At 33.5% G+C, this 72089-nt stretch overlaps 1 protein-coding gene, 1 long non-coding RNA gene and 1 pseudogene across 2 annotated transcripts; 2 read left to right on the forward strand and 1 right to left on the reverse strand.

Annotated features, from left to right (window-relative positions):
• The first annotated feature begins 237 nt into the window (after nucleotides 1–237).
• LOC106798211 (disease resistance protein RUN1-like) lies at nucleotides 238–18773 on the forward strand (annotated as a pseudogene).
• On the reverse strand, nucleotides 13156–15954 carry LOC121174526 (uncharacterized). The gene is made up of 3 exons (XR_005890655.1): nucleotides 15827–15954; nucleotides 13323–13393; nucleotides 13156–13236 (listed from the first exon to the last, which is right to left on the reverse strand). It is a non-coding gene; the product is annotated as an uncharacterized lncRNA (long non-coding RNA).
• Nucleotides 18774–60161: 41388 nt separating the features above from the next.
• LOC102664638 (uncharacterized) lies at nucleotides 60162–61031 on the forward strand. Its single transcript, XM_041013925.1, has 2 exons — nucleotides 60162–60434; nucleotides 60507–61031. The coding sequence occupies exons 1-2, from the start codon at nucleotides 60162–60164 to the stop codon at nucleotides 61029–61031; spliced, it is 798 nt and encodes a 265-aa protein (XP_040869859.1).
• Nucleotides 61032–72089: the final 11058 nt, after the last annotated feature.

Raw genomic sequence — 72089 nt, forward strand, 5'->3', positions numbered from 1 at the left:
CATCAATCACATTACACAAGAATCACACGAATCATCAATCACTTTTCAATCATCAATCACATTACACAAAAATCACACGCTTTGATCAAGACATAATAACACATCAATTTCATAATAAACAATTAGCAAGCGCATGAGACAGTTATGCTAAGACTCAAGCCTATATGCAATGTGGTACCATGTCAGTGAAAAACCACTATGGGGCGCTTAGGAGTACATAATAAGACACACCAAACAATGGGTTTGTCAGGTCAATCTCACTAAGTAAGATCATAGGGAGACCAGTCAGGGTCACAATGTTTTGCGAGAATACTCTAACCATATGGGATCAGAATAGGCTTAAAGGAGCACTCAAACCCGGTGACCCCCAAGACCTACACTCCGAAGAGTCCGTCAGGGCCTCTCCCTCCTGATTCAAGTCCAACCCCTAAAATCATTTTAGCACACAGACACTGCTCGTGAATTATACAATACCCATGACCTCACACTCGTGTGTTAAACACGTACAACATATTGCGCTACAATTTAACATTGGTTCCTAAATAGGAAACCTGCACTTTCTCTTTAACACTGCGCATTTACACTTTTCTCAAGATAACACTGGTTGGGTTATTGTACAATTCACAGCTTACAACACAAATAATGTCACATCAAGAGTTAATCACACACTTATTCACAACCAAAACTCATTCACAATTTCACATCTCATAATGTCACAATCCACCATCACATGTTTTCATGTATTTCACAATTCAACACATGTTCTACTTTACACTTTTACTCAATCTCAATAAGAATATTATAATCTCAAGGCAACATATTATTCCATAATTCATCACATATTTCATTTATAAACATTGCTCATGAATTATACAATATCACGACCTCACACTCATGTTTCAAACATGTTTAACACAATTGCGCTACAATTTAACACTGGTTCCTAACTAGGAACCTACACTTTCTCTTTAACACTGCGCATAAACACTGGCCAGATTATTGTATAATTCATAGCTCACAATATAATTAATGTAACATCAAGTGTTAAACACATCCACTTATTCACAATCGAATATCATGTCCACACTTTAACATCTCATAACATCACATCAACCATCTCATAACATTCCTAATGATATTCATAAGGTACAACACACACATGTTCATCAAATTTAACCATAATATTCTCAAACTCCAACACTTAATAATTTTTGGAATTATACTATAACACTCTACAATATTATTTACATAAATTATTAATATAAATAACTACCTCTCTATATATAAGCTAGCATACATCATATTGAATCACAAATATCAAAGTAAGCTTTCAATGCACAAATTCTAAATAATTATATGAACACTTTGGTCAATTTCAATTATGACATTAATTTTTTAAATTATATATAAAAACCTAAAAAAAGCAAGAAAAAGAGAAAATACAAAATCAATATCTCTCTCTAAATTTTTCCTTACTTTATTTCATCAATTCATATTAATTAGAAAAATACTCGATTTATAGGGTTCACGCTCAACACAATAGCATATTAATTTCACAACAATTGGTCTGTCAAACATATATAATTCATTGTAATAATTATAAGGATAAAATGAAAATTGCAAAAACATCCCAAAAACTCATTCCAATTGATATCTCTAAGGATCTTTACATATGTTCTCACTAATTCCCAATTGTGAATAACTCATCCCTTACCTCTGAGCGGACTCACGCGTCTTCAGCCAGCGATAGCAGCATCTCTAGCGGTTCCCTGAGATTCCTTTAGTTATTCCTCCGACTACTCTGATAGAATTCCCAAATGTCAGAGAGACGGAGAAGGGATTGAAACTTCCACTTGTACTGTCTTCATGCGATTCGTTTTTTCTCTCCACGAATATTATCTCGCAAATCCAAACGGTGAAAGTGTGCGCAATTGAATTTCGAACAATATATCCAAATTTCATGAAAATCCAACGGTTAACGAAACCGGGATCATAGTTTTACTGAGACAGTTTTGGGTTTCTGCGGGAAATTAAAAGGCTACAATGCGAAGGGTTTTCCTATAAGCTCAGACATGATTTTGAAATTCCCAACGGTTAGAATTCTCGGAGTTGGGTTGTGAACCTGGTGTTTAAATTTCACGACAATCCAACGGTGAATGATTCTGAGATCGTCGTTTTTCTGAGACAGGTTTAGTGAGCTACGGGAAAAAGAAAGGATTTTGAGAGAAGGGGAAAAACGAAAATGAGAGGCAGAGGAGGCTGAGAAGTCAGTCTGAAAAACCTAGCATGTTGTTATTTATAGCTAGGGGCATTTACGACCTATTATCTACTTTATTTATTTATTTTTATTATTTTTACTAAAAAACTTTTTATTTATGAAAAAAATGGGATGTTACAACAAGGGTTGAAAAATCCTATATTTCTAGGGTACCCTACTTACATTATGTAGCCCTAAATACAAGACCCAAAAATAATGAAATCCTAATCTAATATGTACAAAGATAAGTGGATTCATACTTAGCCCATGGACCCAATAGTAAAGGACATGTTCATTTACAAGAACAACTGCTTTTCGATGTCCTAAACACAAAGGTCAAGATACATAGCATTGGGATGGGAACAACTATGATAGAGAATAGACTTTCAGGAAAAAGGGTGCTCATTGTACTTGATGATGTGAAGGAGATTCGCCAATTAGAAGATTTATGTGGAAATTGTGAATGGTTCGGTCAAGGATCTGTAATAATCATTACAACAAGAGATGCAGGTGTACTGAACCTATTTAAAGTTGATTATGTTTATGAAATGGAGGAAATGGACGAAAATGAGTCTCTTGAGCTTTTTTGTTTTCACGCTTTTGGAGAACCAAATCCAAAAGAAGACTTCAATGAACTTGCAAGAAATGTAGTTGCTTATTGTGGAGGACTACTACTAGCTCTTGAAGTTCTTGGATCTTACTTACATGGTAGGAGGATTGACGAATGGGAAAGTGTATTGTCAAAACTAAAGCAAATTCCCAATTATCAAGTTCAAGAAAAATTAAGAATAAGCTTTGATGGTTTACGTGATCCCATGGAAAAGGATATATTTCTTGATGTATGTTGTTTCTTTATTGGTAAAGATAGAGCCTATGTTACAGAGATACTAAACGGCTGTGGACTACATGCTGATATTGGGATACCTGTTCTTATAGAGCGTAGCCTCGTAAAAATTGAAAAGAACAACAAACTTGGAATGCATCCTTTACTTCAACAAATGGGAAGAGAGATAATTCGTGGAAGTTCAATAAAGGAACTTGGGAAGCGAAGTCGATTGTGGTTTCATGAGGATGTACTTGATGTATTGATTGTTGGTTTTGTAGAGGAAATTATAAAAAACAGAGGAGAGAAGAGAGACAATACGTATGTGGAGGAAATAGAATTATTTTATTCTAATTCAAATTGTTCTCAGTAGCGATACAATAAATAGCAAAAGATAAACTAATTAGATAACAAGATATTAGCAAAACAGAATATTAAAACTAACTTGCTCCTTAAAGATAGGAATCACTTATTGACTAGGTTAATCCATTAAGATTGACTTACTCCTAAAATATAGGAAACCAACTTATTTACTAAATCCTATTTTAAAAACTAAAAAATAAAATATTATGCAGTTACAAAAGTATATCTTCAACACTCCTCCTTGCTTTTGGAACTGCAAACTCCAATTCTTTGCCTTAAGAGTTCAAGTTTTTTGATTGGTAGTAACTTTGTAAACATGTTAGCCAGTTCATCTTTAAACTTGCAGTAAATTAAGTTCACTTCTCCACTTTGTTGCATCTTTATCAAATAATAGACCTTGATATTGAAATGTTTAGTCTTCCCATGACACACGGGATTGTTTGCAATAGCAATAGCTACTTGATTGTCAACAAAAATTCCAGTTTTGTTCTTTTGAGAAAATAGAATGTTTGGTCTTGTTGTAGTGAGATACATTAGACATCCAATCAAGCTCCCATAATATCCTTCATCAATGTTATCAACACTTTCTTCTTTTCTGAACTTCTCCTTTTGATTCATTAGTGTGCTAACAGATTTGCATTCCTTCATTTGAAACTTCTTCAAATTTTCTTTTGCATATTTCCTTTTTTTCATGTTTAGCATTCTTTCAAGATGGCAATGATCAAGTCTCTTGTGCTTGAATTCCGTGGGTGTGACTTGAGTGAAATAGGTTGTATGCTCCTCCTCTGCTGGATCAAATGAAAAGCTTTTACCTTTCATTTTAACCCTTAGAACTTCCCGGCCAGCAATGTCATAGATAAAGCAATGTTGATGTTCAAAGGACACTTTATATCCCTTGTTAATTAACTGACCTACACTTAGCAAGTTTTGGTCAATATTAGGTACATAAAGAACATCTGATATTAATTTGATACTTGAACACGTTGAAATTGCAACAGTTCCTTTTCCTTTTACTACAATATAGCCACCATTCCCAATTTTGACCTTTGAGACATTAGTTGGCTTCAAATCCTTGAATAGAGTCTTATCATATGTCATGAGATTCGTACAACCACTATCAATCAACCAACTTTCACTTGATTCACTACTCAAGAAGCATGTGGCCACAAACAGTTGGTCCTCCTCTTCTTGATTAGCAATCTGAGCTCCCTCATCATGGTGATTTTTGTTGGGGCAGATCACTGCTTCATGCCCTATCTGGTTGCACTTGTTACATTTTGCATCTGGTCTCCTCCAACATCTGAAAGGTGCATGACCTTTTTTGCCACAATGATGACAAGGTGGATAATTTTTCTTTTTATCCTTACCTTTGTTTTGGTTGTTTGAATTATTTTCGTTCCTTGCTGGTTGATTCTTCTTGAAAAAATCCTTTTTGCTTTCATCAACTTCATGATGTTTGGCAGACAAAGCACCTTCGACAACACGATCTTGCTTCATCAACCTTCGTTGCTCTTGAGCTTGCAGGGCATGTAGCACTTCTGTCAATGTGATTTTCGACAGATCCTTTGTGTTCTCCAATGAAGCTATAGATGCTTCCTACCTCTCCGGCACCGTTACCAAAATTTTCTCTACAATTCTCGAATCAGCAAAATCACTTCCCAACAACTTTATCTTGTTGGCAATACCCAACAATTTGTTTGAGTATTCTTTGATTGTATCTGACTCTTCCATCATTTGAAGCTCAAATTCCCTCCTTAAATTCAGCACTTGCATGCTTCGTATTCTATCATCTCCAGTGTATTCCTCTTTCAGATAATCCAAAATTACTTTGGGTGATTTAAGAGTCATGATTCTGATGAATATAATTTGTGAAACACCAGTGAACAAACATGACCTCGCCTTTGCCTTCTTCATCTTTCTTTCCTTGTGATTTTTAATTTGGGTCGTGGTGGGATTTTCAGGCAACGAATATATTTCATAATCCTCTTCCACAGCATCCCACAAATCCAAAGATTCCATGTAGGATTGCATTTTCACTTCCCAAAGATCATAATTCTCTCCATCAAAGATTGGAAGAGTTATGTGGGAAAAACTTGCTTCACCTTCCATGGTACATGTCTCGTAAGAATAAGGCTCTCGATACCAATTGTTGATTTTGTGGAGGAAATTATAAAAAACAGAGGAGAGAAGAGAGACAATACGTATGTGGAGGAAATAAAACTATTCTATTCTAATTCAAATTGTTCTCACCAGCGATACAATAAATAACAAAAGATAAACTAATTAGATAACAAGATATTAGCAAAACAGAATATTAAAACTAACTTGCTCCTTAAAGATAGGCACTACTAAAAAAAAGGTCTTCTACATCGATTCTAATAGCCTTTCTACATCGGTTATGACGCGTGGTGGTAACACAGTGTCGTTGAATACCGACATCGGTTAGAGGACCGTCTTTGAAAGGCGACCTTTCTACCTCGGTTGTGTAGCTCAACCGATGTAGAATGTGAGTTTTCTACATCAGTTCTAAGGTTGAAACCGATGTTGAATGGTAGGGTTTCTACATCGGTTGACTGATGACCGATGTAAAATGGGTAATAATGGCAAGGTTTCTACATCGGTTATAAGTCAATTGATGTGGAATGTGAGCTTTCTACATCGGTTCTAAGGTTGTAACCGATGTTGAATGGTAGGGTTTCTACATCGGTTATAAGTCAACCGATGTAGAATGGGTAATAATGGCAAGGTTTCTACATCCGTTATAAGTCAACCGATGTAGAATTTGAAGGGTTTCTACATCGTTTATCACTCAACCGATGTAGAATAATTAATTTTTTTATTATTATTTGTGCGAAATTTATAATTTCCCCTTCAAATATTGATGTGATGTTAAAGTGCATGATTGTGGTTTACTAAATGAAAAAATACACATATTTGAGCCAGTAATAGAAAAATCACAAACTACATGCTAATTTAACTTACTAGAGCTAATTACTATCTTAAATTGTATTAGTATTTAACTACTATATATATATATATATATATATATATATATATATATATATATAATTATATATTGTGCATTCTTCCTAATATTTCAACTTTTCAACTCAGTGCTAATTTAAAAATTAAAATTCTATACTAGGAAATAATAGCCACGTACGTTACTAACTTTCAAACCAAACTATTGTATGAATAAATTTATTAACCTAAAAATCCAGCATCTTCACATAATAAATTAAACTACCAAATCATCAATAGTCTTCAAACACTATTTAACATGAAACTAGCAAGGGGTCTAGCTCACTCAAATAATACCATTAACTAATGACGTAACAATTATAATTCATTGACTAACCATAAGAAAAAATTGACAGGACATAATCGCGTGTTTTGTTTTTGGTAACCTGTTCTTTAAATCCCATCATGCAAGCGTAAATAATGAGGATTCCCTACCCATGTTCACGTTAAAAGAAAAGCCTTATTGAGGCATTATCAAACAAAACTATACCAACAAAATTTGCTTATCAAACAATTCTAAATCATGAGCATAATGATTTTCATATCTGAAAAATACCATTATGATGGATCCTTAATATTTATCATCAGAATGAAGCATCTTGCTATGAAAGTGCAACTGACCTGGTCAAGATCTTTAGTAACCACAGTGTTTCTAAGTGCCGCAAAGAAAGCAAGCTTCATTCTTTCATCTTGAACTTTCACTAAATCAAAAAGGCGTGGAACCCCCTCTAGAGTGCTTACATTCTTTTTCAACTTCGGAAGAAGATCAACTTGCTTCTCCTGAAAAAAGAAATGATATCCTAATTATATTTATCAAACAAACATCCATTTTAAGTATTATCAGCACACCAAAAACATTACAGAACCAAATAGATCATCAATCATTGGCAAATATTATTCAATCAAGGGTATTATTACAGTCTGCTTTTACTCCCCAACTAGGATTTAAAAGGTTCCTAGGACTATAATCCCTCCAAAACCAATATAAAATTGTTATTATCACTGTTTTTTTAAATTCAACTATTCAAGTACTACCTCCAGTCCTTTTTATAAGAAACAAGTTTCAGTGTAAAGGAGAGAGAAAGAGCATTACATGCTTACAACATGGCAAGAAGAATTGTGATTGAAGGAACAATCACATATCATAGAACTCATCACAAAGGCTTTCCTAGCATCAGGCACATTCCAATTCCCTTTTCCACTGCAAGGATCCACCCCAAAGTTCCAGTCTTTGTTCCCAATCTTGGTTCCTATTTCCTTTAATGCCTTCATTGCACACAATTCAACCAAATCAACTGCATCGATCAGAGAAAAAACAAACAACATTCAAATGAGTCTTACGGTACCACAAATGCATATGCATAGAATTAGAAGCTATGATGAAATGAAACAACCAATCCATGATTTTCTTTTGCTGTCCATAGATCCAAACAAAAGAAATGAGTGAGACAAGCCACTTTTGACTTTGCCTCACTTTTGCAACTCTATGTTCCAATCCAAAACATGGGAAAGTAGAAAGGATTATAAACTAATTTATGAAGTATGAACTGATTTGATACAAGCATAAAAAGTGTGTGAACAGCAATAAGTGAAGGAATGAGTTTTACCCTCCTGAGTGTTGAGCTTGGAAGTGGCTGCAGAAGTCAAGTGTGAGAGGAAAATCAATGAAGTGGATCCAAGGAGGAGTAAAAAGAGCATCTTGGAATAATCTAAGTTGGTCTCCATGAAAGTGTTTTCACTCTTTGGTTGTTCAAGCAGGAAGAAAATGATAGGAAGTGAGTCAGAGACTATTATATGCTATCAGATGAGGATAGACACTGGGTTGCATAAGTGGTGATGTTGGTAGCTTTTGTACTCTGGTTGGGAGCATGTGACAAAAAAAAACAAAAAACTATGCCAAACCCAATATGAGTATTTATATTGTGCATTGCATTTTTTTTTTGTAGTGAAAATATCTGTAAAATGCTCAGTTGCAACTTGATGGAAGACAACTTGGTAAAGGATCCAGAGTTAATTCTGATCCTTCTAATGAGGGGTTAATGCCTCTTGTATCTTAGTTAACAACCTTCCTAAACAGGATCTCTTAATGTAGAAGTAGTTGAATAGTCTTAAATGAATCAATTAAATTGTTCGTGGTTATATAGTAATAATTTTCTGGTGAGTTTCTGCTAATAGTTTTAAAATGTAATTCACCCCCACCCAATTTTATTACTTACCACCCAAATCAATTTTATTACTAGCTTTAAGCACAAACCATCTTACCCAATTTTATTACTTTAAGCATAAACAAAAAAAAGTTACAAGGGAGAAACGGGGTTTACAATCCTATCGCGTGGGAAACGTGCGTTTGAAAGAAACTAAAAGTATAACTTCTATAGTAGTATAACTTCTACTTAGCTATAGTAGTATAACTTCTACTTTTTTTTGCAATTTAAAAGAAACTAAAAGTTATTTTTGTGATTTACATTTGAGTTGTGTGGATAAGAGTTAAAACAGAGTAAATCATTCACAAAAATTGTAAAAAAATATATTCATAGGAATAAAAAATACTGAAGATTTATAACCATTCATATTACATTCTGTATAACTAATTAGTTAGACTCTTTTGGAAGTAATTTTCAAATTTCTAATAAGAAATGAGCAACATAGCTTGGAATGGTGAGACTAGATAACATTTTTTTTTCTTTTTTCAATTTTCACAACTCCCTCGAGCGTCGTATTGCATTGCCTCCAACGTTTATCTTCAATTGAAAGAAAAGCAGGGTATTTTGTCTATGTAGAATTGACCATCAGAATTCAACATTAGAATAGTTGGATCTGTTAATTTAATTTGGAAGTGTTAAACGCACTACATAAGTTTGCATCTATTCATGATTCACGTATCTTTGTTATCCTTATGGCTAAATACATAAAGACGTATGTGGTTGATTCTTGATTTAATTGTATATTTAATATTTTAATTGAATATATCTCAACCTAGCTCTAGTCCAAATTTGACATATTTTAATTTTGTAAAGAAAAAAAATTATTAAAATTTTTGGAAAAAATAAATCCGAATATTTTCAATTTTATGAGAAAAAAATCATATTTAACCTAAATTTAAAAGTTGATTTTAGTTTCTACAAAATTTAACGTTTAATTTTGGTCTTCATAAAATCCAAAAGCTTAATGTTAAGTCCTCATAAAAATAAAAAAGTTGATTTTAATGCTCTTAAAAATGTAAAATATTAGATTTTTATTTTTTAATATAATAACATAATATTCATAACACTGTAATTATTCCATTTTATCCTAAAAGAAGAGTTACGGAGACAGCGGCACTATAAGCAATTTTGACCCAAAACTAGCTCTTGAGTCAACAAATTAATAACAACTTTTTTTTCTTCTGCATAAATCTTTCGTTGATCTATAAAACTGTATTATATCTTTATAACTACATTCATAAATTATTATTTTATTTTTATAACTACTTTCACAAATCTATCCACAAGTTTTTATTATCTTTTTTTTATCAAAAAAACTTAGAAAAACAGTTAAATATTGACGGTCTATTTTCTCCTAGTAGTTAATAATGTTAATATTACTTCCTTCATTTTTAATTATAATACTTTTTCCATAAATTTACTTATCCTTTTTCAAAAATATTTTTTAATTTTTAGATATATTAATTATTCTTTTCTTATATATCCTTAATTATTCTCTCTTAAAGTATTAATGAAAAACAATTAAGTTGATAAAGAAATATATAATAATAATAATAATAATAATAAATTAATACAAATTAACAGATGAATTAGATGAGATTAACAAATAAGCGGATATCCTGATATTAAACCTATAATCCAACCCAAATAAGCGGATATCCTGATATTAAACCTATAATCCAATCTTCAGGGTGAACTGTTATATCTGGAAGAAACTAAGATATCATCTTACGACTAAGCTAGCTTCAGGCAGCCATTGTTTTTTTTTTGGGTATTTATGTTTATATTTTTTATATTTGTTAAATGCATAACAAGGACATAAAATGTGAAAAATATCATAACACAGATGAAATTGATGGCATGGACAGAGCAATAGCACTTGAAAGTAAGAGAAGTCATTCTCACCTTATCATTTAGAAGCTTAGCCTCTGTACATACAACTTCAAGTTTTCCATTGTGCTCAATCAAATCTTTTTCCCAAGGTTTAAGCTCAGCACGAACTTTAGCAAGCTCAGAGCGGTATTTCTCAGTTTCAACTGCTTACCAGTCAATGACAGGATTAACAAAGGCAAAAAAAATACAAGTACCTTTTCTACTTTATCCTCAAGCTTTTTGATCTTCTGATTCACGTGCTTAAAATCCTCTCGATACTTCACATCCTGCCTCTAAAACTCTTTGAACTCTTCCTTGTACTTCCTCATATCATTATCTAACTCCTATTTTATGAAAATGAAAGAAAAAAATAATGACTAGATTACTTCCTCAAAAGCTTATCATTAAGAATAATATGACCAGCAATATAATCATGCAAACTGATTCAATTTGAAAACCCGTGTCATCCAAACCTCTTGTCTTTTCATATAGTTGTTGTGCGTAGTTTCAAACTCTTTGAGAGTTTGTTTTACTATCTTGGATTTTATCCCTGGAATAAGATACCACCATGTTCTTCGTGAGGCAAGAACTCAAATTCACCAAATAAAGAAAAAAAAATTACCCATTGAAATCCAAATTTACCTTTCTGCCTTGAGATTTTCTTCTAGAGTAGCAACATTCCCTTGTAACTCATCCATTTTTCCACCTGTATCATCAAGGGCGAACTTTGTAGCTTTCTCTTGCCATTTCAACAGAGACAACTCCTTAAGCATGTATGCTTCTGCTTCGTTCTTCACATCCTGCAGCAAAAACCATCAGGTGTTGGATAAACATCAAATGGCTACAAACAATCCCAAATTTACATGCCTCCAAGCTGTCTCTTTCTTTCTCAGATAGCTTAACCATTTGTACCACCCCAAATCTTTTCTCATTCAAGGATTCTAACCTAAAACATCAACAACATTGTTTTAGAAATTAGAAATTCTAAAATTGAAATCAAAGTAGTTACTTCAACAATGAACTCAAAATAATGTAAATTATCATCCAAGCAGCAGCAGTATCTATAAAGAACGGGTACAGTAAATGAAACATTAATTGAGCATGTTTGGATTTGCTTTTAGTGTAAATTGGTAAGAGAGTTTTAAACAAATATAAATTAGTCAAAGCTGTGAATAACTGCTGTCTTTTTTCAAAAGCCTTCTTAATATGGTTTTGATTATAAGCTATTTTGAAAACACACTAAATTCATTAAAACAAACTAAATACTTAATCATACTCAAATCATACTTCAACACTTATTTGTTAAATCTTTTTTTCTCACCTTCATATAGGCATCAATATCAGGATCCGGTTTAATCTTTGCATGCTTCTCTCTTCTTAGTAGCTCAGCCAACATCTTTGTGAAGTAGTGAAATTCAAAACTATGATTAAGAGAGCCAATGACTGAAAGATTCACAAAATGCAGACTCCACCACAACAACCTCTCCATAAAAGCTATATCTAACACCATATATTATAGTACTGTTACATAAAAAAAAAATATACAATAAAAATAACACAATTTTCAGACTGAAAACTTGGAGTGATTTCAAGGAAGTCTATAAATTATTATTTTAAATGCAGGTTATATTTTTTAAAAAGAAATAAAATAAATTTTGATATACCTCCCATTAAATTATGAAACCCTGTATATTTTCTGGTAATTTAAATACACAAAAATATTTATTATATATATTATAATGTCAGACAACATTCTTTTATACAATTAATTTTTTTCTATTTTAAATTAATCTTAATTATCAAAATTAAGACATATATATGTGTGGATAATAATTAATTTAATTATTTCAAATCAGAATATATAATTATTCAAATTACCTCAATTATTATATTTAAATAATTCTATGAATTAAAAATATAAAAAGTTTCTTTAAAATTTTCTTGCTCAATTGCATAAAATGTTCCTATAATTTTATTATAATAAAAAATTTAAAATAATCTTAATCACCTTAATTAAAACATACTTATTCTAATTAGAAAATATACTTATTCTAATTATAAAATATCTCTATACTTTAATTATTTTAAATTAGAAAATATATTTATTCTAATTATCTTAATTACTATATTTATATAAAAAATTTAAAACCATCTTAATAACATTAACTAAAACATATACCTGAGTTACTAACAATTGATTAAATTATTTCAAATTAGAAGATGATTCTGATTACCTTAATTACTATATTAATATAATTCTATGAATTAATAAATTAAGAATAAAATCTCTAAAAATGAACAATTTAATTGCATAAGTTTTCCCTCTCAAACTTATTTACTTTTATTATTATTATAAAGATAAAGATAAAAATATTCCTAATCATACCATAAGATTACAATCGGTGCATGAAAAACTCATTATAAAATTATGATTAGCAAGTGTACATATAAATTGTTTGACTAATTAGATCAAGAAAAAAGATCCGAATCAGATCTAAGCATAGGAATATTAATAAGAACATTGGAATATTAAGAACACCTGAAAGTGTTTCCACACCAAAGAATATGCCAACAAAAGTAGAGAAGATAATAATCAGATCAAAATTAACAGCATACCTTGACCATGTTCCCTTTCTTGTGAAGATGATTTCGACGCCAAGTGATAATATAAAGTGTAAGCTGGTTGAATAAAGAGCCTACAAAGTATTGATACTATATTAACAAATGAACAAGTAAAATTCATGGTACAATTTAAGTACAAAATAAGGGCAAAAGTTCCTACCTAGTAGGCCTCCAATAACCCCAATAATAGCCATTGGAAATAACTCCGCAAAGGAATAATCCTCTTGACCACTAAAAATAAAATCAGTCAAGAAAAGGAAAGAAGAAAATAAATATCAGTGCATCAGTGCTCAAATTACCATACCTCATCAATTTTAGAAAGAGTATTGCATAATTCTTAATCAAGTTTAACGTGGTTTTGGGAATAGTTTGGGGCAGTTGAGTACCGGAACTAACTGAAATCATGGTAATATTAAGAAGCCTTTGCAGAGACTTGCGAAATTTCCTACTTCAATACTCTTCCAACAAAGCCTGATAGGACTTGTTAACATGGTTACTTGTCTGCAAAGTGATTTAGAGCATACTTTCACAGCTTGCTTTGGAATGTTATATGTATCTTCTTTCTATTAACCCATTCAAAAGTAACGTTATATATGTGTAGAGTCAATTAGTGCTTTAACTGAAAATTGGCTATCAACTCTGACATTCAATATTATTAAGTTCATTAGTTCAAGGTAAGTTTTATATGACACTGTTTTGAAAAAGAATTGTGATGCACATATATGATACAAGTATCAGATACCATGCATAGATATATAGATGACTCCAAAGCCTATAAGGTACAATTTTTTCCCTTCAAAACTCAACATTCTGAAACACTGTTTCCAAAGCCTATAGATGACTCCAAAGCCTACAAGTATCAGTTTTATATGACACTGTTTTCATTTGTAATTCTGAAACACTATTTCCCCTAACACAATTGCTTCCCTTCAAAACTCAACATTCTCAATTTTGTGAATAAAAAGCAAGAGTTGCCATAAGTAATGTGGTGTGGGGATGTGAATTGATGGAAGTTACCAAAAATTTTACAGAACATCCAAGCAATCAATGATAATTGAATGACATGATCCAACACATCATATTTTAGGAAAATTGAATGTCATCATCCATCACCTCTCTGCATATATATTTAGTATTAACATGTGTACCAGCAATCCTAAAATGTTTTGTGCAGATATCTTCCATTCAAAGACACTACACAAGATTAGAGACTCCGAAATTATTTTTTTAATACCAATTGCTATTCTGCTTTGCTGTGTCTTGCTAAATGCATATTTAATTTGAAGCAACTTCATTATTTTTTGTATTATTTGTTAATGCTTTAATTGGATAATAGTTTACAAGCCAGGTAATATATAATTTAGATATATGTGCAGAGATGTAATATTGTCATGTAAATTTTAATTTTTAATTATTGTTACGTTAGAGCATGTGCGTGCAACTATTTTAGAGAGAACCAGTTATAAGTGAAGCCAGCTCACAAACAATTCAAGATGCAGTTAGCTCTATAAGCTAGGCTCATGAGTCATGATTTGAGTCTGATTTGAGAATTGAATTTTTGACCCTGTTTAGTAAATGAGCTAAGCTTCAGCTTTTAATGGTTTGTTCTGATACAGGTCCATTAGTAGCAGGCCAAGGAGAAGGACCTTGGATATGCAGGGTTTACATTAGAGAAATAAAGAAACAAAACCAAAATTAAATAGACTAGGTTAGGACACATAGTCTTATATGTTATATTTCTTTTTTGGTTGGGATGCACTAATAGTGGAGAGGTAGTTATATAGGAGTAAAACAGGAGGGCTATGACTTTTCCTTTTGTTGTTCCATTCGGCATTTTGGCTTCTAGCTTGAGCTAGGATAGTTTTTCTGTGGAGTATAGCTCTTGGGCAGGAATTAACAATGTTTTCTATACCACCACAACATGTTTAACTCACTTTGATAGGGTGGAAGTAGTTTACTTCCCATGTTCATTTATTTTTCTAAACCATAACTTGATGAAATCTCATGGTTATCTATTTGTAGTGAGCCTGATGAATTTTTCATCCTCTATTAGGTGGAAAACATGACTCGGAAAGCCCAGCTTCAAGAAGTTGAGTTGGAAAGAACAAGTAAACAGGTAAAAGAAGCAATAGCAATACAACAAAGCGAAGAAACTGCCAAATGCAAAGCAGCAAAGGAATTGATCAAGTCACTCACTGCCCAGGTAGAAACTCTTACCCCTCTACCCAATTTTTGAAACTATATTCTTATGACAACTAGAAGTTCTCACTCATGAACCCAAATATGAACAACCCCCCAAAAAATTCATTTTCGTGCATTGCATTGGGTTTGCACCCTAACCTTCATCCACTCTATCAACTCATCCCATATCTCATTGCTCACTTCAGCATCATCTGGCAGACACAATATTATCTACAATTTAACCAATCAGAGAAATTAACACTAGTTTCTGCACAGATCATGCAAAACAATAGCTAGCCTAGAGAAGAATTCAGCGATTGGCCTCATGGTTTACTAGTGATTGGAACATTTGGAAACAAGAGTGAAATCAAAGCAAACTTAGATGAGCAAAATACACAAGAGGATCAGTAATGCACTATGCAAACAACCAAAGCAAACTAATATTCCAGCAACCTAGCTACAAGGGTAAAGCGAGAAATCTACCTTGGTCAGAAGAAAAACCTAGGGCACGGCGGGGCGCACGGCGCACGGCGCACAGGTAAAGCAAGATTAGCTTAGGGCAGGTCCTTCGAGGATGTCAGCTTCCAGCAGGTCCTTCGAGGTTCAGAGCTTCGCACGGGGTCGTCGAGAGTGCGGGAAAAGGCAAAACTTTTTTCGACAAAAACAAATTTTAACACTTTTTTTAAATAAACTAAGGCGGTTATGTAGTGTCACCCGTCGTAGATTTTTATAAGCAAATTACCAAAATGCCATCGCGACTTGGCTACAAAGACGGGCTTCGAAGACTGCTGTTGTTCTGTTGTCATTATTTACAAAAATGCCACTGACGTATATTCTACATCGGTTCTCTTGAACCGCCTTAGATTGTACGTCGTAAAAAGAGCTTTTTTTAGTAGTGAGGAATCACTTATTGACTAGGTTAATCCATTAAAACTGACTTACTCCTAAAATATAGGAAACCAACTTATTTACTAAATCCTATTTTAAAAACTAAAACATAAAATATTATGCAGTTACAAAAGTATATCTTCAACATTGATAAAGAATACTGTAAGAACATTTTTTATATACGGTTTTGGAATTACTGTTCAAAAGCTTGCCTTTTCATGTGCAATACATGCATAGTAAGGCTAGGCTTTGAGTATCACTTTCTAGTGAGCTAACAATAGAGATTTCTCAATTTTTTTTTATCACATGGGACCAAAGCTATATTGAGGGATTGGCTCTGCAATTGCATTTATCCATCGGAGATTACTTCAAAGTTGAAGCTTTTAAGGAAATGAAAAGATTGAGACTGTTGCGACTTGATCATGTACAGCTCACTGGAGATTATGGGTATCTTTCTAAGCAACTGAGATGGATCTATTGGAAAGGATTTCCTCTAAATTACATACCTAACAACTTTTATCTGGAAGGTGTAATTGCTATTGATTTAAAGCACAGTAATCTTAAACTACTATGAAAAAAAACCCAGGTATATATTAAATGTCATTTTCTTTTAAAACTCATAGGTTAATTAAAAAAGTAATTGTTGCAAACCACTATTTTGTTTTTCATTTTGTTATCTAATCTTTTACAAAGAAACTATCTTGTAGGTTTTGGAGAGGCTGAAAATCCTCAATCTTAGTCATTCCAAGTATTTGACAAAAACTCCTGACTTTTCAGGACTACCAAGTCTTGAAAAGCTCATTCTCAAAGATTGTCCAAGGTTGCGCAAGGTACACCAATCCATTGAAGATCTCCACAATCTACTTTTGATAAATTTGAAGGACTGTTAAAGCCTTAGCAATCTCCCAAGAGTGATATATAAATTGAAATCTGTGGAAACTCTTATCCTATCTGGTTGTTTGAATATTGACAAATTGGAAGAAGATATAGTGCAGATGGAATCCTTGACAACTCTAATTTCCGACAATACTGCTGTGAAACAAGTGCCCTTTTCAATAGTAAGCTCAAAAAGCATTGGATATATATCCCTATGTGGATTTAAAGGATTGTCACATGATGTTTTTCCTTCTATCATTCTGTCTTGGATGTCTCCGACAATAAATCCTCTATCTCGTATTCGTTCGTTTTCTGGTACTTCATCATCGCTAGTTTCCATGCATCTGCAGAATAATGATTTGGGTGATCTAGCACCAATGCTTAGCAGCATTTCAAACCTTCGAAGTGTTTTGATGCAATGTGACACGGAGTTCCAGTTTCCTAAACAAGTAAATGCAATTATGAATTTCGGTTATGGTGTTAATTTTACAGTATTAGAAAATTCAAAGAATTACAGGTCTTATTTTATTGGAATTGGAAGATACCAAGTCTTCAATACTCTCACCGATGATAGCATATCTGAGGTTCCTTCTCTTTACTTTTGTCTATCTACCTTCACTATTCATATTAGCTATTAATTGAGAGAACATGAAATAAGCCTAATGAAGTATCTAAAAGAAACTTCAATAGGCTTCTTCTTTTATCACCTTTCCCTTCTATAACCACAAGTCTTCATTAAAAAGAACAAGATTTTAATATTCAACAAGCCATTCTCATATTAAGCATTAGCAAATTGATTTCCAGTTCTTTCTTGCTACACTTGCTTCATGTTTGTTAGATTCCCATTTATCATCAAAAAATAATTGAAAGATCTGTATGACGTAAACAGAAATGCATCCTGATGATCTGCTGTTGATGGATACACATATAGCTATGTTTTAATTTATTCAATACGTTTTAATTCTCTTAAAATTTCCATTTTGTAATTTGAAATGACAAAAAAAATGATTGAAGTACTCCATTTATACATCACAATTGGATAAATGATTAAGCTTTTTCGCTCATGCTACAGGAAATGGGAACCATTGAGGCTTGGCGGGATGTTTTGCTCCCAGGTGACAATCATCCTTACTGGTTGACCCATACAGGTGAGGGACATTCAGTGTGTTTTACTGTGCCTGAGGATTGTCCCTTGAAGGGAATGGCTTTGTGTGTTGGTTATTCATCAACCCCTAAAATCATGGCAACCAAATTTCTTATTAGTGTCGTAATGGTTAATTACACAAAGTGCACCATCCAGATATTCAAGCGAGACACAGTAATTTCCTTTAATTATGAAGATTGGCAGGGCATAGTATCACATTTTGGTCCTGGAGACAAGGTGAAGATTTTTGTGCTTTTTGATCATGGATTAGTTGTCAAGAAGACAGCTGTCTATCTAGCGTGTGATAAATCAATTGGCAAGGAAATGAAGCCTTCTGCCAACAAAAAGTTCGGATATATGTGGTTAATAGTAGTGGGAGCGGGAATACTGGTAGGTTTAATAATGATTTGGTTGCTGGTTGACCCAAGGGAAATGAAGCCTTCTGCCAAAAAGGTCGGAAATATAGTAGTGGCAGTACTGGTCGGTTTAGTAGTGAGTTGGTTGCACTATATTGCGTATTAAGTGGGTTTCGAACCCATGACAAACAGGATACAGGAGTACACATGAGTCATTGGATTCTTGAAGGTTTTTTTTATATTATATCCTTATTTTATTTATATATTTTGAAAAAAAAAATTATTATATATATATATATATATATATAAAATCAAATGCATAATATTATATTTCAATTATGAAATTATATATGAGAATTTTATTCATTATTATATTATATCTTGATCATGAAATACATAATATAATTTATTCTCATATAATTAAGTTTTATATTTAAGTGATCTTTATAATTTTGATTAATTATAGATGAGCCACAACATCTATATTTTGATTAAAATTATATATTAAATTGTTCAAAGATCATATAAGAAATTAGACATAATATCGTGTTTAATTGTACTTTATATAATAAATTTTATCCCACAAAATTTTTTATTATATTTGTATAATTAATTGGAATAAAATGATATTATTTTTCATGGTTTACACACCGGATCATGAGGTATGTATAATTTGTCAATTTTATCATAAAGTAAATATTTGCAATAAAAAATTAAATTATTTTCATGTTTTACCCGTAAAGCATGAATTTGAATATGAAATTTGATTATTTTATCATAAGGTTTAATTGTTTCTTATTGAATTAAAATTTTAGCCCACAAGCAATTTTTATGTCACAAGATTCAATTTTCTGATATGTTTACATTGGAAAAAGATACAATTAAGATTAATATATCTGAAATTTTGACATAAGCCTTTGGATTTTGCAGCTTCTCAAACTATTAATTTTTCTGATATTCAAAGTGATGTTCCCAAACTCAACGCAGATAACTATAAGATATGAAAAGAGATAATTCTTCTACAATTGGGATGGATGGACATAGACTATGCTATAAGAAAAGACCAATCGCCTGCAATCACTTATGGAAGTAGCTCAACTGATGTTGCGCTATATGAGCGGTGAGAGTGATCCAATTGGCTCAGCGTAATTTTCATTAAGACCAAAATCTTGCTTAAGGCCATTGATGACCAGTTCATCACTTCAGATAAGGCTTTAGCAAGCACCCTGATCACGAAGTTCTCCTCTCTTCGACTCACTAGTGTGAAAGGTGTGCGTGAGTACATAATGCAAATGTGAGATATTTAATCTCAATTTAAGAAACTCGAGGTTGATATGTTTGAGTCCTTCCTAATGCACTTCATTTTGAACACCCTTCCGTAGGAATATGAGCCGTTTAAGATTTCCTACAACACAGATTAGGACAAATTGTCTATCAATCAATTAATGATCATGTGTGTTCAAGAAGAAGAAAGGCTTGTAATGGAGATGGGTGAGAGTGCATTGCTGACAACTACTTGTGGGAAGAACAAAGCAACTAAGTCTCAAGTTAATCAGAAAGGGAATAATAAAATACTACCTCAAGCTAATATTAAGAAGGTGGCAAAATGTTTCTTTTGCAAGAAGAAAGGACACATGAAGAAGAATTTTCCCAGATTCTAGAAATGACTTGAGAAGAAAGGTAAATCAATCTCATTAGTATATTATGAATCTAATATGATTAGTGTTAATATTAACACTTGGTGGATTGATATCCATATTGCAAATTCTTTACAGGGTATGCAAAATGTAACATCCCAATTTTCGTAAATTAGATTAAAAAGAATTGTTATTTATAAATAAATAGAATTTTAAAAATAATGATGAGATTTTATAAATAAATAAATAAGGAGATATAATTATTAATTAAAATAATGATTTGAGAGAAAATAAAAAGGGTATTTTATTTATTTGTTTGATAGAGAATAAAATAAAGTTTATTTTTATAAAATAATAAATAATAAATAAATAGAGTAAATAATAGGTCAAAAATGCCCCTAGCTATAAATAGCAACATGATAGGTCAGTTTCAGACTGATTGCTCAGCCTCCTCTGCCTCACAATTTCGTTTTTTCTCTCTTCTCCCAAAACCCTCTCTTTTTCCCACAGGCCACCTAACCTGTCTCAGAAAAATGACGATCTCAGACTCATTCACCGTTCGATCGTCGTGAAATTTGAGCACCACGTTCGCAACCCAATTCGAAGCATTCTCACCATTGGGAATTTCGATATTATGTCTGAGCTAAGAGAAATACCCCTCACATTGTATCATTTTCCTTTCCCGCAGAAACCCAGAGTTGTCTCGGAAAAACTATGATCCCGGTTTTGTTAACCGTTGGATTTTCATGAAATTTGGATATGTTTTTTCAAATTCAGTTTAGCACGCTTTTACCGTTGGGATTTGGGAGATAATATTTGTGGATGGAGAAAAATAAATCACATGATGACAATACAAGTGGAGGCTTCAATCCCTTCTCTGTCTCTTTGACGTTTGGGAATTCTATCAGAGCAGTTAGAGGAAAAAAATTGGAGGAATCTCAGGGAACCGCTAGAGATGCTGCTATCGCTGGCGGAAGACACATGAGCCCGCTTAGAGGTAAGGGATGAGTTATTCACAATTGAGAATTAGTGAGAACATGTGTAGGGATCCTTAGAGATATCAATTGGAATGGGTTTTGGGGTGTTTTTGCAATTTTCATTTATCCTTATAATTATTACAGTGAATTATATATGTTTGACAGACCAATTGTTGTGAAATTGATATGTTATTGTGTTGAGCGTGAACCCTATAAATCGAGTACTTTTTCTATTTAGGAACCAGTGTTAAATTGTAGCGCAATATGTTGTATGTGCTTAAGACACGAGTGTGAGGTCGTGGGTATTGTATAATTCACTAGCAGTGTCTGTGTGCTAAAATGATTTTAGGGGTTGGACCTGAATCAGGAGGGAGAGGCCCTGACGGACTCTTCGGAGTGTAGGCCTTGGGGGTCACCGGGTTTGAGTGCTCCTTTAAGCCTGTTCTGATCCCATATGGTTGGAGCATTCTCGCAAAACATCGTGAGACTTCCCTATACTTAGGAGTGACCATTGTGTGGTGTGTCTTTTATGTACTCCTAAGCGCTCCAGGGTGGTTTTTCACTGACATGGTACCACATTGCATGTAGGCTTGAGTCTTAGCATAATTGTCTCATGCGCTTGCTAATTGTTTATTATGAAATTGAGTGTTATTATGTCTTGATCAGACGTGTGATTCTTGTGTAATGTGATTGATGATTGAAAAGTGTGATTGATGGATGAAAAGTAATTTTGAATGACAAAGTGATGAAATATGTGAGATATGCTAAGTAAATTGTATTTGGCTACTATATGTTGTTTTGTTTCTCTCTAGTAGTTAGGAATGTGATAACTCACTCCCGCTTTGCTGTTTGTGTTTGGATCCTGTGATGATCTTGAACCTTGTGTTCGGGGGAGCAGATGGCTAGGTGAAGTGCTTAAAGGAACCTTGTGCTGAAGGACGTCGGACACAATGCTCTGATAGGATGTGACAGTGGGACATAAGTTTTATATTAATTGCATAATGTTAGTCTATTTTATTTTATCTCACTGATTTAACAAAATATTTTTGTAAATTTTGACGGCCTTGTTTCGAGCCGAATATATTTTTAATAAGTTTTAATTGATAATAGTGAAGTGAATGTGAACCTTTTACCCGTGTGAATTTGATTACCGATATTTTTTATATTTTATTTATTTATATGTCGGGGTAGAGGGTGTCACACAAAACCTTAGGAAACCAGTGGAAAGTGAGCAAAGCATTTTATCAGGCAATAAGCTAAGCTCACATGTGGAGGCTATTGGAACTTGCATTTTAACTTTAAGTAGTGGCTTTATTTTGAAATTAGAAAGGACCTTTTATGTACCAAATTTTTTTTTGAAACTTGATTTTTGTTTCTAGACTCGTACCTTTTGGATATTCCTTTAATTTTAAAGACACATCATTTGAGTTATTTTATAATTCTGAATGTGTTGGGAATGGTATCTTGTCTGATGATCTTTATCTTCTTGGTTTACAAAATTATGTCACTTATAGTTCAATGCATGTTCAAACTGGTATTAAAAGGTATAATATTAATGAGAATTCCCCTATGTTATGGCATCAGAGATTAGGACATATCTCCATTGAGAGGATTAAAAGATTAGTGAAAGATGGGGTACTCAATACTCTAGATTTTGCTGACTTTAAGACTTGTGTGGACTGCATTAAGGGTAAGCAGACCAACATGTCTAAGAAAGGTGCTAACAGGAGTTCCAGCATATTAGAAATAATTCATATGATATTTGTTGTCCAGATATGGATGCACGTGGTCAGAAATTTTTATCACCTTTATAGATGATTATTCACGATATATGAATGTTTATTTGCTTCATAACAAAATGAAGCATTGGATGCCTTCAAATCTTTAAGGCTGAAGTTGAGAATCAATGTGGCAAGCAAATAAAAATAGTGAGATCAGATAGAGGTGGAGAATACTATGGTAGATAACTGAGAATGGACAAGCACCTGGTCCTTTTGCAAATTTCTTCAAGAACATGAGATTGTTGCCCAGTACAATATGCATGGTTCTCCAAATCAGAATGGTGTGGCAAAAAGAAGGAACCAAACATTATTGGACATGGTACAGAGTATGCTTAGCAACCCAGATCTTCCTAAATCCTTGTGGGTTGAAGCACTAAAAATGACAGTGTATATATTAAATCGGGTTCCAACCAAGGTTGTCCGAAAGACACCTTTTGAGTTGTTTAAAGGTTGGAAATCGAGTTTAAAACATATGCAGGTTTGGGATTGTTCGTCTAAGGTGAGAATATATAACCCACGAGAGAAGAAACTTGACCCGAGGACTATTAGTAGGTGTTTCATTGGATATGCCGAAAGGTCTAAAGGTTATAGGTTTTATTGTCCATATCATATCACTAGGATTGTGGAATCGAGAAATGTCAAGTTTTTTGAAAATGACTTGATCAGTGGGAGTGATCAATTGAGGGACTTACTCAAAAAGATTGATCACTCCCACTGATCAAGTCATTTTAAAAAACTGATGTAATATTCAATGAACCGATGTTAACTGGCACTAATAACATCAATTTTTTAAAAAACCGATGTTGTTTTTAGAACCTTTTTTTAATATGCTATCTGTGTTTTCAATAAACCCAAAATTAACATGCAAATTTTAAAACCGGACCACACAACATATAATTTTCATTCTATTTTGAAACAGCTTTTACCAGAAATTCCATGAGAAATTTACTAATTACTATTAATTAAAAACATATTTAATGTTGAGACATGAATTGTAAAAAATGTAAGGTAAATATAAACTACAATTACAAAATAGCCTAAACATCCTAAGTTTCATTTTTAACTTTCAAATAGTACTTTGTCCACTGGATGCGAAGCCCCTTCAATCTCTCTGGTTCCAATGGTCTAGCATCAGTGAAATACTGCATGATATAATAAAACATAAGTTAATAATATAATAGCAATCATAACAAAATGAAATTTGGTGAATTAAAAATTAGCATTTCCCAATTATTCTTGAAATTTCCTAAGATTATAGTTGACATCCAGTGCATGACGTAATACCCACACTCAGTGCTTCTTTTTTGTCTGTTACACTAAATACATTATAAAATTTAGATATTCAACGTTAAATACAAATTAGTCTACACAGTACTAAAATATAAGTAGAAACATATTGTTTAATTGACTTACTTCAACAACAATCCACCTAGCAGCAGGCTTGGATTTACTTTGTTAAGTATTGTCAAGTCCTTTCAAAGCACTATTGAATGCAAGCAAGGATGCTTATTGTACAATTAAAATTTTGATGTTCCTGACTAATGCTAATGCAAATGTATTGAAAAACAACACTGACCTGTTAATTATGTCTTTGAGGTAATTGTTTAGCCTATTATGCAACGAACAAAATCAGATGACAATATTTTTCTTAGGCAAAATGACGACCATTTGCCAATATGCACTGTAGTGGAGATCAATATAGGTTATTATACTATTATACATTATTTAAATTCATTTGCTCAGTTTAACTTACCCATTCAAGTAGGCTCCTAGGTACACATCCCGTTTTGAATTTTGCATCCATTTCTTAATGTAACTTTCTGATTCAAATTGTGATTAGTCACATCTATGGATAAACTGTGGCTCGAGGAATCCATACACATTGGTATTCCCCGCTCGCTTACTTGTCTCAATCATATGCCTATTGTTGTTAACACAAAGTATATTATGTATGAAGGTAAAACAATAAGTTAGGTAATTAACAATAATCTAAATTGACTTATACAATCTACAACTATATAACAGAGATACTGAGACATTGACCACCGTATGTTATTTCAGACATATCTTCATGTTTTATGTACAAGGGAAAGTCTTCATTAAATAGGCCAAACAAGGTAGCATCCCACATAACCTGCAATGACTTCAGAAAAAACTGTGGGATGGTTAATGTCATAAGATATAATGGATCATCGACCTCATAATCCAGCCCATCTTATATCTTTTAATTTCTCTCTTTAGATTAAAAAGTTTTTTGCCAGCACAGTATATTATCTTTCCACCATCCTGGAATATTAAAAAATTATATATTCTTATGACTTCATTTTCCTAAAGGCACAAAGATAAAACAAAACTAAAAAAAACTTAAAAAATCTCTTTGACTATTGTTATTGATTTAAAGAAAGTATATGTTGAAAAAAAAGTAATATGCGGTTAAACAAACACAAATAATTAAAATAAAATGTTCATAAAAATCAGGCCTTTAAATCTTAATTAACATATTGGTTAGGTTCTTATAATTTTAAAAATGGATAGTTATAATTAACAAATTATTAGGTTTTTAAAATTTTTAAATGGAAAGTTTTAATTAAAATATTGGTTTGTTAAAAAATAAGCAGTTTTAATTAATAAATCGGTAGGTTTTAAAATTTAAAAATGGGTAGTTTTAGGTAACTAATTTTTAGGTTTTTAAAATTTTTATCTTTTTTATTTTTTTTATTTTTTTTTTCAAATGGAAACAAAAAAAAAAATCACCAAAAAATAAAGAAAAAATGGGAGTTTAAGAAAGTTGAAAGCATGAAGAATAATCTGAAAAAAAAAGTAAGTTGAAATCAAATAAAGTAAGGAGTTTAATAAAACAAAAGTTAAAAAAATAAAAAAAATCCTTTCAATTTTAAAATATGTGCATTCCAAAATATTATCTATTGTAATGTCTTTGAAGAAAAAACATGAAGAATAAGGAGAGGTACATGCGTTAGCATAAACAATTCCATTGAATCTTGCAAAACACTTTATAAAATTTTATGAAGATTTTCTCATCTTTGCATATAAAAGGAAAAAAAAAAAACATGTATTCAGGAAAAAAAAAGTTGGTATACTGTTCAATTGAGAATTTGATATAATATGGTTGATAATATTACTTAGAGAAAGTTTGCAACCTGAGGCGGTCATCAAAGGTAGGCGTATATCAAATGTGTTAAATTGTTTCCTGATATTTACCCATGTCTATGTATGCTATATTAAGCTTTGGAAAATTATTGCTGAGTTTATAGAATGTTGGGTTGGGAGGTTTTGACCACAAATGCAACACCTCAAAAATCCAAAAATAATAGTAAAAACCAACATTTCCATTGTTATAATTTGCACGTTACGATTTCCATCCTTCCAAATCTATAATCTAAATAACAACATTTCAAGCACCATAAAAATCAAATTTCTACCAAAAAAAATTATTATACAGATAAAGTTGAAGAAGGGGAAGAAAAAAAGTAGAGGAAGAAAATTAAGAATAAAAATGGGAACCTTCCTTTCAGGTATTGTTATTAATTTGAGAGGTGTTGTGCGGTCGTATATTATTTAAAGGGAGTTTGGCATAATTATGACATAATAATGTGTTTATATTGTTAATTACTTTGAATTACTATTTAGAGGTAGCAATTTCAATAAATACCTTTTCATGTTTCAAGCCAATATGTCATAATTATGGATTCATTAATTAGTGGTAACAAAGATAATTAAAGATTAAGATAAGGAAAAAAAAACTAACAAGTGACATAATAATATACGTTACAATTCAATATTTTATAAATGCATTAATTAAATAGAATAATATTCAACAACATACCACAAATGATTTGATCAATTATATATAAATAAATATATATTTATAATTATAATATATTAATTTATCATATTATCATAACAAAGGAAGAGACATAAGAAATAATTTATATATTTTAAAGCATATTAAACTAAAATTAATATACACATCAATATACATATAATAAGAAATATTATTTCAATATATAAATTTTAACACAATAAAATATAATAGTAAAATAAAAATGTGGACACATTTCTTAATAAATGCATTTCTTATTAGTAGTAATAATAATATTTATAACTATTAATAAAGATAATTACTTCTTTTGATATACACATTTCTTATTCTTTAATTATTTTTATTTTCTTCTTAAACCTTCAAGATTTAACTGCTATCATTTCCCAAAAAAAAAAACTGTTACCACTATTTTTCTTAACTACATTTAAAAAAAAATGAAGATTGAGTCACGAAATGCCTCTTTTTCAACTAGTAATAACAATAGCATTTGAAATTATGCCACAATGAGGTTAACCAATCCAAACCTTCAATTTATTAACTACTTTTTTCTTTTTTTAAAAAAAATAAAGATAGAGGCACAACATTATGCCATAATATTGTGTTTATATTCTTTTTCTATTTTATTCTTTAATTAAGTATATTATTTTATTTCTGAAAATAATTTTTTAAGTATAAAATAGACCAAATAAAAGTGAAGACTAAAGACAGTTAAACAAAATTATATCTCTTTTATATATTAGTATAGATAATTAATTACATTAATTTATTTATGAAAATAAAGTTTAAAGGATAAAATCGTCCAAATAAAAGTGGAGATAAAAAATAATTACATAAAATTATATCCTCTTTATATATTGCTATAAATTATTATTATTAGTCATACAATAACTATATTTTCATTTGTGGCAGCTTTTCCTTCAAGTTTTGGGAGTAGTTGTTTGGTTTTTTACTACTAACAACGAGTGTTCATGTGAAAAAAATAAAAAATAATAATGATGATGAAAAAACTTAATAGGTCAGTTTTTTAAAACATATTTTTTAAAAAAGTACTTATTTTAATCAAATATTTTTTTATATTTTTAGTAAGTTTGTCTTAATTGTTTTTGCTTAAAAAATATTTTTTTATTTATTTTGAGAAATTAATCCTATCTGCTTATTAAATAAGTGTTCTTTTCAAAAAGATATTTATTTTAAAATTGCTTATTATAAATTTTAAATAAATTTACCCAATATTAGTTTAAGAAAATAATCTTATTAAATTACACATTTGATCCGCCTAATTTTTCAATTTTGTGATTTTGATCACCTCAAATTTTATTGTAACATTTGATTTCCTTGGTTTTTAAATTTTAGGGTAAATAGTTACTTTTGTTCCTGAATGTGTAATTCGCTGACAAATGTGTCCTTAAAAGATGAAAATATAAAATCTAGTCCCTGAAAGTGTAAGAAGTATGACAAATATATTTGACCGTTAACTTTTCATTCGTCACCATGAATAAAATAGCCTACATGCCACCAAGGGACAAATTTGTTACTGAAATGATTATCAACGTGACCATACTGACTAGATTAGACAAAAATGTTAGTAAGATATCATTTTTGGACGTAAATGTCAATATTTTTTTACCTAAATGTTAGTACTTTCCATTGGATCAAAATGTCAATCAATTGTGATTATTGGACAAAAATGTCATTAATTTTTTATTGGACCTAAATATTAGTATGTTTCTATTGGACTAATTTGGTAGGCCCGAATTTTTTTTTCATTTAAGGGTAAAATATAATTTTATGATAAATTTTTGTCTTTTTATCATTACAAGCATAACATTACAATAATCACTTAAAAAAAATATTGACAAACATAAATTAAACACAAACATAATAATGACGATAATATTGATTATCAATTATACTTTTTTTCTCATAATAGAAATTATCCAAAGTAAACATTGTACCACTTTATCAAAATAAACATTGTAACAGTGTCCAATCATTATAAATTTTCTAAATTATAATAATTAGTAACAATATACTACAAATAAAAGATAAATATATCTCATATTTTACTTCTTCGAATCTTGACTATTTTATTTGGAAGTTAACGGCCGAATATATTTGTTGCATGTTAACTCGTTGACAAGTGTACCAATTTGTCACAAGTAATAAAGTTTAAAAGGAAAGTCCGAGTGTCAAATCCAAAGAGATTTTGTTTATACTTGCTTGATGAATACCCAATTTGTATGTAAGAGATAAAGAATTGCAATGGATTAGACGAAAGAAAGAATTTGAAATTAAAAAGGTAAGAACAATAAAATAAACAAGATTTAATGCAAAAGATAACTCCAGGATTTAAATATGTTGGGGCCTAGCATGCCTTGATGCAATATCAATGTTTTCTCTATTAAATGTTATCTCAATTTTCACTCACATCTACTAAGACACTCAACCCTGATCTCTTAGTATGAAGAGCCTAATTTATTTATTCTCTCTCCAAAACCACTTTGCAAAGATTGAATAGTAAATCGCATTAAGCATGAAAATGTATGCAGAGACAAACCAAAGTCATTATATCCCTATGAATGAATTGTTTAGATGCACTTTTCCAGTTCTTTAAAAATTATCATTTCCCAATGTATAATCCCTAAAACTAATGCATGGATTATCAGACCATACAATAAAGATGAAGAGCAAAAAAGAAATAATAGAAATAGAATTTGCATTCAATAGATAACAAGAACAAATATATTCAATGGGGGTGTAGCCTCTTATGGCTATGAGAGACTTTACACTTCAGAGGTTAATGTAGATGGAAGAAGGGGTTGGATGACTAAAAGAAAAAAAATGAAGGAATGGCTAAAGAAGAAGTGTTTCCCCTAAGAGATAGGCTTAGGCTTTGAATAACTCTAAGACTTGGTGTATCTTTTCTTTCTGCTTCCTACTCTTTTTATAGGCCTAAAATAACTTATTTTTCACGCCGACTTCGCACTGAGCATGGACTTATGCGCTAGGTGCGCTTTTTGGCTTCTTTGTGGGCCTTCTTCATGCTAAGCTTGATCATGCCGTTAAGCGAGAATGCGCGCTAAGCCTGAATTGCGAGTTAAGTGAACTGTCCAATTCCTCCAACTTTTTTCAAAACTTTTTCTTCTAATTTTTGTACCAATCTTCCTTTAAAGCATTCTTTTTTTCTTTTGACTCCGCCTAGTAACAAATGGTAAAGATGTTAATTTTTTTTGTAAATTCATTAAAAATAATAGTAAATCGAAGAAATTGTAATTATTATTGATCAAAATTGACTATCAAATTAATTTGGATTTCACCGTTCTCATCGCATTTTTTACATTTTTAATGCCTAAATTTTGTATTTTTACTCTTAAGAAACGAATTATATATTAAGAAATAAAAATTTTATATTGGTCTCTCCATTAATTTCAAAACTTTGAGGGTTAAGTGATTATCCTTGAGGGTCAATTAGATGCTGTGCATAAATATAATTATTGTTTAATTAAGTTAAAGTTAATTAAAAACTACAAAATTAAAGGAATGGTCGAGGCCCTTCCTCTCCCCCAACCCCTTCCTCAAGCCGCAGGACACAATGGACATCAGAGAAACCACGAGCCCCCGAATTAGAACACCGTGTCGATATTGTGATCCACCATCAGGGTTCCATTTAATAAATATACGACAACTGGCCATCGCTACACTTCGTCCTCTGTTTCTGATTCCACCGTCGCGTACCCACTATCCGTCTTCTACGACATTTGCATCCCTAGTCCCACCCTCATACCCAAACTTATGCTTTAGAAGGAGCGCCTTCGTCTGATCGGAACCTGCAATCACATTGCTTAAAACCAGAACCCAAATCTCCCCTCCCTACCCATAGAAAACACACCATCCCAACGAGAACATGTAACAATAAAAGTAGCGCTCGAATCTAGTGAAACGTGGCCAGTCGAGATCTGGTTTGGTAATAGGTTTCCGGCGACATTACAAAATCCATTGCGTGGTGTCGGGGGTTTGCTTTCTGAGAACTGATTGGCGTAGGAGAGGTCGACGTTTCCGGTGACATTCCGATGTTGATGCGGCGAAGGAAAGGGGAAGAGGAAGGGCCCAATTCACGTTGATGTTTACCCCACCCGTTAGAATTTCCCACGTGTTGAAAAATTAATTCAATACTTACTTTTTACTATTACCCCAGCCAATACAACTACAATACACATCAGCGTAGTCAACGTGTAAGTCTTAACTATCAATTCCAGAAGGATGAAAATCACAAAGATTTAAAATCAAGAACACCAAATATTACAATAAAATCAGACAGGGAACAAAATCATAAAATTGAAAAAATAGGAGGATTATATATGCAATTTAGCCTAAATTATAAGATAATTAAATTTTCTATTGATTAAATTAACTATTTGTTTCATTTAAAAATATACAATAATAGTAATAATAATTAATGTTATTTAAATATAAATATATTTAGTTGTATATTATAAAAATAATACATCAATAACATCAAAAATCATATTATATTTTTTCTGAGGAAAGTAATTTATCAGAGAATTTGAATTTCTGTAATTGAGAATTCATTATTTGGATTTTTTTTGTGAAGAATTTAAAATTTTGGAATTTTAAAACAAAATTTTAAACAACTAAAAATCTGTAATTTCAATTTTCTTCTAAAAGGTGAGAAATTGAAATTCTTTTCTTACAGTCTTCTTCAAGAAACATTTGTCTGAGCTCGTGTAACATCGATCGGATGTGAGCGTAGAGGAACACGTCTAACTAGCACACCAATCATATCTTCTCTTTTTTTTCACCCTCATAATTTTAATTTTTTTTTATCCAAACACAAAATTTTAAAAATAAAAGAATTTCAATTGAAATATTTGGAATTCTTAGAATTTAAAATTTTTCAGAATTTTAAATTCCCCCATCCAAACACACTCTTAATTATTTATATTAATTAATTGTTGGTTTTGTTTTGTTCATTTTAATATGTTTCATGTATTGAAGACATATTTCATTATTTATATTAATTAATTGTTGGTTTTGTTTTGTTATCTTTACAGCCATTGTTGGGTTTTTTTTAATATTATAAAAAGTTTACATGATTTATTCATTCATAGATATTAATTTATATTAAAGTAACCAAAAAAAAGTATACTACATAATTTCTTCTTCCTTTAATTACAGAATGAGAAAATGGAGTAACGAAAATCAAGGTCACATTTCATAATTGTAATTTTAATGTGCAATACCATAATTTTTTTTGGAAACTCTGATCCATTGTTATTTGGAGACTCACATGTGGAAGCACTTAAATTTCCTAATTTTCTTCTTTTTTAACATGAATATTTATAAAATTATACAATGAAGTTATATTACGATGCAGACGCCAACAGTTATATTTAAAAATACATATTATTAACTTAATTTACATTTTCAAAATTATATACTTACTAAATATTTTTTCTCAATGATAAAAAAATATGTACTAAATATCATTAATGTATCCTGTATAAAAAAAAAATCATTAATGTATACTAATTAATTACTCGTTAAATATAATCAGGCCCCTTTAATCTAGTTAGGTCTAATTAACGGATATGCAAGAATCTAATTTGGAAATATATGCTATTAACTTAATTTCTTTGTTAAAAAAATTAGGCCCCTTTATAAAATATTTTAAATATATATACATATATTAAATAATTATTAAATTATTAATTTTAAAGTAAATAATTATTGTAAAAGTAAATTTTTTAAACTAAAAATTATTTTAAAATGAAATTTTTTAATTTATTTATTAATGCAACATCTATTCTTTTTTCGTTAATTTTTGTTATTTCTATCTAATAAATATGTAAAAGATAATAATTAAAATAATAGTAAATTATTGTTTTAAAAATTAATAATGTCACATCACATTGAGTTATATCAATGACCCATTGACCCCTTTGAAATTATAGATCTAACATAAAAGTTACATAATTAAATCGGATCAATAGACTATTGTAGAATTAAAATTTCAATTAGACGACTCTTAAATTTTTATACACCCATATATATATAGTTATTTTTAAGAAAAATATTAAATTAATACTGTGTTTTGTCTTATTTTATTAGTTTTTGCAATTTCTATTTAATAAATATATAAAAGATCATTTTTATTTTTAAATTTTCACATATTATATTTTATATATTGAAATACTATTAAGTTATTTATTTGTAATAGTAAGTAATTATTTTAATAGTAAATGTTCTAAAAATAAATAATTTTTTAAAAAATATTTAAAAGAGAAACACAATAACATCATTTTCAAAAGAAACACCTAGCTTATATAGTTTATTCTTTGTATTTACAAAGTTTCATTGGTGAGATTAAGATCTTCACGTTGAGTGTTAAACAATCTCTGATTTTATATCAAACTATTATTTGTGAAAGTCAAAAGTGACTTAGTGACTAAATAATACTCAAATGTTCTTAGATTCTGGAGGAATATAAGGGTTGTGCCAGTTATGAGAGAATACTTGTAAGCCAAGACTCATAGGATAAAATATGTGTTGTAATAAAATTTAATTAGTGGAACTCTTTATTGGTTGGTAAAGGAGAACTGAACGTACTTCAGGTTGACTGAACTAGTGTAAAAGTATTTTCTAAACATATTATTGACACATCATTGCACACAAGTTTTACATTAAGAACTGTGTTTTGTAATCCATTGGATGATAGTTCACCTTTGCTTAAGAAAACATCCTTCTTTTACTAGACAACAACACTTTGAAAATAGTTTTGATCATCAAATCTCTTTCATTAAGAAAAACCTACTAAAGTTTATTCTAACATACTATTCAACTACATTCTCTATTGTGAATTATTGTATTTCACCGTTGTCGTCTCTACAGATTGTTCCCTCGTCCATTGTTGTTGGCACACTGCTCGTTGTGACACCTTATATCCCGACATACATATAAATAAGAAAAACATATAAAAATGTGGAATTAACTAAAATAATTTTATTCAATTAACATAAAAGAGCTCATGTGAGTAAAAGGGTCACATTTGATTTACTATTACCAAATAAAACTTATTAAAAATATATCCGGCTCAGAACAAGGCTGTCAAAGTTTACAAAAGAAATCTTGTTAAACAGTGTAATAAAATAAAGTAATATAACATCATGCAATTGAAATAAAAACTCATGCCTCAATGTCACATCTTATTAGAGCATTGTGTCTCAGCGTCCAGCACAAGATTTTTTAAAGTCATCCACCTAGTCATTTGCTCCCACGAACACAATGTTCGAGACCATCATAGAATTCAAACACAAACAACACACACAAAGTACGTTATCACATTTCTAAATAAAGATAAACAAAGACATAATCAATATAAATTAAAGACGTATTTATAACATAGTTCAACTTAATATAATCCACGTTACTTCACCACTTTATCATTTAAAATTCATTTTTCAATCACTAATCACATTACACATGAATCACACACTTGAGTCAAGACTTAACAACACTCATCAATTTCATAATAAACAATTCACAGCTGTTATGCAACAATTATACTAAGACTCAAGCTTATATGCAATATGGTACCATGTTAGTGAAAAACCAAATTGGGGCCCTTAGGAGTACATAACAAGACATACCATACCATGGATATGTCAGGTCACTTTCACTAAGTAAAATCATAAGATGACCAATCAAGGTCACTCTATTTTGCAAGAATGCTCCAACCATATGGGATCAATATAGGCTTAAAGGAGCACTCAAACAGAGTGTCTTTACCCCCAAGGTCTAGACTCCGAAGAATCCGTTAGGGTCTCATCTTCTTGATTCAAGTCCAACCCTTAAAACAACTTTTGCAGGTAGAAAATGTTCATGAATTATACGATATCCACGACCTCACACCATGATTCTTTTAGAATCGCTCCCCATGTAGGCCAAGGCTGACCAAATTGTTGCCTAATGGACAAAGTGATAGCCTTTGCTGTAACCTTAGATGGATGAAACCTAAATATAAAAAAATAATTAATCAAAATAGTAAAATATCATGTGATTTATCATATATAATGATAATTATATAAATTTTATAATTATTACGCTCCATTAATTAGCATAACCATAGGACAATCATTAAGGGGAGGGTCTTCCACCGCCAAATTTATAGCATCTTCATCTACGGGCATGTTGCCCACAGGCAAGGATGGGGAAGGTGTGGATGTAGGTACTGGGGACGGTCCACGTGCATCAACGGAAGATGGAGATGGTGTGGATGCAAGTACCAGAGATGGTCCACGTGCATTAACATGAGATGAAGATGGTCTAGCTTCAATCAGAGGTGGAGATGGTGTAGGTGCAACATCGGGAGGCCTAACTGGGATAGACACAAAAGATAGAGATGAGGTAGATGATGTCAGACTATCTCGAGGTAGTAATAGTCTAACCATGTATCATCTTTTCTTCGCTGTTGTCCCTTTCCCATTGGAGTCATGTGACGGGGTCGAGGAGGGTCAGTGCTACCTGATGACATATCTATATATAGAAAAATAATATTCTAACATAAATACTCTAATAAAATATTGGGATGGATGGAAATTAGATAACTAACAAACTTTCATATGACAACAAAAATAAAATACACTAACAACAACCGCGTTTGTCCCTTCTTGTTGTTGGATATGACACATAATACACTTGCTTTACATTATGTGCACTAATGAATGGGTTAAACAAATTATAGCTTTTATCCATTCGAATTTCCACTGTGCCATATTTAGGATCTACCCTTGTTCCTCTACTCGTTGGATCAAACCAGTGATACTAAAATAATACTACTCGCTTAGGATAGGTTGTAGTATCATACTCTAGCTCATATATGTGTTGAATGACCTCATAAAAATCATATGCAGCTCCTTATGTAAGGTCCTTTACGTGAACCCCATTATTTATCATTTTCTTCCCTTCACTCCATGCTTAAGTATGAAATTTGTACCCATTGACAAAGTATGTGTGCCATTCTTTAACGTAACTTATGGGACCATACGGTAAATCCTGTAAGTGTTGGTTTCTCACATTTGTAGGCTCATTTATAACCTACGAATATCAATAGTATGAACAATTATATTTTTTTTTACCATAAAGTAGAAAAATAAAATATACAATAACATATTTACTTTTTGAAGGAACCAAGTAGGAAAATTTGCATGTAGATTATTTGTAGAGGCATTTGACTAGGATTGCAAGAATAAACTGTCCAAATATAATGTTGCATGAGTCAATTAGGGGGGAATAATGTGAAGATAAAACCTTAATTATTGAATCCCAAATGAAATACATTGTGAGACTTACTCGAGGTATGGTTTAACTTCAGCACAATTAATCAACACATGAACATGGATTGAGTCTTTCTCATCGTCAGTTAACCAGTGAATTGACTCTTTCCCAGAAGGACGACCTTGCTGGTCAAACATTGATAACATTGATGGACACCTTTCAGCTTCAATTGAAATTTAATTCCTAACATTTCGCGACGAAAAAATGAAGTTGTTGAAATAATGAGAACAAAAATAAGTTGTCTCACGATGTATGTAAGACACACAAATGGATCCTTCCACCCAAGCCTTATTTTTCACTGCTCATTTAGAATCGCCCATGAACCTACATATTTTAAAGAAAACCAAGTCATCGTTCATGAGCATTAAAAATGAATTTTAAAGAAAATACAATTATCATGTTAGTACCTTTCAAATGGATACATCCATCCGTATTGCATTGGTCCACCAAGTTTACCTTCATATGCCAAATGAATAGGCAAATGCTCCATTGAATAAAAAAACCTAGGGGGAAATATTCTCTCCAACTTGCACAAAATTAATCGAATATTTTGTTCCATTTTACTCAACTTATCCTCCATCAAAGTTGTAGAACACAAGTCTTTAAAGAAATGACTTATTTCAAGAAGTGGATTTAAGACATGTGGCAACAATGAGCTAAAAGAAATAGGAAGTAAACACTCCATGAACACATGACAATCATGAATTTTCATCCCATGCATGGATCCTTTATCAACATTGGCACGTATGGCCAAGTTAGAAGAATAACCATTTGGCATTCGTAGTTGTTTTATCCATTGACAGACTAACTTTGTTTGGTCTGCATTTAGACTGTAATTTGCTTTTGACTTTAATAACTTCTTGTTAGACGCTGACTTCAACTCCAAGTCTTTACGCCTACAATAAAAAGCTAAGTCTGTCCTAGCCTTCTCATTGTCTTTTTTGTCTTACCATTGACATTCATCATAATGTTGAATAAGTTGTCAAATTTTTTTTCTCTATGTTCATAATATCAAGATTGTGTCGCAATAAATTATCTTTCCAATAAGAAAGATTCCAAAAGATGCTTCTTTTTGTCCAATGGTGCCACTCCCCATATCCATGTATATTTGGTGGTGGCAGACCTGTTTTTGTGACTTTTTGGCAAATCCCTGTCCCTATGCCATACTTGTGTAGGTGTCAACATATGCGGTGGCTCATCCCTTTCTACTTCCCCTTTTTAGAAGGCATTTTTGTTCCTCCTAAATGCATGATCAGTAGCTAAGAACCTACAATGACAGTCAAACCAAGAAGTTTTCCCCCCATTTGCCAACTGAAAGGCCTTTGTGTCCTCCATGCAATATGAACATGCTAGTCTACTATGTGTCCCCGAACCAAGCAACATCCCATAAGCAGGAAAATCTTTAATAGTCCACATCAAAACTGCCGTCATCATGAAGTTTTGTATTCTTGAAACATTGTAAGTCATAACACCACTCCATAATTTTTTTAGATCATCAATCAAAGGTAGTAAATAAACATCAATACCAACCGTTGGATTAAATGTTGGATCAAGTGGCCTCGGAATAATTAAGAAGGGGGGGGGTTGAATTAATTATTACTGAACCTTTACTAATTAAAAATCTACCCTTCTTAGGCTTTTACTATGTTGTTAAGAAAATAAAGAATAGAAATAAAAACTTAACCAAAAGTAAAAGCGATAATTAAAGTGCACAGCGGAAAATAAAGAGTGTAGGGAAGAAGAAGACAAACACAAGAGTTTTATACTGGTTTGACAACAACCCGTGCCTACATCCAGTCCCCAAGCGACCTATGGTCCTTGACATTTCTTTTCAACCTTGTAAAATCCTTTACAAGAAAAGATCCACAAGGGATGTACCCTCCCTTGTTCTCTTTGAACAACCTAGTGGATGTACCCTCCACTAGAACTGATCCACAAGAGATGTACCCTCTCTTGTTCTCAGTCGCAACAACCCAAGTAGATGTACCCTATACTTGTACCACAAAGGATGTACCCTCCAATGTGTTAAGACAAAGTTCTCAGACAGTTAGTCCTTTGAAACTTTGTGAAGGAGAAATAAAAGAATTCTCAGGCGGTTAGTCCTTTGAAATCTTTTGTTTATAGGAAAGGGAAGAATTAAAAGAATTCTCAGACTATGTCATTTTGAATTCTTTGACAAGGGAGAAGGGAGACACAAAAGAATTCAGGCGGTTAGTCCTTCGTTCTTTTGAAAAAGGGAGAAGAGAGACACAAAAAGAATTCAAGCGGTTAGTCCTTGGCGAATTCTTTTTGGCAAAGGGAGAAAGGAATGAAAAAGATGAATAGCACACTTTTGTTTTCAAGGTTTGGAAAAGCAGAAAACTTTAGAAAGCTTTTTGCAAAGGAAGAAGAAGAAGAAGAAGAAGAAGAAGAAGTTCAAAGAGATTCAAAGGTTGTAAAAGAATATGTGGAAAAGTTGTTTGTAAAGGTTGTAAGTATTGTAATGAATATCTCCAAAATGCAAGTCAAGGTCTTGCTTTTATAGACTCTTCAAGTCTGGTCAAGAAAACCATTAGAAGAGTTATAACCTTTAGAAAAAATTGAAAACCATTGGAAGAGTTACATCTTTTGATTTTTGTTTAAAACTTGTCACTAGTAATCGATTACCAAATCCTTGTAATCGATTACACAAAGCATTTTTGTGAAAGGATGTGACTCTTCACAATTGAATTTGAATTTCAACGTTCAAACACACTGGTAATCGATTACCAATATCTTGTAATCGATTACACCATTTTGAAATTAATTGGAATGTTGTAAATTCATTTGAAAGCTTTTGAAAACAAACTTTGCCACTGGTAATCGATTACCAGAGAGTAAAAACTCTGGTAACTTCAAAATTTTTGTAAAAACTTCTTTTGAAAAACAAAACTGTGCTATGTTTGTTTTTTGAAAAATCTTTTCAATAATTCCCTTGTGAAGTCTTCTTGATTTCTTCTCTTGGAACTTGAACTCATCTTTTCTTGAATCTTGAAATCAAACTTCTCTTGATTCTTGAATTGTTGACTCAATCTTGAAATCATTAACTTCTCGTGATTCTTGAATTGTTGACTCAATCTTGAAATCATTCTATTGGACTTTTTGTCATCATCTCTTGTTATCATCAAAACAACTTGAATCAATCTTGATTCAACATCATGAATCTTGCTTCTACAATCTCCCCCTTTTTGATGATGACAACCCTGAAATCAAGAAACACATACATATACTTTTTTTCTAGTCGATCACTCAATTCTCCATATTCTCCCTCTTTGTTTTTGAGTTTATGCTTCACTTGAAATTAAGTTAATTACTTATGTGAGTGCTTGATGTAATCCCTATTTCTCTCCCCCTTTGGCATCAACAAAAAAGCCAAAGTCGACAACAAATATAAAACATACATACATTACTAATCATTCACAAGACATTCATTGAAAAAATCTAAACCAATCATGAAGCAAGAAACATGAATAGATCAAATATATAAAAACCACATAGTCATATAACATAATTCATAATTGTTCAACCATACTATGCAAATAAAAGAAATACTAATTTGTTCAAATGTCATAATAATATAGCCAAATACACAGCTAGAAATCAAAGTACTAATAATATTAAACATAATAGAAAACTAAGATGTTGGTGGCGGTGGTGGTGGTAGATCAAAGCTTGTTCGAATGTAAGAAACATCTTCTTCGACCTTGATGATCCTTGACTCCATCTCATTGAATCGCATGTCCACTTGTAACTCCAAAGTATCAAACCTTTTACCAACAAAGGTTTGAAGACCATCGAACCTGTCCAAAATCTTTTGAAGAAGAGAGACATCTTCTCCATCATGTAAATGTCCTTCTTCATCAATGGGTTGAGCACCCTTTTTCACCCAAGAGCTATCATGCTCTTTATGATAACCAAAGGATGCAATCACAACAGCGCCTATTAGAAAGGATCTCTTGATTAGAACATAAGGTTCAGAATCAAGAGGAATGTTGAAGTGTTGAAGGAAGAGAGTGACTAGGTGTGGATATGGAAATGGAGCATTTAATTGCAATGCCTTATGCATGCGATATCGGACTAAGTGTGCCCAATCAATTTGTCGGCCTTTATGAAAAGCCCACATAACAATAAGATCTTCTTCAGAAACATGTGCAAGGTTTGAAGATCTTGGAAGCAAGATACGCACAATGAGATAATGAAGGATGCGACTCTCAAAAGCCAATGAACCGGCAAGAAGCCTTCCGGTCATATCCGCTTTGTTGGTGCAAACCAACCGGCGGGCATCATGCACAGAGAAATCATATTTCCAATCATCAATCAGTGTACCTTCAAATGGTACACCTTCACTGGATAATTGGGTCAAGTCATAGAATAGGGATTGGTCAATGACCATTTTAATCCCATAAACTTCATAAATTAAAGTGCCTTCTTGTATTTCTAGGTTTGAATAGAAGGCTTTAACTAAATCAGAGTAAACAAGCAATTTTAAAGACATGAAAGGAATAAGATTGGAGTTTTCAAATGCCTGAATGCATTCAAAACTCTCATTTGAAAAGAAATCCATATCGATGAATTTTGGATCAATAATGGAATGAGAAGATAAAAGATTAGTGTACCATATCCGTTGTTCTTCGGATGAGAACAATGAGGAAGAGGAAATGGAGGAAGAAATCTGCGTTTCTTGAGTCTCGAAATGCCGTTGGCTTTGACTCGAAGAACCCTTTTGCTTCTTTGATGGTTCTGCCATTTGAAGGAATTATTTGAAATTTCAATCGGTTCAAATGAAAGAGAATGAAAAAAGATGAAGTTTGGGCTTTGTGGGGAGTGATTTGGACAAGAATTGAGTGAGATATGGCAGAAATAAGAATTGGGAACGAGGGTTTCACGAGAGAATGAGGGGTTGCAGTTTTCAGATTTTGAAATCTGAATATATAGGAGCAGGGATGCATTGTAATCGATTACAGTATTTGGTAATCGATTACATCCTTCTTAACTGCTTGTAATCAATTACACTATTGTTGTAATCGATTACTAGAGAGCATTTCAGCCAAAACTAAATGTTGAATGACTTTTTAAGGGAAAAGAGATTTGAATGGATATCAATATATATATATATTTTAAAAATAATATATAACATTGAATTTTGAAAATACTTTATGAAAGAACTTCAATCAAGTATCAAGTAATTCACATATCACATTCAAAATCATGTATAATCATAAAAAAATCATGTAGACATTTAATTATATCAAAATAATCAATGACATAATCAAGATATTTAAAAAAAACTTCATGCTTTGAAAAAGAAAAATAACTCAATCAAGAACATATAAAAACATACTCACAATTTCAATCAATCAAGACAAACAAATAAAATTTTGTTAGTCATCATAATTTGAAAGGAAAATTTCAACCAAGATAAACTTTCAAAAGAGAAAGGTTTTGATGTTACCTTTTTCATGATTAAAGGTATCTAGATCTTCAAAGATGAAAGTCATACTTTATGCTTTTTGCTTAATCTTATTAAGAAATGTTCTCATCACTCTGATAATCCTTGGTCAAAAGGTTGATCTCCTTTTCTGAACCATCAGATGAATCATTGTCATCCCATGCAATGTAGGCCTTCTTGGTTCTTCTTTCATCATACCTTTTCTTATCACTTTTCTCAGGCCATTCTTCATTTGAAGGACAATTAGCTTTGATGTGACCAAGTTGGTTGCATTTGTAGCATCTAATAACTTGAGAGTCTTCTTGTGATCTTCTTCCATTGTTAAAGTTCTGACACCTCTCGATTCTTCTTTTCTTGACAAATTTTTGAAACTTCTTTACAAAAAGTGAGAAGTCTTCTTCATCATCTGAATCTTCTTCTTCATTTTCTTCTTGCATTGATGATGAGGCTTTAAGTGCTATACTTCTTTTCTTTTTGTCGATTTCTTCATTTTGATTAAGACGTTGGAGTTCCATTTCATGTTCCTGTAATTTTCCAAACAAAGTAGCAAGAGACATAGAAGAAAGATCTTTACTTTCAGAAATAGCAGTTACCTTGGGCTGTCATTCCCTACTTAAGCATCTTAAGACTTTATTAATTAGATCTTCATTAGGGAAGATTTTTCCTAAAGAAGCAAGATGGTTGACTATATGTGTGAATCTTTTCTGCATCCTATGGATGTTTTCATTAGGGTTCATCCTAAACAATTCATATTCATGTGTAAGGGTATTAACTCTAGATCTGTTTACATCAGTGGTTCCTTCATGTGTAAGTTGGAGAGTATCCCACATCTCCTTGGCATTTGTGCAATTTGACACTCTAAAATACTCATCTATTCCTAGGGCTGAAGTAATAATGTTTTTGGCTTTAAGATCATACTGGATTCTCCATCTATCTTCTTCAGTCCACTTATCTCTAGGTTTTTGTGTTGTGGTGCTAGTGCTTACATCTACTACAGTGGGTATGTATGGTCCTATTTCTATTGCTTCCCAAATGTTTAAATCTATGGCTTCAATGAAAATCTGCATACGGGTTTTCCAATAGTGGTAACCCTCACCATTGAAGATAGGTGGTCTATGGATGGAATTTCCTTCAGTAAACAAAGAGTTTGAAGAGACCATGAATCTTGAAGTGGTTAGACTTTCTACAAGATACCTACTCTGATACCACTTATTGGATCAAGTGGCCTCGGAATAATTAAGAAGGGGGGGGGGGGGGGAGGGGGTTGGATTAATTATTACTGAACCTTTACTAATTAAAAATCTACCCTTCTTAGGCTTTTACTATGTTGTTAAGAAAATAAATAATAGAAATAAAAACTTAACCAAAAGTAAAAGCGATAATTAAAGTGCAGAGCGGAAAATAAAGAGTGTAGGAAAGAAGAAGACAAACACAAGAGTTTTATACTGGTTCGGCAACAACCCGTGCCTACATCCAGTCCCCAAGCGACCTACGGTCCTTGAGATTTCTTTTCAACCTTGTAAAATCCTTTACAAGCAAAGATCCACAAGGGATGTACCCTCCCTTGTTCTCTTTGAACAACCTAGTGGATGTACCCTCCACTAGAACTTATCCACAAGAGATGTACCATCTCTTGTTCTCAGTCACAACAACCCAAGTAGATGTACCCTCTACTTGTACCACAAAGAATGTACCCTCTAATGTGTTAAGACAAAGTTCTCCGGCGGTTATTCCTTCGAAACTTTGTGAAGGGGAAACAAAAAAATTCTCAGGCGGTTAGTCCTTTGAAATATTTTGTTTATGGGAAAGGGAAGAATCAAAAGAATTCTCAGATTGTGTTATTTTCAATTCTTTGAAAAGGGAGAAGGGAGACACAAAATAATTCAGGCGGTTAGTCCTTTGTTCTTTTGGAAAAGGGAGAAGAGAGACACAAAAATAATTCATGTGGTTAGTCCTTGGCGAATTCTTTTTGGCAAAGGGAGAAGGGAGTGAAAAAGATGAATAGCACACTTTTGTTTTCAAGGTTTGGAAAAGCAGAAAACTTTAGAAAGCTTTTTGCAAAGGAAGTAGAAGAAGAAGAAGAAGAAGAAGAAGAAGAAGAAGAAGAAGAAGAAGAAGTTCAAAGAGATTCAAAGGTTGTAAAAGAATATGTGGAAAAGTTGTTTGTAAAGGTTGTAAGTATTGTAATGAATATATCTCCAAAATGCAAGTCAAGGTCTTGCTTTTATAGACTCTTCAAGTCTGGTCAAGAAAACCATTAGAAGAGTTATAACCTTTAGAAAAAACTGAAAACCATTGGAAGAGTTACATCTTTTGATTTTTGTTCAAAACGGGTCATTGGTAATCCATTACCAAATCTTTGTAATCGATTACACAAAGCATTTTTGTGAAAGGATGTGACTCTTCACAATTGAATTTGAATTTCAATGTTCAAACACACTGGTAATCGATTACCAATATCTTGTAATCGATTACACCATTTTGAAATTAATTGGAATGTTGTAAATTCAGTTGAAAGCTTTTGAAAACAAACTTTGCCACTGGTAATCGATTACAGGAATCTGATAATCAATTACCAGAGAGTAAAAACTCTGGTAACTTAGAAAATTTTGTGAAAACTTCTTTTGAAAACAAAACTGTGCTATGTTTGTTTTTTGAAAAATCTTTTCAATAATTCCCTTATGAAGTCTTCTTGATTTCTTCTCTTGGAACTTGAACTCATCTTTTCTTGAATCTTGAAATCAAACTTCTCTTGATTCTTGAATTGTTGACTCAATCTTGAAATCATTAACTTCTCTTGATTCTTGAATTGTTGACTCAATCTTGAAATCATTCTATTGGGCTTTTTGTCATCATCTATTGTTATCATCAAAACAACTTGAGTCAATCTTGATTCAACATCATGAAGCTTGCTTCTACATTAAATGGACCTAGTATGACACAACTCAAAAACATATAAGGTTTAGTCAAACACATTTCTGGAGGAAGATTGTACGGGATAACAATGATTGACCAATAAGAATAAGGTAAAGATGATGCTTGAATATACAGATTAAATCCATCTGTGCATAAACCGAGTCACACATTTCATGGATCATCAACAAAATCTGCATGTACCCGATCAAAGTGCTTCCATGCTTCACCATCAAATGGATGGCGTAACATGCAAGAAGATCTTCTATTCTCATAACACCATGACATTTGGCTTGCAGTTTGTATTCATGTAAATAGTCTCTGCAACCTTGGTATTATAGGAAAATAAAACATCGCCTTTACTAGAATTGATTTTTTGTTGCTTGTTCCAACCTCGGTTAATACTATATCATTGTCATAACACAATATGCAACCATCCACACAACAGTCAATCCTCTTAGCCTTCAATCCCAACTTCGATACTAACCTCTTTGCATCATAAATTGTTTTTGGTAAACATCTTTTATAGGTGTTGCATCCAAAAACATTTTTTTTAAAAAACTCCAAGCACTAGTCGGGAACATTCCAGTTGGACTTGCAAGCTAAAAGCCTCATGAATATTGATAATTTTGAGTCTATTGCCCCTTCGTACAATGGTTCATTCGACTCCACCCATAAATTTTAAAATCTTTGAGTATCTTCATTTGGAGGTTCTTCTGTATTATTTAAGTTTGGAGCTTCAAATGTTTAAGGTTGTCTGAAACCATCACACACCATGTCTTGCATTAACATAAATTGTTCATGTTGAGCCACATATTTTGCACTAGTTGAAGCATCCATGTAACTGTTGCCCTCATTTAAATCAATATGCAACATGTCTTCACCATGATCGGTCCAAATCCAATAATTAGGCTTTAACCCATTTTCGTAGAGGTGAACCTTGACAACTCTATCCGCTAAAATCCTAGTACCATTGCATTTAACACAAGGCCATCTGATCCCCCTTATCAATGTGATAACAATCTTGTTGACTAGCTTTGATTATGAACTCTTCAACCCCTTCGACAAAAGACTCTTTCAAACTGCTTCTACCATTGTAACATCTATCGTACATCCAATGACGATTCAAAGGAATATAGTTCATGTTCTCTATATTTAACAAAAAATATGAATATTCATGAATGACATACATAATGTTAGAGTGCTTTATTATTAGTAGCAACAATTTTGATCATGTTTTAGGTGAAAACAAAAATGACACACATATATTGTTTGACTTTCTAAATGAACAAGCATAAAATATAAATAACATAACCATAACCAGAAATATACTTAACACATTTAGAATACAAAATTTCAAGTAGCTACAATACAAAACCACAACTAACCTGAACAATGGAATGTACCTATGAGTAAGGGAGCGATCAAGCAACACAATGTAACCTGTGAAACAGAGAGTAAGAAAGAGAGAAAAAGTTTTAAAATGGCTAGAAGTTTATTTAAAAAGTCATCACTTTTATTTAATTTAAAAAATACCCATGCATCATGAATAAATAAAAAATAGAAATAAATTCTATGCAAAATACAAAAACATATATTTCCTTTATATTATATTAATTACATAAAAATAATGACTTTGAATTATAATCACGACCCGTACATTAAGCAGAGCTAACATTGTGTGAGATGTAGGGGTTTTTAGATTAATAGGAGAACACAAATTAAGAAATATTTTGTAAACAAAAAAAGAGAAAGTACATATGTAATTCGAGTAAACTTGAAGGGAGCTTGTTATAACTTGTTGGATGATTTTCTAGAAGGATGTGCTATAGAATTTTTAGAATACCTTATCAAACTAAAATGGTAGCAGTTTTGTGAGTTTTTTTTTTTTTTTTTATCTTAACCACTGATTTGCTTTTAAAAAGAAAGAAGGAGTCAAATTTGTTAACATGATTTGGTCGTGTTATTTTATCACGGGAGAGAATTCACTCCCAATCATAGACTTTGCGTCTACGTTAACATCTAGGCCCAAGGGTATTGGGTTGAATGGAAGTGGGCGTGCCCAACCAAGTTCGCTTTCGATCTGAAAACCCCCTACAAAATAGAGTTAGAGGCGTTGCTTGTATATTAATTAACATAATGTGTACATGTTTAAAGTTTTAATAGTAACTAATATTTTATTAACATGATGCACACTCTTTTCCATCTTGTAATCACCATCTGTTGGTTCTGCTCCTTTGATAAGCTACCAAGGAACATGTTCAATACAAGCAACATCTAGCTTTGATCTCTCTTGGTTTCTCTCTTCCAAAACCTCTCTCAATCTCCTAGCTCTCTTTCTCTATTGAACTCTCTGATTTTCTGCAACAACTTTGATTTCTCAGCCTCTCTGTTTTCAGCCACTCTCAAAACTACCACACCCTGCATTACATAATCAAGAATATATATATACACTCTAGCTATGCTTGGTGCCAAAACCAATTCAGTTATAATAACTCAAAACAGTTATGACAACACCACTTTAAAGCCTTCTCACTTGTGCCATTTGTGATTTTGAGTCACACACCAAAAATCTCAACCTTGACTCCAAATCAGCAAGTGTCTACCTTGTGATTCAGGGCTGCACTTCTACCAATCTGCTTTAGGCATCTTCGAAATTGATCAAGTCCAAGCAGTGCTTGAACTTGACACTAGAGAGGGACTTTGTGAACATATCAGCCGGGTTTTCTTCTGTTGAAACTTTCTCCACCTTCACCTTCTCAGATTCAATCACATCTCTGATGAAGTGTAGTTTCACATCTATGTGCTTTGTCCTCTCATGGTACATTTGGTGATTTGCTAAGTGAATGACACTTTGACTATCACAGTGAATAGTGACACAAGCTTGTGCTATTCCAAGTTCATTTACCATACCTTTAAGCCAAATTGCTTCCTTCACTCCTTCAGCTAGGGCCATGTATTCTGCTTCAGTTGTTGAAAGAGTAACAACTGATTGTTGATTTGCTTTCCAACTGATTGTTGTACCAAACAAAGTAAACACATATCCTGTTAAGGATTTCCTTGTGTCTACATTTCCTGCAAAATCTGCATCTACATAGCCTGTGATTGCTGCCTCATGTGCTGTCTTCTTGTACCTTAATCCAGCTTTCAAAGATCCATTTAGATACCTTAGTGTCCACTTCACAACTTCCCAATGTGCACTGCCAGGATCTCCCATGAATCTGCTTATAATACTTACAACATGAGCCAAGTCAGGTCTGCTGCAAACCATTCCATACATTATGCTTCCAACACCACTGACATAGGGTGTTTGATCCATTTTAGACCTTTCTTCAGCTGTTTCTGGTGCTTGAATAATAGATAGCTTTGTATGATGACCAAGTGGTGTGCTAACAGGTTTGCTTTGATGCATCCTAAACCTTTCCACCACTTTCTTGAGGTAGTTGCTTTGGGACAAGAATAATTCACCCTTTGCCCTGTCCCTATGAATATCAATCCCGAGTGTCCTTCTAGCTGACCCTAGATCTTTCATCTTAAATTCTGTGTTCAAGCTTTCTTTGAGTTTCCTAATCTCTTCCTTATTAGCACTCGCTATGAGGATGTCATCCACATACAAGAGAAGGTAAAGAACACACACTTTCCCCTTTTTCAGGATATATACACAGCTGTCATATCTGTTTCTAATGAAGCCATATCTGATCAAGAACTCATCAAATTTCAGATACCACATTCGAGGGCTTTGCTTCAGTCCATGCAAAGATTTTTTCAGCAAGCACACCTTGTTCTCCCCTTCTTCAAAACCTTCAGGTTGGTTCATGTAAATGGTTTCCTTCAGATTTCCATGGAGAAAAGTTGTTTTAACATCCAGCTGTTCAAGTTCCAAATCATACTGATTTACCAGACCAAGTATGATTCTAATTGAGCAATGATTCATAACTGGTGAAAAAATCTCATTGTAATCAATTCCTTCAACCTGTGTAAAGCCTTTTGCTACCAATCTTGCCTTGAATCTAGGCCTTTCTACTCCTGGATTGCCTTCTTTCTTCTTGAAAATCCACTTACATCCAACAGCCTTCTGCTTCTTGGGTTGATCCACAAGTATCCAGGTCTTGTTCTTTTTCAAAGATTCCATTTCTTCACTCATTGCCTGAAGCCACAGCTGGTTGTCTTCACTTTCAATTGCTTCCCTCCAGGTCTTTGGTTCTGAATTTTGAATCTCCTCAGCAACACTCAAGGCATAGCAGATAATATCAGCATGACCATACCTCTTTGGAGGCTTTATCACTCTTTTTTCTCTATCTCTAGTCAATTGATAATTGGACAAGTTATGCTGAGTAACCAGCTCTTCATTATCTCCAGCTTTTGCTTGATCAGAGTGATCAATAACATTTCCACTATCATGATATGAAATCTCAGAATGCTCCACCTCAAAATTGATATTCTCACTACTTGAGCTATTATCCTTCTGCTCCTTACTTAGCATTGCCATTCTGCTCTCATCAAAGGTTACATCCCTGCTGATGATGCATCTTGTCTCACCCGGTTCCAATTTCCACAGCTTGTACCCTTTAACTCCTTCAGGATAGCCAATGAACACACACTTTACAGCCCTTGCATCCAGCTTTCCTTGTTTAACATGAGCAAAGGCCAGTGATCCAAACACCTTTAATCTTGAATAATCAGGCAGTTCACCACTCCAAGCTTCCATTGGTGTCTTGAAATCTAAGGCTGATGAAGGACATCTATTAATCAAATATGCTATTATGTTTGCAGCTTCTCCCCCAAAGGTCTTTGGCAGTCCTGCACTTAGAAGCATGCACCTCACTCTTTCCAAAATGGTCCTATTCATTCTTTCTGCCAAACCATTCTGCTGTGGAGTGTGAGGGACTGTTTTATGCCTTTTGATGCCCATTTTCCTGCAAAACTCATTGAACTGCTCTGAAACAAACTTCAGGCTATTGTCAGTTCTTAAAACTTTTAATTTTGTACCAAGTTGATTTCCAACAAGAGTATGCCATTCTCTGAATTTTTGAAAAGCTTCTGACTTATTTTTCAAAACATACAACCATACTCTTCTTGAGAAATCATCTATGATGGTGAGAAAGTATGAGCTTCCACCATGAGTTTTCACTCTAGATGGTCCCCATAAATCTGAATGCACATACTCAAAGGGCCTAGATGAAACATGAATACTTGTGCCAAAGCTTATTCTATGTGATTTACCAAGCACACAATGGTCACAAAATTCAAGTTTATCTAGTTTATCACCACCTAACAGATTTTGTTTCTTAAGTTCATGTAATCCTCTTTCACTAACATGACCTAATCTCAAATGCCAAAGTTTTGTTTTATCTATCAATGTATTACTAGCTACCGATGCATGTCCAACAATGGTGGAACCTTCAAGAATAAACAAGCCTTTACTTTTATTCTTGTTACCCTTAGCTATGATTAAAGATCCATTTGAAATCTTAAGAACACCATTTAAAATTCTAGTTGAATATCCTAGATCATCTAACATGTTTATGGAAATAAGATTTCTTTTGAGTTCTGGAATGTACCTTACATTTTTCAGTAGATACTCTCTATTATCAAACATCTTCAATCTCACAGTTCCAATGCCTTGTACCTTGCAGGGGTAGTTGTCTCCTAGCAGTACAGCTCCTGTTGGTTTCAGTTCCAAGGTTTCAAAATAGTCCTTTCTCAGGTTGTTGTGATATGAGCATTCAGAATCCATAATCCATTCTGTTTGTGTTTTGGTATTAGAAACTACTAAAACACCTGCACTCTCATAACCTTCAGAGGCTTCAACTATGTCAGCAGAGTCTAAAGATCCTTTCTTGATCTTGTCTGGGCAGTCTTTCTTGAAATGACTAGTTTTGTGACAATTAAAGCATTTGAACTTTTTTTTCTGGCCATTCTTTGAATCCCTTGATCTTGATCTGGACTTCTTTCCTCTTGTTCCCTTCTTTTCATTCCTTCCCCTTGAAATATTCAGGCTTTCACCATTATCCTCAGATTTGGAGTCTTGCTATTTTTGCATCTCCTTGGTCCTTATTGAGGTCTGGACTTCTTCTAGGGTAATGTCTTGATCTTTGCCATAAAGAATTGCATCCTTGAAATCTTCAAAGGATTTTGGTAAGGAATTCAGAAGCAAGAGAGCTTTATCCTCCTCTTCAAGCTTTACTTCAATATTTTCCAAATCATCAAGAATCTTGTTGAAATCAGCCAATTGTTCAGTGGCTGTTCTTGACTCTGTCATCTTGAAGGTGTACAATTGTTGCTTCAAGCATAGCCGATTTGCAAGGGACTTTGTCATATACAATGACTCCAGTTTCAACCACATTGAGGCTGCTGTCTTTTCTCTTGTAATTTCTCTTAAAGGTTTATCTCCAAGGCATAGAATGATTGCACTTCTGGCTTTAGCAATCATCTCTGATTTCTCCTTTGAGCTTAGAGATTTAGACATCCTTTTTTCTCCTTTAAGAGCTTCTGCAAAGCCATGTTGAATCAAGATTTCTTCCATCTTGATTCTCCATAACCCGAAGTCATTTTCCCCTGAAAACTTCTCAATATCGTACTTTCTTGTTCCCATCTTTCTTGATCTTGATCCCCACAGACGACGCCACTTGTTGGTTCTGCTCCTTTGGTAAGCTACCAAGGAACATGTTCAATACAAGCAGCATCTAGCTTTGATCTCTCTTGGTTTCTATCTTCCAAAACCTCTCTCAATCTCCTAGCTCTTTTTCTCTATTGAACTCTCTATTTTTCTGCAACAACTTTGATTTCTCAGCCTCTCTGTTTTCAGCCACTCTCAAAACTACCACACCCTGCATTACATGATCAAGAATATATATATATATACACTCTAGCTATGCTTGGTGCCAAAACCAATTCAGTTATAATAACTGAAAACAATTATGACAACACCACTTTAAAGCCTTCTCACTTGTGCCATTTGTGATTTTGAGTCACACACCACACCATCATTACCTACTTTTATGTTATCATTTTTCCAATTTCTTTTCCCTTTCTCTTCCTGTACTTCTTCCATCTCACGAGAATTGTATATGTATATTTTATGGTTATATGCTTTCTTTTGGGCTTAAGTTTTGCATACAAATTAAGTAGATCACATGTACTTCAACATTTGTAATCAAATTAAGCATCACATTAGTTTAGTAATAATTTTTTTCCCTTTTAGAAACCGTGTTGAAAAACTATTACGAATAATTAGTTGTTTTGCAGAAAAAAAAGTTAAGCAAACCATGCATACATTTACCTATGTATAGAGATCACCGTGCCACATGGCTAAAGGAACTATTGAAGTCTATAGGGTAATTGTTCATTTCATATACAATCCTAGATGATACCGTGAAAAAAATGGAGTAGATGATAAAATTACCAAGAGAATACACAAGTTTTGTAAAGTTTAAGTTGATAACAGTTTTGCTTTTGAAGAGAGAAGTTAACCAATTGGATTGAATAGTTTGATTTTACATAGCCCAAACTATCACACAATGACTATTAAAAAAGAGAAATTAATTACCTTTTCCACAACGAGCTAATATATAATTTTTTATAACAAAAGAGAGAAATAAGAAACAAATAAATAAAAATATGAATTTATGAAAATTGTTATAAAAAATTATTATATAATATTAGTGTAAAAAATTGAAGTTGGTGATAAAGGATACATAATTTGACTTTGAATTTTTAACTCTAATGAACTTATTATCTTTTTTTTTTCTCAATCATTAATTATTTGTCATGTAAGACTATTGCTTAAAATTAAGAGGTTGTCCGTTGCAGTTGGTATTTATAAAAAACAATCATGTTTTTAGAAAGCTAACTCCCCACACTGTCTGCAATAAAATTAAAACAAAACAATAGCCAATACAGTAACAAAGACCTCCATATGTGATCATGGAAAAACTTCCAAGATAAATGGTGAAAACATGAGAATACTTATTAGAAGAATATCTTGAAAATACTCTTTTAAGATAATTATTTTTACAAGTAGACCTTGGTTAGAGAACGTATTTTTATTTTCAATAAGTAAAGCAACACATTCTTTTTTAATCTCAAGATTGAGTTGTCTCTACTATCAAATATCTATCATAAAAAGGCCAACCAACATCGACCCAACATCATGACGAATACTAGGAATAATATATGTAGAAAACATAATGCAAAGGAACATATTGCAAACTTTCTTCTATAAAAGGATTCTAATAATTTATATAAAAATTCATGATTCTTTAGCAAAAAGGATGGCCATAGAGGAACGTCAAAGACCTACATACATACACAACATGTGAAGAGGAAGGAGCCAATACATACTAAAGGAACAAACTGGTGTGTGGGCCTTATGCAAAAGCACAATTCAGTATAATCTTTATTTATTATAGATGTGATCCAGCACAACTACAATGACCATCTCAGTGCCTTTGCAATTCAATCTAGTATGAAACATTGTCGTGACAACATAAAAAAATCAATTTGGAGTGTGCATCCCTCAATTACACCACTCCTAATACAGTGCCACTTATAACCACTAACTTAGAGCATATGCTGAATGAGGTTATTAGAAAATATGTTATAATATTTTTATGAAGGTGACTGGGGTAATATAAATGTCCCGCATCATTGGAAAGTCAAAGAGGATAAGGAGTTCAAAATTTTAGTGCATCATTGGATGACATATGCCCTTCACCTATTTTATTATATTTTTAAATGTAAGAAAACATGTCACAAAATTATGTTTACTTACTAAATTGAGTTTGAATAAGCCAAATAGAAAATTATGTATAAATGTTGAATTTCGTTGAACGACAAGCGACAAATTCTGCATGCAGAGTGCAAAAACATCACTACTAATTAATCAAAATTTACAACAATAATAATAATTATAGTGATAGTGAAACTTAACCTGAGTAAGTTTCTCCAGTAATATATGCAAATTGTTGCATTCCTTTTCCAACAATTGTAGGATTTTAAGCCCACTAGTTCGGGTGCCACTTTTTCTCAATCTGAACCAAAAGAAAAACATCATCTCTCAAAATTCAGAAATTGCTATAAATTAAAATAGGAAAAAATTGATAAACTCCTTGCTACATTACATAACAACAAGGTAAGCTATATAAAATTGCACATCTAGCCCTTACATACCAATTTAAAATCCCTAACCCATTACTCATTTGAAGTTACCACGTTCTATACTCTTGTAATCTTTTGAAACAGATTACTCTTTCATTTGTAAAAAAACCTAAACGATTCAAGCGAGAAAGTGAAGATAAGTATCAGACCTATTGTTTTGTCTTCACTAATTAACTCTATTCCCAAAATAAACAGATTCAAAGAAAATTAGGAATACCAAACATGGTTAACATCAATTGCTAATTACTAGCTAAGCAATTAATCAATCTTACACACTGTTGTCATCAAAATTTTGAAATAAGATGTTGCAAAGGATGAATACACTAAAAAATTAACAAAATTACCTTTGTGTAGATAATATAAAGAGAGAGGGAATGAAATATCATACCAATCGTGGGAAGGGAGGTTGTCCTCCTTTGATATGATGTGTGAGCTAGCGAAACAAAAAGAATGGACAGATTTTGAGACAATGCTTGTATTTTCTATATCTGTTGGAATAATAGAACTCAATATTTGAGAGAGAAAAAATAACAATTTTTTTTTCAAAATCAAACAAAAAGGGGAACAAATAGGTGATGACGACCACGACAGCAACTTCACGACAACTTATGTGAAAGTGGGGCGGCGTGTGTGACGATGACAACACGATCCTAACGGTGACCTTGTGATGGAGAAAGGCTGGAAAATGAGGGAACACGGACTGGGCGTGTTGAAGAGTGATTGAGGTCAAAGTGAATGCGAAGTGAAAAAAGGGACGACACTAGGGAGGGTTGTTTCCTTATCTTGTGGGTTATTTTTGACAGACCCAAATCCATGGGCCAAAATCTGTGAATGTATGTATACATGATTTTGATGATGTCAAAAGAAGAATCAAGGCTCATTTTGCTTCAAGATTAATACAAGATTGTTTCAACAAACAAAGCCTTGATTCAAGATTTCTTCAAGATCAAGCCTTGGCTCACAATGAAAGGTTTCAAGTCATTCAAGGCACATGTAATCGATTACCAATACATGTAATCGATTACCAATGGTTTAAAAGTGTGTAATCGATTACACATCATATGTAATCGATTACCAGAGACTTTGAACGTTGGGAATTCAAATTTTAAATGAAGGGTCACAACTATTCAAGAAAACAGCTGTGTAATCGATTACACTAATTCTGTAATCGATTACCAGAGAAGATTTTCAAGGAATATCGCCAACAGTCACATCTTATCATTTGGATTTTGAATGGCCATCAAAGGCCTATATATATGTGTGACTTGGGACGAAATAAAAGAGAGAGTTTTGCTTGGCAAAAATGTCTTATCCTCTCAAAAGACAATGAGAGAGATTCCAAAAGAACTTCGTTGTCAAATGCTCTCTCAAAAGAAATCCTTGACCAAACACTTGCAAAATCTATAAGGATTCTTACATGATCTTCATTGTAATATTCTTCTCTTGAAGAGAGAATTCTTCTTCCATTCTTCTTATTCAATAAGATTGGTTAAGAGACTGTAAGTCTCTTGTTGTAAAACATCTGAACACAAGGGATGGGTTGTCCCTGTGTGGTTCAGACTTTGTAAAGGAATTTACAAAGATAGTGGAAATCTCAAGTGGGTTGCTTGAGTACTGGACGTAGGCACGGGAAGTTGCCGAACCAGTATAAAATTGTGTTTGCATTCTCTCTTCCCTTATCTTATTTATTTTGTTGCAATCAATTGTGTCTTGCATGTTTAAAGAACATTGTTAAATTGATTGTTGTTGCTTCTTCTGCATTCTAAGCCTATCCCTCTTAAGATTATTGAGGCCACAAGGTCCAATAAAATCCATTGATAACAAAGGTTTTCCGACGGAATATTTTTGTGTCAGAAACTTCCGTCAGTAACATAAAAATTTTCAACGGAATATTATTTGCCAAAAAATTTCGTCGGAAACTAATTCTTTTCCGATAGAAATGATTCCGTGGGAAAAATTCCGTCGGAAAGTGCCATTTTTCTTGTAGTGCACTCGTGTTTCAAACACGTTTAACACATTGCGCTACAATTTAACACTTTAGGTTCCTAACTTGGAATCCTATACTTTCCCTTTAACACTTTGCATATAAACACTTTTCTCAAGGTAAACACTAGTCAGGTTATTGTATAATTCACAACTCACAATCCATCATCTCATGTTTACGTGTATCTCACAAATGACCACATGTTCAACTTTTCACTTTTACTCAATCTCAATAACGATGTTATGATCTCAAAGCAACATGTTATCTCACAATTCATTACATATTCAATTTATCACTTACACATAATTTCAATCACAATTTCATGACCCCAATATAACAATCTCATGATCCCAATATAACAATATCATAATTATAATCTTACATAAAGAATTACAATACAATAAACATCCCAAAACAATCTCAATTTGATTCCATAAGGATCCCTACACATGTTCATTCTAACCCCAATTGCGACAAACTCATCCCTTACCTCTAAGAGGGTTCACACGTGTAGTCCAACAATGATAGTAGTGTCTCTAGTGGTTTCCTAAGATTCCTCAAGCTTTTCCTTTGTTTGCTCTGTTAGGGTTTCTAAGCGTTAGAGAGAAAGAGAAGGGATTGGAGCCTCCAATTCATTGTCTGTGTGCGATGAAAATTTCTCCCTCCAAAGACAATACTTTGCAAATCTCAATGGTGTGGATGTGTGGAAATACATTTCTAACATGGTGTTCTAATTTCACAATGATCCAACGGTTAACACAATCAGGATCATAGTTTTACCAAGATAGGTTTGGGTGTACGTGGGAAAAAAATAGCTACGTGCGAGGGACATTTCCCTCACTGCAGAAATTATTTCGAAAATCCCAAAGGTGGGTATGTGCAAAAATAAGTTCCAAAAATGGTCTTCCGATTTCATGATGATCCAACGAGTAACGAGTTTGGGATCATCATTTTATTGGGATAGGATTGCGTGTATGCGAGAAAAAAAGAGGATTTAGGGAGAGGAAGAAGAGAAAAAAAATGAGAAAGAGGAAGAGTAGAGACGCATCATCAATGTGAAAACTGACATAATATGTCTCTATTTTTAATTAGGATACCCAGGGCCTATTATTTACTCTATTTTTATTTATTTTTTATTTTATAAAAACAAACTCTATTTATTTTAAAATAAAATCCTTTTTAATTTATTTTATGAAAAATATGGTGTTACACTCTTGGTCGTGGTCGAGTGTCATGGGCTTGTTCCTGTGCTAGTTTGGATTCACAACTCCTCTTAGGCTCTCACGGTCTCATTTTTTCTTTGCTACACGTTTGGTTTGAATTCTGTTGAAGCCTTAAAGGTAAGCTTTGTTCCTTCCTTGTTGTCTTATGCATTGAGACTGAATATATTTTTCTAGACGAAAATGAAATTGGAGGTATTTTTTAGTTATTAAATTCGAATGTGTTGCTTATTGTTGGGACTTGTTCATATGAATTTTGATGCTTCTTTGTTCTTAATTCGATCCTTTAATGTTGGCTTTAGGAGTTGGGATTTTATTTGCTTTTTTTTTTGTATTCTTGTTTAGTTACTAAAATTTCAAAATATCTAGAAGTGGGGCGGGATCAAATTTTTAGTTAAACCCAAAAGTAAAAATGGATTTGGAAAATAGAACAGACATTGGGTGGAAACATAGTAGAGATGTTTTGGGCAATGGTAAAAAAAGTTAAATGTAATTATCACTCAAAGATAAATAATAGGAGAATTTTTAGATTCAAGCATCATCCTTCTGCTGGAACTAGATATGATTTTGAACCTCGTGGTTTGGTGTCAGAAGAAACTTAAATGTTAATGATGAAAGTTTTCGTAGAGGCTAAACAGGCATCAATGAAGTAAAAAAAAAAGGTTTAATAGTATTGAAGAAGATGATGAACAAAGTGAAGGGGTGGAGATAAATACCACTCAAAGTGAAAAACAAAATATGTGTCAAGAAGATACATATTTTTTTGCTACTAACCAAGACACTCAATCTTCTGCATCAAAATATATTTTGCCATTGTTTCCTAACAATTTTGTAGAAGAATAAGCTTGTCCTCCTTTCATGGTCTACCAAATACGTTTTCATGTTCCACCAATTCAGCATTCAATCCCTCCAAGACCACCTCCCAATCATTTTCTGGTTGCTGATCCAACCCTTCAACTAGAACCAACACCTTTACGTCACAGTACTTGCATTCGTAAACCACAAGAAAAGTATGGTTTTTCGAACCTTTATCTTTGACAACAACTTTACCATATATTCCTATTACTTCTTCATATAAATAGGCAATGGAGCATAAATGTTGGTGGGATGCTATTAAAACTAAAATTCTTGCACTAGAGAAAAATCAGACATGGGACATTGTTCCATGTCCTCCATCGGTTAAACCTCTTGGCAGTAAATTTGTATTCACTATAAAGCTGCATTCAGATGGATCAACATATTGATACAAGGCTAGATTGGTTTGTTCTTGGAAATAAGCAAGAATTTGGCCTAGACTATGAAGAGACCTTTGCACCGGTGCCCAAGATGATTACTGTGAGGACTATTATTGCCATTGTTGCATCTAAATCTTGGCAAATTCACTAGCTATATGTTAAAAATTCCTTCCTTCATGGTGATGTAGCTCCATGTGGAGCTTGTAGGCCTTGGATCTTCTTCATCAACGGAGTCCTTTGCTTCTTGAAGTTAAATGGAAGTAGAATGAAGAAGGAAGAAAGATGATTGGAGACGCCACTTCAAAGAGAAGACGAGTCAAGAAGAAGCTTACCGCCATAGGAAGCCATGGATTAGAGCTTGAAGATAGGAGAAGATGAGTGGAGAGAGGAGAGAAGGAGCACAAAATTTTGTGCCTCAAATGAGGTCTGAACATTGAAGTGTAATTCAATTGATCAAAGTTAAAAAAATGCACACACATGACCTATATTTATAGCCTAAGTGTCACACAAAATTGGAGAGAAATTTGAATTTCTATTCAAATTTCACTTTAATTTGAAATTGAATTTGTAGAGCCAAATTTTGGAGCCAAAATTTCACTAATTAGATTAGTGAATTTTAGCTATGGTTCAGCCCACTAATCCAAGATCAAGTCCAAGATTCTCCACTAAGTGTGCTTAAGTGTCATAAGGCATGTAAAGCATGAAGGACATGTACAAAGTGTGACTATATGATGTGGCAATGGGTGTAGCAAGCAAATTCTCACCTCCCCCTCTAAAATTTAATTGGATTGGGCTTCTCCCAATTCAATTAAATTTATTTCTCAACACACACATCAAATATTCACTTAATGCATATGAAATTACAAAACTACCCCTAATACAAAAACTAGTCTAGGTGCCCTAAAATACAAGGGCTGAAAAATCCTACATTTCTATGGTACCCTACCTACATTATGGAGCCCTAAATACAAGGCCCAAAAATAATGAAATCGTAATCTAATATGTACAAAGATAAGTGGGCTCATACTTAGCCCATGGGCCCAAAATCTACCCTAAGGCTCATGAGAACCTTAGGGCCTTTTCTTGTATCTCTAGCCCAATCTTCATGGAGTCTTCTATCCAATGCCCTTGGGGGATAAGATTTCATCATTTCCTCTCCCTTGAAAAGGATCTGACCTCAAATCCATAGGTTCTTGAAACTCATGGATTCTTTCCTCAACACCTGTAAAAAGAATAAAAACATATGTATTAGTGATGTTGGGTATGTTAGAGTAGGGTAAGGACTGAAAACCCCTTTCCTGACCATCTTCCCATGAGAGAACATAGTTCCTCACCAACTCAATGAGTGGTGCTACAAGTATAGAAAAATATGGGACGAACCTTTTGTAAAAGTTTGATAAGTCATTGAAGCCCCAAATTTCCATTATACATGGTGGAGTAGGCCACTCAAGAATGACCTTTATTCTCTTAGGGTCCATGGGAAGCCCTTGATCACTATTTAAAAAGTTAAGGAAAGTAATGGAATAAAACATACCTTTTTCTTTATTTTCATGTTGATTATTCCTACAAAAAATTGTGACAGAATGAGTTCAAGATGTTCAAGATAGAATCAAGAACACTTCAAGATTCAAGAGGAAAGTTGAAGAACACTTCAAGATTCAAGAGGAAAGTTGATTTCAAGAATCAAGAATCAAGATTCAAGGATCAAGCTTCCAAGAATCAAGATCAAGATTCAAGACTCAAGATTCAAGAATCAAGAGAAGACTTAATCAAAATAAGTATGAAAAGGTTTTTTCAAAAACTGAGTAGCACATGGATTTTTCTCAAAACATGTTTACCAAAGAGTTTTTACTCTCTGGTAATCGATTACCAGATTATTGTAATCGATTACCAGTAGCAAAATGGATTTGAAAAAATGACGGACAAAAGAAAAGTTTTAGAAAAAATAACGAGGAAACAAGAAGTTATTTTACATGGAATTTGGAAATGGAACGTGTATTGGCTGATGTACTTAGAGATCAAAGGAAATTGGGCAACAAGGGTGACAAAGGTTGGAAAAGGTCAGCATTTGCAGCCGCAATGTTATCTACAAGCTTCAATGTTAATGTCACATCAGATAATGTCAAAAACCGTATCAAATTATGGAGATCATGGTATGGTATTGTAAGTGACATCCTTGGCCAGAGTGAATTTGATTGGGATGGCACTAAGCACATGATCACAGTTGAGAATGAAAATGCTTGGAATGAATATTGCACTGTAAGTATTCTTTAATATGTAGCTATTTTTTATTCAAAGTAGATTGGATTTGAATTTTTCTTTGTTTTCTAGTCGCATAAATCGGCTAAACCGTTTCGATTCAAGGTGCTTCAAAATTGGGATGATATAGTGGATTTGTGTGCTAAAGATAGAGCCACCGGTCATGGAGCTGAAACTGCTATGGATGCTGATGAAGCGATGAGTAGAGAAACAAATGAAGTGGAATTCATGGGGTTAGGTGCTACTGCCATAGATTTAGAAGAACCAAGCTCTAATATAAAAGGAAAAAGACAAGGTTCGATTTCTTCTGGCACACATCCTCACAAGAGAAAGATGAGAGTAAAAGAAGGAATAACAGCTTCTTTGGATAAAATGGCGAACTCTTTTAACCGAATGGTGGAAAAAATGGATGGTAAAGTTGATGATGAAGATATTCAAGAAGTATTACGTGAGGCAGCTTTGATACCAGATATTAATAGACAACAATGGGCTAAAGCTATTAAATGGTTAGCTGACGATCCAAAGCAGTTAGCTATTGTGAAAGCCCTTCCAATTCACCAAAAGACAGATTATGTTTTAACACATCTTGGAGAATGAAACTTGGTGAGTAACCTTTTGTCTACATTTCCAATTTCAATTTTCAAATTATAAATTTGTGTCTTTTTTATGCCTAATTGAGCTCATATTTTCACTATAGTTATTTGCCTTTCCTCTTGTGACTTATATTATATTGTTTCTTCTCCCCTAAATGGCAGCATTGGATGTTAATTATTCAGGTTCCTCGACCTTTTACACTTGATGATGAATGAAGAACGTTGTTGTTTTTTTTTAATTTGGACCTTGTAATTCTTGTTTAAGATCTTTGTTTGGAACTTGATTAATTAGGACCTTGTAATGCTTGTGTTGATTCATGTTTATGCGTTGGTGCGTTATTAACAATTTGAATTTTCTTCCCGTACAAACAATGAAATTAATATCATTTGAATTTTGTACGAGATAATTGTCCTTAAATTACATAATTATTTAATTTTAATATGTTTTTTAAAATTATTGCAAGACTAGGTAATTAATTTTTTAAACAAGAATAAAGAATTACATATCATTCATCTTTTAATTTTGCAGTATTGTTTAATCCAAGTTTTTTTGTGTTACTACAAGAATATTGTATAAGATTCAAAATTTTTTAGCATTAAAATTATTTTGATTATTTAATTATTAAATATTTAAAAAATTTATTATTATATATTTTATAACATTAAATTTATTTTGAATATTTAACTATTTAAAAAATGACTCATGTTTATTTTCATTCAATATTGAAATTTTAATTTTTAAAGAAATATTTAAAAATGGAAATTTGAATTTCATTGAAATTGAATTACTTTATCCAAATAGGGAAATTAAAATACAAAAAATTGAATTGCCTCATCCAAACAAAATATTTACAAAATGAAAGGAATTTAAATCAAGGCAATCAAAAAGCTGTGAATTTGAATTTCCTAAAAATATTTAAATTCCTCATCCAAACACATAGTTAATTGTCGTGTTCGTTGGGGAAGTGACGACTGAGAACTCACACTAACCAAGTCGATTGAATTGTGTGCTACAAATGACATGAAGGAATTCAATACAGTCAGATTAGATGTTGATTTGGATGATCCAACAAGGATATTCTTTTATGTTGTTTTTGTTTAAGAATTTTAGTAATAAAAAAGGTTACATGTTCGTTTATGTTGGATATGTCTTAATTTTCTTCTTGTTCATTCTAGGACATTCCGTTATGAAATTATTTTTCCTTGATAAAGATTTGCGTATTAATATTCTTCTTTTTTACTTCCAATAGTCATTATTAATATAATACTATTTTTTCTGTACATTGTATACATTTGTCGCACATTTTAGGATTAAAAAAAGATAATGTTAATATTAATAATATAAGCAAAATTTTAAATGTGACTTTAAATAATGAAATCAATTTTTCTATATATTATTTTTTAAAATATCTTGATGAAATAAATTTGGGCTTATTTTACTTGAATTATATGGTGCTTGTTAGGAAATTTTGGTATGGTTAAGTGAAACCATAAGTTTCAATGTACTATTAAGACTTGGGTCCAAGTCGTCTTCCAGAGGACTAATGGTTATCCATGCAATTCTAATAAAAAAGACTAAGGTTTTGTAAAGTATTTTCTCTAAATAGTTTTTGTGTAAATAATAAAGGATTAATGTAAGAACAAAAGCAATATAAAAGAGAAGTATTGAAATGATCACAATATTGTTGTGAGAAATGATAGGTTTGAACAGCCAGGATTGGACTTGATTTCCCTCTCTTTCAATGTAATAAACTCAATTAATCTAATCATTAGTGCAATTTATCCCTAATTTACAAGTATATTCTAGCCCTAAGGTCTTAGGCGTAAGAGTCTAAATTACTTGGATTAATTCCTGATATCTTGACAAAGTAATTTGAATAACCAACATTAACCTTTAAGAATTAAAGGAGCCTAATTGATATGGACCTATGTCTAGCAATAATTCCAATTAGGTACGCTTCTCAGTTCAAGAACAACATGACATTTCCTGTGATTATGCAATAGGTGATAAATCTAGAACAAGCATTAAGTGTAGAAGAAGAATAATAAAAATAAAATATGAACAATTGTATTAAAAAAGAGTATTACATGAAATTAGGTTCAACGATTTCCAACCTTGAAAGATGAAACTGCTATGAGTTTAGGCCTGGTGTGTCTTCCTCACTTAAGCAAGGCCTTATAATCCTGAAATGCTTGACTACTGTCTTTCTTTGCTTAAGCACATAGAAAATCGCACTTAAGATAGGGCCTTTGAGTTCTTCTCATATGTGATTGCCTTGCTTAAGCACTTTGAAGCTTAGGCTTAAGCGAGGACTTCCAATGGCTCCAAGTCTTACTATCTTAGCTCACATAGCGCTTAGCATGCCACGCTTAAGCGAGCTGGTCTTCATCACCCATCCTTTGAGTTCCTCTTGCTCATGCGTAGAGGTTCACTTGAGCGAGGCATGCCATTAGCTCCTCCAATTGATTATGCCTCTTCTCACTTAAGCGCTCAACAAGCCATGATTAAATGAGGAAACTCCAACTTTTTTTTCCTGAATTAATTCCTTGTAAAAACTCCACAAAGATATCAAAAAGTCCTAAAAACTATCAACCTAAAGATCCTAAGTGATATTTCCTAATTTATCCTAATTTAGAGTTAAAACAAGGCTACATGTATAAAAATGCTAAATAATTGCCTCAAATCATGTGTAAAAATTAAAGCAAATCTGGCAATTATCAAAACACTCAAAAGTTAGAACCTTGCTTGCCCTCAAGCAACACTACTTCCTAAACAGAGTTAGCACTGAACACATTTTTAATTGAACAACACCCTTCAGTCAGGTTGATGGGAAATGGGTTTGAAAAGTTATTCAGAAGAGGGGGAACCTCTACAAGAAATTATTTTAAAATAATCTGAGGACATTTGAAATTGAGTTTTGGCTTGGGCAGTAGTAGTGGCTTAGTAGAACACATAATTTTTCTAGAAAACCAAATTAGTGATGCTTGGCTTGGAGTTTAGTAGCTTCCAGCCAAAACTAAGTAATACAAACTTGGTTATGTTTCTTTGACACAATTAAACCTACTACATAATTTGATCACTTTGCTATCTCAACACATACCAATGGTGTCTAATGGCACATAGAAACATGTATATAAAACATTCAAACAAAATTCATACAAAACTTAAACATGACCACTTAAATAAACTCAATTCACATAACACTTGACTAACAAGCAAGCATATAAGAAAATAACTAACTTAAACAATGCATAAATGTTGGATTTCCCCTGCAGTTACTTTTTGGTCCAGTTTTTCTTTATACAAATATGTTCAAGGGAAATCCAATTCGCCGAAAAGCGCACCAGATCGTCAAGTATCTAAAATTAAAACGGACGAATCCGAGTATCGAACTCATGGAACTAGTATTAAACAGGGCTAAATTAAAAAATAAGACATTGTTGAAAGAAACATTGATAATTGATGGTTTAGAACATAATTAAACTAAGTCTAGGCTAAAAACAGTAAAAAAAAAAAAAGCAAGTAAGTAAGATTGACAGCAGTAGGTAAAAGTGTTGGATCTTTCTAACAAATAAGCTGATGTATATAAAGATGTTTCTCTAATCAATCATGTTTTTGTGTTCTATGTTGTAGCCTAAATTACTAAACCTCGATCCCTAGTTAGGCTGAATCAATCCAAGCTTCATCCTCAGATCCCTCTTGTTGTACTAGGCTTAATTTAGACAGCCCTCGTAGGTTTAGACTAACTTAAACTAAGCTTCGTCCGCAGATCCCTCATTTAAGACTAGGCTCAGCTTAAATAGCTTACGAAAGTTTAGACTAATTTAACCTAAGCTTTGTCCGTAGATCCCTCATTTACGACTAGGCTTAGATCAAACAACATTATTGTAACAACATATTTGAAACCAAAACTTAATACACAGATCCCTCATTTAAGACTAAGTTTCAATCCTGCTTCAATCAAGTTCTAAGGCAACAGTACATTTCCCAATGCTAAAGTCACCTAACTATGCACACAAATGGGTGATCAGACAAAGAGCATACAAAATTTAAGCACTGAAAGAAGCATTGAACAATATAAACACAACAAATTAGATATTAATGGAATTACATCAACTGTTCTTTAGAAATCCCCAACAAGGGTGTTTAGCCAGCCATTACAGAAAAACCCTAACAATAATGAGATTAAGAGTAGAGAATAATTGCTCCATACACAAGAAGGGGGATCCCTCCTCCTCTTCTCAGCATCTCACAATCACCTCTACAACTCACTAATCTCTCTCTAATTACAAAACCTAGGTCTTTCTGCAAAAGCTGCTCCTTTTGCTGCCTCTAGAGCTCTTTTCTTGAAATAGGCACTGTGGTGTGCTCTGGAATTCTCTGTAAAAGCTGTCTTCTCTTTGTCGGTACCCTAATTCTACATAAGGCAGACTTCAAATAGGCACTAAATTCGCGACGTTGCGCTTAGCGCCACCCTCGCACTTAGCGCGAGTAAGTGGATTTGAGCTTAGTGCTAGCCATGCGCTGAGCCTGGTTGAAGACAACCGCGCATTGATCTCGCACTTAGTGCGCGGCCTTTAAATTGATGCTCTGCCAGATTCTTCTATCACGCTAAGCGCGCTGAAGCTGCGCTTAGCGATGGATGCACGCTTAGCCCAACTGATGAGCTGAGCTCAACTGTCACTTTTAGCACTTCATGACTTAGCCTCTTTTTAACCTGAAATTGCACAGATTTCATCATTAAATCCAATGGAAATATTCTAGAGACAACTTTAACAATAAAACAAGATTTATTTACAAATTACTACAAAATAACCACCTTAAATTGGGGAACTATACAAGTTTTGAAAAATGTTTTCTATACAGAAGTTAGTCGTATAAGACGGCTAACAAACTCCCCCAAATTTATAGTTTTGCTTGTCCTCAAGCAAAGAAAGAACAGTTCACTTGTCCTCAAGTGACAAACTATAGTGGTCACTCAAAAATGGTGTTTGTTCACAGAGAAATTCAACCATATGAACTGAATATCATGGAATGCTTCACTCAATTGCTTTTCACAAATATGCAGCTTTTCAAAGATAGGAACACATGCATTAGAGTCTAACTGAAATAAGCTAGTAAGAATGACAGAAATCAAGGAAGGATCATCTACCAAAACCTCACAGTCATTGTTTCACTCAAGCTCAAGTGTTTAGGTTCATTCCATCATAAACAACTAACACAAGTCCCAACCTTTGCCTTTCATCTATCATACAACAATGAACACACAAAATGAATCCGAAGGACTTTCTAGGCTTGTAATGGGGTTAGGCTGCCAACAATTCATGGTTTTTCTAGGATTCAAAAGCTTAGGTTCTAGGAGAGCATTCATCCATAGATAAACCTTCACTTTTTCATTCATTCCCACCCCATACTTGCCTTTTATTTAGGCACTTAGCTTTTATTCATGGAATTACAACATACACACTTATTAGATTGATCCATATTTACAGTTTTTTTAACACATATACAGAAACAATATGTGTATATACAAAAATAGTGTGTGTATGCTATTTACTTTGACTATTTCAATTCTTACCCAGTATCTCCCCCAAATTTGGAACAAATTTACCTTGATAATTACTCCCCCAAATTTGGGACAAGTTTGCTTTGAACCAAGCTTCCTGAGGATGATGCTCTCCTACACCTAAGACAAGGTTGCAGGAGATAACACTGCATAGGCTCGGGGTTCAATCAATCAATAATTCATTCAGCTCAAACTAGGTGCAAGGGATAAATCATTCAAGCACATGGTCAGCTTTTTGGCTAAGTGGCTATCACAATCAAACATGGCCTTCATCATCCTCAATTTCATGCATTCAGTCCATACTTCAGAGATTCATGCAAAAATCAGTACTAAATGATATTCGTTTCTCTCAAAATTTAAGGATCACACTCTCACCGAGATATGGTCAATACATTCCTTCACAATCACTCTGACAATCTGACTAACATTTTCAGTCAAAGTTCTATTCACATGCTCATTCTCTTCTAATGGCTGCAAGCTTGATCAAAACAATTATCTAATCATTCCAGCCCACTTAAATCATACAGTTTCTCATTCAAATCATTTGCAAATACTCATTTCATACAAAACAATCCATTGCATATCATTTTCAAACAAACTTTTTGTACAAGCAATCAACTCAAAGTATTGAAATGTTTAAAGACTAGAATTAAAACAACTGAAATATAAAGCAAACTACAAAGCAACTAAATAACGGGTAAACTAAAATGTTCATGCTTTGCAGAAATTAAACGAAACACAATTTAAACAACTGAACAAAATTTAAACATCCTACTCATCCTGTGGCTGATCTTCATTAAGGTCCAGTGCTAGAGCTCCCGATGAATCCTGAATAGGCTGCTCTGGCTCCATGACTGGTGAAGATGGCAAGGTCTCCTCGGGAACAGGTGCAGGAGATAGCTTTGGTATCTAATATGTAGAAGTATCCTCCTAAGCCATGTGTACATCTGTATCAAAATAAAAGGGCTCAAGAGGAGTGAGCTCATCCTCCCCCTCTGTTGGCTCCTTAGCTGCTGCTACGGGCTCCTTTGGTTTAAGCTCTTGGGCTTTGGAGGCCCCACTCCCTCCAAAAGGAGAAGGCTGGGCTCCTGGGCTGCGGAGGCTCCACCCCTTCCAAAAGGAGAAGGCTGCATGATGGATGGCAGGCTCTGCATGATAATGGTCTGCCCCATGTGTAAGCTCTGGAGCATAGAATAAAGCATCTGTGGTGTAAACAAAAAATCTGAGGGTCCAAAAGATAAAGGAGCTGGAAGTGGTATCGGAGTAGATGGAGTAAAAGAAAAAGGTGTTGGAGTCTGTGCTGGCGTCGAACTGGGAGGTGCTAGAGCTGTGGAAGAAGAAGGAGCTGAAGTGTCTGGCATTGCTGGAGTAGTGGGGGCCTTTGATCTCCTACCCCTGGCCTTCCTTGGCCCTCTAAATGTCACTGTTGGATCATCTAGATTCCAACAGTTCTTCTTAATGTATGCCAAGTTAATGGCAGGGCTCAAGCTCTCTAGGGATCTAGAATTTGATTGGACTCCTCTAGCCTTGCACAGAGCTGTGATCAAAGCAGGGAATCCAAGTCTAGATGAATCATGTTGTACAATAATGGAGATCTGGTGGGAGATGAGGTACCCCACATTCATATCCATCTCCATGATGATGACATAGATTAACATGGCTCTATCTAATGTGACATCAGATGTGTGGGAGGTAGGAACTAAGTTAGAGAAGGAAAGAACGCTCCATGTCTGAGCTAAAGTGGTCATGTTCTTCCTTAAAATCTTCAAAGGCTGACCATCAACATTTAACTTGAATCCCCTCCCTAGGATACAAAGCTTAGCAGCCAACTCCTGAGGATCAGGCCTCAAGAGTGCAAACCTGGAATAAGCATAGAGATTCTCCCCTTCTTCCACAATCACAGGGGTCTTTAGAAATATGTTCAAAGTATCTTCATCAAATTTGATCAGATGACCTCTGACCCTCACCTGCTTAGGTGACTTGTCTTCCGGGTCATAGAGGTTTGCATAAAATTCCTTCACAATGGCAACATTGATGCTACCATTAGCAAAACTAGTCAGCTCCTCATCCCATTTCCTTATCTTGAGTTCCTCCTTGAACTCATCAAACTCAGTGTAATATACTACTACATTTCTCTCTGGTAGTAGTTTCCTCGGCACCACAATATCGTTATATCTGTCCCAAGCTTCTTGAGAATGGAATCTTGATTTGTCAAATCTAATCTGAGAGGATGAAGAGGCAAGGGACTTTCTTTTCTTAGATGCCATCTGCAAAAAATATAAGATCAAACACAAGAGATTAGCACAGGTTAGTTTCAACAAAAATGGAAGAATGAAACTAAAATTTTGACTGGGCGCTTAGCGCAGAGGGCTGGGCTTAGCGCGCCTTATAAAATTTTACTCATAGGCTAAGCGCACCAGACTCACGCTTAGCCTAAAGACACAAAAAATATTTTTCTGCAGATTAGGCTTAGCGCAGCAAGCTGGGCTTAGCCTAAGTCTACCATTTTCAAAATAGAAGAGAGTCTGGGCTTAGTGCAGCATGGCAGGCTTAGCTCAACCTCACCAGAATGACGCTCAGGCTTAGCGCACAGGGCGCACTTAGCCTAACTACAAAAACTCAAAAACAGTGAGAGAGTTGAGCTTAGCGCAGCAGGGCGCGCTTAGCTCAACCTCCTTGACACACAACAAGGGCTTAGCGCAGCAGTTGCACTTAGCCTTATTCAAAGGACTGACTACAGAAGCAAAGTGGTGCTTAGCCTGACAGGTCAGGCTTAGCGCTGAACAAAAATTTCAAAAATATTAATGTCTGAACACTAGGCCCGCTTAGTGCATAGACGCGCTTAATGGGATCATCATTTTCGTTCATCAGTAGGGATGAACGCGCTTAGCGCGACATGGTCCGCTTAGCGTGATCATCTGGAAATCCAAAATTTTAACAATTGCGATGAACAGGTGTCATACCCTAATTTCGTCCGGGGACCTTTGCTCGATGACGTGCGACCATTCTTTGGTCCTCGTGAGGTGCTTGGCACCCATCATTAGGCAATTTGTGAAATTCCAGGACATGCCGAAAAACCAAAAAAAATGTTGATGCACAATCCGTAAGTTTCCGTGACACACCAGAAATCAAATGGAAGCATCGTTGCATAATTAAGTGAGGTTCCGTAACATTCCGTAGGTCAAAAAGGGGATGATTATGTAATCCGCAAGGTTCCGTAACATTACGGAAAGAAAACAAGTATCGTTACGAAATTCGTAAGTTTCCGTAACTTTACGAAAAAAGAATCACCAAAAAAACAGCAGAGGGGGGTGTACTTAGTAAAAATGGGGGTGCAAATAGCACCCAGGCCCACTTGGGCCCTCTGGAATATTCCTCCAGAAGGCGGTTGCTTCTGGAGGAAGCAACCCTGCTCGCCTGGGCGAGCTGAGCTCGCCTGGGCGAGCTGGGCGGCAACCACCTCCCCTATTTTGCTATAAATAGGGGAGGAAGTGAAGAAGGAAGGGGTTCAGCCCCTTAGGCACTTCTCTCTCTTTCGAATTTGCTTGGAAAAATTGTTTCCGTGAAGAAAATCTAAGCCGAGGCGCTTCCGAAACGTTTCCGTAACGTTTTCCGTGAGGAATTTCGCAAAGATTTCAACCGTTCTTCGACGTTCTTCATTCGTTCTTCATCGTTCTTCGATCTTCAACGGGTAAGTACCTCGAACCAAGCTTTTCGATTCATTCTATGTACCCATAGTGGTCCACATTGTGTTTCGTGCATTTTTATTCTCGTTTTGTTTACTTTTTATACCCCCTGTTGACGTGCTTAAGCCATTTTACTTAAGTCATTTCTCGCTTAACTTAAAAATAAAATAAATTTCCACCGAACGTTTGAATTGTATTATCCATTAACTTCGGTTAAAATAAATTCCGACCGTTCGGTCGTGCCGTAACCACGTTGGAAATCAAAAAGAGGTAAAAAATAATATAATAATCAAAAAGACATCTTTTAGTAAAATAAAGCGGAAAATCAATCGGACGTTTTCTCTTTGGGATTTCTCATTCTTAATCGAATTGATTAATAACTAAAGTGAAACTAAAGGCTAAAATCAATTCGCCTAGTCAAGCTCGTCCATAAAAATAGGCTTTTGAAGTTTGTCATTTCATTTTCTCACTAAGTAAAATGGATCATTTTTAAGGTCCAACGCCTTAAAATGATCACCTCTTAAAGTAAAAAAGAATCACTTGATAAAAAAGAACTACGTAGGTCTGATTTTCTCATCCCAAATTGAGGAATACGTAGGAGCAAAGGGAAACACCCTTGTCGACCACAAAAAGAGAAAATATAAAAAGGGTATGAAGGATATAGAGACATAAAAAGGGAACATAAAAAATCAAAGTCATGTTTGCACATTCGATTAAAGGCTGCCGTCCCTTGGGGCGGACGTGTGGGGTGCTAATACCTTCCCCGTGCGTAAATACAACTCCCGAACCTTTCACTTAAAAGTTCGTAGATCGCGTCTTTTCCGGTTTTTCCGACGTTTTCCTCAAATAAACGTTGGTGGCGACTCCGCGCGTATTCCTTTCGTGGAACACGCATCCCGCGAGTCTCGCGTCGCCCTCCCGCCGAAGGGTAGGTTGCGACAGTTGGCGACTCCGCTGGGGACTGTTTTTAGAGAGTTAGGCCATTTAACTTTGTGCAATATTTTACCGTGACTTACCCCTTTGTTGGTTTCCTTTCATTATGTTCTTGTGTATATAAACTCTTTGTTGCTTTTAGTGCGTTTTAAATGTATGCATGAAGTAAATATTTATTCATTTGATGCACACAAACACCAACACTATTTGCACACACTGTGAGTGAAAAAGGGCCCTATACCCGGGTTCATGGGAGCATAAGGAGTGGAGGTGAATCTGTGATCATGCTAGGTCTCCGACTTGCTTGATTACAGTGAACCCTCATCTAGAGCTTTTCTCTTTGAAAACCTATTGTTGCTAGTAGTCCCTACTGCTACAATATGTTCTTCAAAGGGGATGATACCTCTAGAAACCATCAAGAGAGATATAACTACCTTGGGGATTATTGCTAAAAGCCTAGTTAGTTCTCTCCCTTATAGGTCCCTTAAATAGGGGCACGAAGCGAACACGCTGCGTGCCATTTTTCACACTGCCATGCATGAGTATGATATACCCTTTTGCTTATGTTCGGTAAATATTGTCATACTGTGCACATTCCCGCATTGTGTCTTTTACATAGGCATTGCATATGGGTTCTGTCTTGATCCCTACTGTAAACAAACCAACGGAGGGTCCGTGTCGCCTTCTGAAAAACGGGCGTTGGGGCATTTCGCTACCTCTAGACGTCGTATCTAAGAAGGGGACAAATTCCCCGGACCCCCCGCATTCCTAGATTGCATCTGTGTCATATGCATTCCATCATGCATTCATCCATCCCACCCATGAGATATCGGAGTTTTGATTTACACCAGCTTTTGTCTCACTTTAGTAAGCATG

The sequence above is a fragment of the Glycine max genome, chromosome 3 (assembly GCF_000004515.6).
Source record: "Glycine max cultivar Williams 82 chromosome 3, Glycine_max_v4.0, whole genome shotgun sequence".
Classification (NCBI taxonomy): domain Eukaryota; kingdom Viridiplantae; phylum Streptophyta; class Magnoliopsida; order Fabales; family Fabaceae; genus Glycine; species Glycine max.

What these genes read in the sequence shown, in the direction of transcription:
- LOC102664638 (XM_041013925.1), top strand. Translation starts at nt 60,162, where the DNA reads ATGGAACGTGTATTGGCTGATGTACTTAGAGATCAAAGGAAATTGGGC. An exon ending in CTTGGAATGAATATTGCACT is followed by an intron (nt 60,435 to 60,506) that starts GTAAGTATTCTT and finishes TTTGTTTTCTAG; the next exon opens with TCGCATAAATCGGCTAAACC.